General features: G+C 46.2%; 1 protein-coding gene across 1 annotated transcript; it reads right to left on the bottom strand.

Annotated features, from left to right (window-relative positions):
• Positions 1–38,728: 38,728 nt before the first annotated feature.
• On the bottom strand, positions 38,729–44,137 carry LOC137097432 (gasdermin-A2-like). Its single transcript, XM_067470545.1, has 4 exons — positions 43,994–44,137; positions 40,415–40,565; positions 39,897–39,970; positions 38,729–38,962 (listed from the first exon to the last, which is right to left on the bottom strand). Exons 1-4 carry the CDS (start codon positions 44,030–44,032, stop codon positions 38,729–38,731), a joined length of 498 nt encoding a protein of 165 aa, XP_067326646.1. The 5' UTR covers positions 44,033–44,137.
• Positions 44,138–71,864: the final 27,727 nt, after the last annotated feature.

Consider the following 71,864-nt stretch of genomic DNA (forward strand, 5'->3'; position numbering starts at 1 on the left):
TACATATTGTACTTACATATTGTTCCACAGAACAGCAACAAATCACATCCTAAAATCTTGCCTTTTCCTATTCCTCCTTTCTCCCGGCTGCATGACAGATGTTTGCAAACTACTTACTTGATCCTCTTACGAATAAATTAAATTACAAATAACTTTAGGGTCCTGTTTTATTAATAATAATCATATTTTCCTCTAGTCATTTATCCAAAACCTCACTTGATCTGAGGATCATCCAAATTATTGTCAAGGCTTTCATGGCCGGAATCACTGGGCTATTGTAGGTTTTTCTACTATATGGCCATGCTTCTAGAACATGGCATACAACCCATAAAACCTACAAAAACCCAATCATTCAAATTGCTATTACTTTGGTACTGACAAATGGTTTCCATGGGAGCACCTACAGTACGCTGTAGAATTAATGCAGTTTGATGCCACTTTCGCTGCAGTAGCTCAATGCCATGGAATCCTGGGAACTATAGTTTCACAAGATCTCTACGCTTCTTTGCCATGAAGTGCTGGTGTCACCCAAAACTACAAATCCCGGGACTTCATGGCAGTGAAAGTGGTATTGAACTGCATCAATTCCACAATGTGGATGTATGCTGCATAACCCTGAATAAATTCTTTTTCATTTCCCCTCAAATTTTTCAGACAAAGTTATGGCTCGCGTTCTGCGTTACCAGAGGTGGCCCTATGTAATTTTCAATGGTAAGCAAACAGTATTTTGCCCCCCCCCCCCAAACAAACACTGATATATATATTTTCTGTTCGTTGTGGGAGTTCTGTGTGCCATATTTGGTTCAATTCCATCATTGGTGGAGTTCAGAATACTCTTTGATTGTAGGTGAACTATACATCCCAGTAACTACAACTCACATATGTCAAGGTCTATTTCCCCCCAAGAACGCCTCAAGAGCGCCCCTGGGCAAAATCAACTATACTACAAATGCTTACTTTGCGTAATGGGTTGAGCCACCTGTGTGTTACCAATCATGTATCAATAAATTCTTATCATTTTTCTCCATAGTTTGACTTGCTCCATCTTTGCAGCGTATACCATAAACACTACAAAGTCTTTATTTGGCAGGTTTTAATAAGGAGGTCATGTCTTTTAGAAAAGGAGACCATGACCCTCTATAGTGGACATTTTTTCTTATTATTTAGCACGTAGTAAAACTTTATTCTCTTATTAGCGCCTCTATTATTGTCTCCTCCCATCGTCAATGCATTCCCCCTTATTTGCTTTTTCATCTCCATTCAAGAACTGAGATTTACACAGAGAGAGGAACCTGCCAAGCAGTTGCTCCGCATGACTTATAGTGCAATTGAGGCTTTTAAGACAGTCTTACCTCTGGCTCTTAAAGATCTGTCAAACTCGGGTCCTTGAGTGTGAGTGCCAGGGTCTGAAGCCTCTTTCCACATTTAAAATAACTACCAGGAAGAAAGGCAGCTCTCTGTGCTTCCTGTTGCAACAGAATGGGACTATCTGGCTGCCTCTGAATTCCTCTGAATGTAGTTTTGTTTTCAGCTGAAAACTCAACTCATCTCCGTTCCTGGAAAACGAGTGACTTCTTAGGAACGCCCTGAACAACTCAAAATAATGCAGTTTGGCAGCACTTTAGCTGCCATGCCTTAATACAAGTGGTCCCCAAGGTTTGTAGGTTTGTTCTTATCATAGAATCAAATCAAAGAGTTGGAAGAGACCTCATGGGCCATCCAGTCCAACCCCCTGCCAAGAAGCAGGAATATTGCATTCAAATCACCCCTGACAGATGGCCATCCAGCCTCTGTTTAAAAGCTTCCAAAGAAGGAGCCTCCACCACACTCCGGGGCAGAGAGTTCCACTGCTGAACGGCTCTCACAGTCAAGAAGTTCTTCCTAATGTTCAGATGGAATCTCCTCTCTTGTAGTTTGAAGCCATTGTTCCGCATCCTAGTCTCCAAGGAAGCAGAAAACAAGCTTGCTCCCTCCTCCCTGTGGCTTCCTCTCACATATTTATACATGGCTATCATATCTCCTCTCAGCCTTCTCTTCTTCAGGCTAAACATGCCCAGCTCCTTAAGCCGCTCCTCATAGGGCTTGTTCTCCAGATGCTTGATCATTATAGTCGCCCTCCTCTGGACATATTCTGTTGAATTTGTATATGCCATACTTCTCCAGGTAATGGGTAAATATTAACCAAGAATAAACAAATAAAAGAAGGAACAAGGGAAACAACATACAGTTGGAAAATCTCCTCCTGTTGTTTAAATTCCATGTATTTCCTGTTAATGCTACCTTCCTGCTTTATAAGTTATTTTATATTTCTAGAGCAGTGGTTCTCAACCTCTGGGTCCTTAGGTGTTTTGGCCTACAAATCCCAGCCAGTTTATCAATTATTAGGATTTCTGGAAGTTGAAGGCCAAAACATCTGGGTTGAGAACCACTGTTCTAGAGGCTCTTTCTCAGTATTCGGTTGCACCACTGAGATTCCACTTTTTATGGGAACCTGGTATTTGTAGTTTGGTATGCCAAATGCCCCTCCCTAAGATTTAAAGCAGGAATGTGTCCAGAGATGGGCAACCAAAATGACCAAAAGTCTGGAAACCAAGCTCATGCCTAGGAAGCTCAGCATCTTTAGTTTAGAGAAGACAACATATAAGAGGGGACACGATAGCCGTATTTAAAATGAAATCATGTCAGGGAAGGGGAAAGCTACTTTCTTGCTTCTCCAGAGAGGAGTACATGGAGCAGTGGGTTCAAATTGCAGGAAAAGAGAACCCATTTAAACATTGGTAAGAACATCTTGATGGTAAGAGCTGTTCAATAGTGGAATACTCTGCCTCAAAGTTTGGGGGAGTCTCCTTCAATTGAAGCTTTTAAACAGAGGATGGATGGCCATCTGTCAGGAGTGCTTTGATAGTGTGTTCCTGCGTGGCAGAAGGGGGTTAAACTGGATGGTCCTTGTGGTCTTTTCTATGATTCTATGAACGACAACAAAAAGGAGATAATGAGAGGGTGTTTAATTATCAGTTGTCCTCTGGTGAGATCCTCCTGAAAAAAAATCTGTTTGTTTTTCCTTAAATGAGTAGGTGATCTGGACTGGCTTGGGAAACTTTAATGACACAATCCATCTCTTCCAAGGTCTCATGCCTATACCCTGTGGGGGTGTCCTGAATAAAATAAGTTGATGTTGTCTCCAAAGATGTTAGAACAGGTTGTTGGTTCTTTATGATGTAGTTTACTCCCTTTGTTGTCCATGACTAAAGCAAATAGTCTTGCTCTCTGCCCAAAACCATTCTCCACCTTTTCAATAGTGAAGCCGAATCCGAAGAGTGCTCACCAATGGTTCCTCTTCACATTGCTAAGAAGTGATTAGGGGGGTTCAGTCCTGGGCCCAGAACTGTTCAATCTCTTTATTAATGACTTGAATGAAGATTTAGAGGGTGTGCTTATCAAGTTTGCAAATGACACCAAATGAGGAGTGATAGCTAATACTCCAGAGGACAGGATCAGAATTCAAAATGACCTCAACTGATTAGAGAGCTTAATGAGAGCCAAAACTAACAAAATGAATTTCAACAAGGAGAAATGTAAGATACACTTAGGAAGAAAGAAATAAAATGCAAAGATACAGAATGGGTGATGCCTGACTCGATAAGAGTACCTGTGAAGAAGTATTTGTGGACAACAAGCTGAACATGAGCAAACAATGTGATGCTGCAGCTAAAAAAGCCAATGAGATTTTAGGCTACATCAGAAGGACCATAGTGTCTAGATCAGTCGTTCTCAACCTGTGGGTCCGCAGATGTTTCGGCCTTCAACTCCCAGAAATCCTAACAGCTGGTAATTTGGGTGGGATTTGTGGGAGTTGTAGGCCAAAACACCTGGGGACCCACAGGTTGAGAACCACTGGTCTAGATCAAGGGAAGTCACAGTGTCCTTCTATTCTGCTTTGGTTAGACCTCACCTAGAATACTGTGTCTAGTTCAAGAAAGATATTGACAAGCTGGAAGGTGTCCAGAGGAGGGCAACTAAAATGATCAAAGGTCTGGAGACCATGAATCCCTATTAGGAGTGTCTGAACACCTTATCTTATAGGCTAGATTCGACTGTAATTCGGTCACCCTCGGAACCATCCGGCCCCTATCAGATGGCTCAGCGAATGCACAGGGGTGGAATTGGTGTGCCACCACCACCCTGGGAACACCAGAGGCTTCCTGTGTTGCCCGGTCTATGGGAAGAAGCTGTGCGCACTATTGCCCTTCCGGTGGGCGATGCGTGTGATGCGAGGTGAGGAGTGTGGCACTGGATTCCCCATGCCTTGCGGCAAAGTGGAGTGCTGCCACCTCCTGCTGCCGGCCATCTGGTAAGGTTGTTAAAGAGCTGGATATGTTTAGCCTTCATAAGAGGTTGAGAGGAGACATGATAGCCATGTATAAATATGTGAAAGGATGCCGGAAGGAAGTGGGAGTAGGCTTGTTTTTTGCTGCCCAAGAAACTAGGACTTGGGAGCAATGGGTTCAAATTACAGGAAAGGAGATTCTCCCTGAACATTAGGAAGAACTTGACTGTAAGAGCTGTTCAACAGTAAAACTCATTTCCCCAGTGTGTGGTGGAAGTTCCTTCCTTGGAGGCTTTTAAACAGAGGTCATCTGTTGGGGGTACTTTGAATGTGCTTTTCCTGCATGGCAGGGGTTTGGACTAGATGGTCCATGTAGTCTCTTTCAACTCTATGGTTCTGTGATTCTAGGCCGACCACCTGCCTTCTATCAAATGGCAAAGAATGGTAAAAACGGGGAATATGTTTTGTTAATGAGAAAAGCAGATGATCGTTAACCTAAAGTACTCAAGAAGACAAAAGGAAATCAAAGAGGAAAACTTGTTAGCCTTTTCAACAGTTCTTTCACAATCTGCCTCAGAAGAAAATGCATGAAGACAAGCTCCTCCCCATAGGCATCTTTAAAAATGAGTTAAAAGGGATAGTAAAGTTGACAGTTTTTATTTCATAAAAATAACATAAAAATAATGGATAGTTGTATACATGAGATACCAATAAAATTACATTAATTGAGGCATCAGTAAGATTAAATGTTTTTGAATATTTACATAAAACTTTGATTTAAGATAAGATTGTCCAATTCTAATTAAACTATTATTCTCACCTTCTTTAATGTAAATGTGCTTACGTATCCTTCCAATAATAATAAAAAGAGTAAAATAATAAATGTAATAAAAATAAGAGTAAAATAAAGTAAATGTAATAATATTAATAATAATAGAGTAAAATAATAAATGCAATAATAATAGATTAAGCTAATGGAAATGTAATGATAACTGTAATAATAGAGTAAAATAATAAATGTAATAATAATAATATTAATAAATAGAGTAAAATAAGAATTGAAATAAAAATAATACTAATAACAGAGTAAAATTATAAATAACCTTGACTCTAGTATAAGCCGAGGGGAGATTTTTCAGTCTAAAAAGGGGCTAAAAAAACTAGGCTTATACTCAGATATCCCAGTTCAAAGCAGATATTGTGGGATTTTCCATCTTGATATTCTGGTTCTATGGCTGTGCGGAAGGGCCCTCAGTCTCTTTCCCAGCAAACTCTGCTTTCTCCCTGCTGCTTCCCTCTTCTAACGGCGAGAAACCATTAATTAATAAAGAGGAATGGCAGCCTTGTTGGCTTTGCTTTGCTTGTTTGCACTAAAATAAAACTGACTTTGGGAGGCTTCCGATGTTTACAAAATTCACATGACAAAGTATTGGGTAAGTTTAGATTCTTAAGTTTTTGGCGTGGACCACACCCATGCACCAGCTATTGCGTCATAAGTACAAATTTTATCCGACTTATGACAACTAATGAAAAAATTGCACACCCCTACTAGACATACCACTGATTTTACCCTGCAGGATTTCCAAAGGATCCTGGGGAGGTCCCAGTGGATGCTGCACTGCTGGATGGTTCTCTGCTGCTTACCATTGGCATTTTGGAAGACAGGGGGTGAAGCCAGTACAAATTGGTTGGGAGGGTGATAAGGTTGACATTTCATTGTTTCCCCTTTTGCAGAAGTGATTTTCAACTATTGGGAGCTGATAGTGAAAAAATAAGACCTCTAGACAAATTGTAAACAAGCCACAATATTTACCTCTTGCTGACTGGAAATGTATAGCTGTTTTGCAAGAACCTGCGGCTAATGATTTCTCCCAGCTAGGCTTTTAATAGGAAGCATAGTTATAGATTTGCAGTTTTGAAGGATCCATGGTTATGCATATTTTCCAACATTTGACAGATGAAAACTGGGACACCTGTGCCTCTGCAATATCAGAAGGCAGTCAAACTTATTCATGTTGTTAATGGTGCGAGGGTCTCTAAAAACCAGAAATGTAAAGACCCCAGATGGTTTTTATTATTTATTATCAAGTTGGGGGTTGTTGGGCTGGTGAAACATACCTGAAATCGCTTTTAACTGAGACCTGGGCGGGGGAGAGCAATTTCACAGAGGACATGGGGAAGCAGGTGACATTCAACAGCTGCTTGAGGTTCAGGTTTTCTCTTGGTATTGATCCCCAATAGGGAATTGGGCCATTCAGAGGATAAACATTGATCACAGCTTTGAATGGTTGGGGAATCATGTTGGCAAACACAGCACTCCCTTTCTTAGGGCCTTTCCACACAGCCCTATATCCCAGAACATCAAGGCAGAAAATCCCACATTATCTAAGTGTGGACTTAGATAATCCAGTTCAAAGCAGATACTGTGAGATTTTCCGCCTTGATATTCTGGGATATAGGGCTGTGTGGTGCACAGATACTCTTTCCCCTCTGAAACATGGAGACCCTCCTCCTGCCCCTCTTCTTCCCCTGAAAGGAAGGTCAGAGGCAGCTCTTTCTCAATGGCTTGCTTGCTTGCTTCCTTCCTGCAGGACAAAATGGCCGCTGCTTTCAGGGGGAGATGGGGAACAATCCCAGGATCCTCCAGGTCTGAGGAGGGCCTGCCAGGAGCCCCCAGAGCCCTGAATAGGGAGGAATGGAGACCTTTCCTACCCACATTGTCCTCCATGGCCTTGAAGGCGTTTTCACAGCTTAGTCGTCCTCGCCTGCAGCAACCTTTCAGCCATCCTGAGGAGATGTTGATGCCATTTGGGAGTTTTCACGCTCCTCCAGTGTGGAGGCCTTTAAGAGAAGAGTCTATCTCTGTTCTGAGGAAGGGCCCGGGGCCTCTCTTGGGCCCCATCTGGAGGCCCTTCGTTCTGCCTTGGTCCCTTCAGGAGGGACAAAATGGTTGTCGACTGGAGACCGGATTCCCAGCCAAGGCTCTTTCCTTGAGGGAGCACAAAGACTCCTCCTGTTGTCAGTCCTGAGAATAAGACCTGGATTTGGGGCAGAAAGGAGTGTGAAGGGAACATTCATGGCAGTCCTTGAAGAAGGATCCTAAACAGGTGGATGGAGACTTCTCTGGAATGAATGATATACTGTATATACTTGATAATAAGCCTAGTTTTTCAGTCCTTTTTAAATACTCGAGTCAATGTTATTTATTATTTTACTTTGTTGTTGTTATTATTATTACATTTATTATTTCATTATTGTTGTTATTATTCCATTTATTATTTTACTCTATTTATTATTTTTATTGTTACATTTATTATTTTACTGTATTGTTATTATTACATTGATTATTGTACTCTATTACGACTGCTATTATTACAATCCATTATTTTACTCTATTATTATTATTATTGGAGGACATGTAAGCATATTTACCTTGAAGGAGGTTAGAATTAGAGCTGGGCAGTCTTACCTTGAATTACAGTTTTATGTAAATATTCAAAAACATCTAACCTACTGATGCCTAAATTAATATAATTTTATTGGTATCTATATTTATTTTGAAATTTACCAGTAGCTGCTGCATTTCCCACCCTCAGCTTATATTCAAGCCAATCCATTTCCCCAGTTTTTTGTGGTAAAATTAGGTGCCTCGGCTTATATTCGGGTCGGGTTATACTCGAGAATATACGGTTACTAACATTGTGAATAAGAGAGCATCTACACTGGACAGTTAATGCTGTTTGGCACCACTTCAACTGCCGTGGCTCAGGGAACCTCCAGAGCCGGAGGGAGAGACCTTTCCTCCCAGAAGAGGAGCCAAGGGGGTCTCCGCGTGGGGCTCCTGGGGGCCCTGTGGCCCCTGAATCCGCCCTCCAAGGCGAAGAGGCAGGAAAAGGGCAGGCGCACAGGGCCACTCTCCCTCCCTCCCTCCCTCCCTCCCTCCCAAGAGCATTTCCTGGCTGTTGGTTGTTTTCCTTTGAAAAGGTTCCATTCCTGCCCAGGTTCCAAGCCCGGAGGTGTTTACCTGGTTGCCATGGAGACCGAGGGTTCCAAAGGGCCAGGAGTCGGTTGGCCCTGCCATTGCCTTCCTGGGCGCCATCATGGGCAGAGGGCTCTCCAGGCAGGTCCGGCCGGAGCCGCCCCCCACAGATGCCCCTCCGACCCAGGCCCCTCCGCGCGCTCCCCTTGGGACGGCCCTGGTGACATGGCTCAGGGTAAGGGCCACGCTCCCTCGGGGAACCCTCCCCTCCCGCTCCCTTTGGGGCCCCGGGGCCAGCCCTGCTCTGGCAGGGAGGGCCCCCTTCATTGCCTCCCTCCACTTCTGCAGAATGCCTGGACAAGGCGCCCACATTTCCGCCACGTGGGCCCCGAAAACACAGAGGAGGTTCCTGTGGCTCTTCCAAGGTAAGCCCCTGGGGCCCCTTCCCCTCCCTCCCTCCCCCCCAAAGGGAAGCCCTGGCCCAAGAAAGGAGGGGTCCCCAGAGGAGGAGGGGGGCTGCTTGCTCCTTTGGGTCCCAATTCAACTGTCAGGGAGTGCCTTTGGGGGTCCAAGCCCCAAGGGAGGGGTGGGAGGAGGGGATTGTGAGGGACATTTGGATGTGGGAGGTGATTGGCCAGGAAGGGAGAGGAGGGAGGGGCTACTGGGAAGGGTAAATGCCAAGTGTGACATGTGAGGATTGTGAGTTAATACACTTTGCATGTGGGAGATGATTGGCTGGGGAGGGAGAGAGGCAGGAGGGAGGGGCCCCTGGGAGGAGGGTATATGCAAATTGTGGCAAGAGGGGATTGTGAGTTTAAGGGAATTTGCATGTGGGAGGTGATTGGCTGGGGAGGGAGAGAGGCAGGAGGGAGGGGCCCCTGGGAGGAGGGTATATGCAAATTGTGGCAAGAGGGGATTGTGAGTTTAAGGGAATTTGCATGTGGGAGGTGATTGGCTGGGGAGGGAGAGGAGGGAGGGGCCCCTGAAAGAGAGAGATTATATGCAAATTGTGGTAAGTGGGTTCTCTGAGTTTAAGTGAATTTGCATGTGGGAGGTGATTGGCTGGTGGAGGGCAGAGGGAGGAGCCCTTGGGAGATGTATTTCCGTACATAATAGTTGTCACTATGCAATAGTCGCACCCCGCTTTTTGGCTCCCAAACTTAGCATTTTGGTTTTTTTCCCATAAGTTTGTATTGAGCACTAGCCGTCCCCTGCCACGTGTTTCTGTCTGTGCAAATGTGTTTTGTGAGTGTATATATTTGTGAAGATCTGGATGAGGGCGAATAAATTGAAATTGGAATTCAGACAAGACAGAGGTCCTCCTGGTTAGTTGAAAGGCCAAACAGGGCATAGAGTTACAGCCTGTGTGGACGGCGTTACACTCACCCTGAAGACACAGATTTGCAGCTTGGGTGTGCTCCTGGACTCATCGCTCATCGCTTGGAACTGCAGGTTTCAGCGGTGACCAGGGGAGCATTTGCACCGTTAAAACTTGTGTGCCAGCTGCGCCCGTACCTTGTGAAGTCTGACTTGGCCACGGTGGTCCACACTCTTGTTACATCCTGAATAGATTACTGCAACTCGCTCTATGTGGGGTTGTCTTTGAAGACCTTTTGGAAGCTTCACATGGTCCAACGGGCGGCTGCCAGGTTACTAACAGGAGCGGCACTCAGGGAGCACACTACTCCTCTGTTGCGTCAGCTCCACTGGTTGCCAATTTGCTACTGAGCACAATTCAAAGTGCTGGCTTTAGCCTATAAAGCCCTAAACGATTCCGGCCCAGCTTACCCATCCAAACATATCTCCTCCTATGAACCATCTAGGAGCTTAAGATTGTCTGGGGAAGCCCTGCTCTCGACCCCGCCTGCCTCACAAGCGCGATTGGTGGAGACGAAGGAAAGGGCCTTCTCAGTAGTGGCACCCCAACTATGGAACCCCCTCCCCAGGGGTATTAGATTGGCCCCTTCCCTCCTGACTTTCTGGAAAAAAGACCTGGCTCTTGGAGCAAGTTTTTGAGAATGCAGTGGAATAGATAACACGGAACTATATATGTTTTATACTGTCATGTTGATTGCTTTTAATTGCACTTTTATGAATGCTTGGCATCGGATTATGCCAATCTGTAACCCACCTTGGGTCATCATTTAGCTGAGAAAGGCTGGCTATAAATTTTGTAAATAAATAAATAAATATGTGTATATATGTGTGTTTGTGTATATATGTGGTTTTGCGCATGCATTGTAATGCACTTTTTTGGCTTTTAAAGTCTCTTCTACTGTGTTTTTCAGTGTTTTTATGAGTGATGGTCACTTGTTGGGCTGATAGGTGTATTGTGTCCAAATTTGGTGTCAGTTTGTCCAGTGGTTTTAGAGTTATGTTAATCCCACAAACGAAGATTACATTTTTATTTATATAGACTAGCTGTTCCCTGCCACGCATTGCTGTGGTCCAGTCTAGTGATCTGGAAAATAAAGTAATGAGAAAGTGTTGGTTTCTGATATATGTAATTTCTTTCTGCTTGTGGGTACACAGTATTTCTTGCTGTTTCTTTGTATTGATATAGAGATTGTCTGGTTTCCCTACTCATGAACATTCAATGTATTATTGTCCTTCTTTAGGGGTCCCTTTCAAATCTATGATACTATCTGTGTGTGTGTGAATCATATCTATCTATCTAAATCTACAGGGGGATGGCTCTTTGTCAGGAGGGCTTTGATTATGTTTTCTTGCCCTGGTGAAGTGAGTTGGACTGGGTGACCTCAAGTATTTTCTGTTGGTCATGGGGGCTCTTTGTGGAAAGTTTGCCCCAATTCTTTCGTTTGTGAGGTTCAGAATTCTCTTCGATTGTAAGTGAACTATATATCCCAGTAACGACAACTTCCAAATGTCAAGTTCTATTTTTCCCAAACCCTATCTGTGTTCATATTTGAGCAAATGGAATATTTGTGCCAAGTTTGGTCCAGAGTCCACAGTGCTCCATGGATGTAGGTGAACCACAACTCCCAAACTCAAGGTCAATGCCCACCAAACCCTTCTAGTGTTTTCTGTTGGTCATGGGAGTTCTGTGTACCAAGTTTGGTTCAATTCCATCGTTGGTGGAGTTCAGAATGCTCTTTGGTTGTAGGTTAACTATAAATGCCAGCAACTACAACTCCCAAATGACAAAATCGATTTTTTGAGTGATGGTCACTCCTTGGGTTAGTAGGTGTCTTGTGGTCAACTTTGGCGGCAATTCGTCCAGTGGTTTTTGAGTTAGGTTAATCCCACAAATGAACATTACATTTTTATTTATATAGATTTCAAGATCCATTTTTTTCAAACAATAAGTAAAGAAGGTTCTGGGTTGTTGTAGGTTTTTCTGGGCTAATGGAAGGTTCTGTTCCATTATCTGGGCGGGGGCCAAAAGGGGACACTAGACAGAGAAGGATAGCCTATGGGGAGGGGGGTATTTGAAGAAGTAAAAGCATTTCCCCCTGTTTTTCTGTTATCCCCCCCCCCCCCATGTCGCCATCATGGAAATAGCCCTCGTTGATGAAATGGGAAGTGGGAGGGGTGATAACCAGTGAAAACGGGGGAAATGGTTTTCCTCCTTCTACTCCACCCAAGTCCTAAAATGGACTATCCCTCTCTGTCTAGGCCCTCTTTTGCCCTCCGTCCGTGTAATGGAGGTAAAAGGTAAAGGTTTTCCCCTGACATTAAGTCCAGTCGTGTCTGACTCTGGGGGTTGGTGCTCATCTCCATTTCTAAGACGAAGGGCCGACGTTGTCCATAGACACCTCCAAGGTCATGTGGCTGGCATGACTGCCTGGAGCGCCATTACCTTCCCACCGGAGCAGTACCTACTGATCTACTCACATTTGCATGTTTTTGAACTGCTAGGTTGGCAGAAGCTGGGGCTAATAGCGGGAGCTCACGCTGATCCCTGGATTCAAACCTGCAACCTTTTGGTCAGCAAGTTCAGTAAAAAAAAGAAAGAAAAAAGAGGATTTGTGGAGTTCTTGTTGCTAAATTAGATATTTACAAAGGTTGTCTAATATTACCATCTGTCACCGAGGGAGAGCAATGGGGTTGGGGGAGAAAAGAAGCCTTGTATTTGTTACAATTATTACATCCCTTTCTTCATCTCAATTAGTATTACACACACTGTCTAAAGTATTTAAAATTCCATATATGGTCCATAACAAAACAGAGCGTAGCCTTGAAATCTGACGTTAAAGCTGGTTGTCATTTCTTCTTATGTTGTCCCATGTTCTTCCTGTCTTCTCTTCCATATCTTATCAATAAGGGTTCCTCTTAATTATTCTTATTAGTTTATGTATTTAATACGTTATCGAAGGCTTTCATGGCCAAAATCACTGGGTTGCTGTGAGTTTTCCAAGCTGTATGGCCATGTCCCAGAAATATTCTCTCCTGACGTTTCGCTCACATTTATGGCAGGCACCCTCAAAGGTTTATATATCTCTGGAATGTCCAGGGTGGGAGAAAGAACTCTTCTCTGCTTGTGGCAAGTGTGAATGTTGCAATTGGCTACCTTGTTTAGCACTGAATGGCCTTGCAGCTTCAAAGTCTGGCTGCTTCTTGCCAGAGGAATCCTTTGTTGGTAGGTGTTAGTTGGCCCTGATGGTTTTCCTTATTTACTGTCCTGATTTTAGAGTTTTTCAACACTGGTAGCCAGATTCTGTTCATTTTCATGGTTTTCCCCTTTCTGTTGAAATTGTCCACATTCTCGTTACTACTCTGTGTAGTCTGACATGGTGGTTGTTAGAATGGTCCAGCATTTCTGTGTTCTCAAATAATATGTTGTGTCCAGGGACCTCATCACACTAGAGAATGAATCCACTTTAAATCTGGTTGCTGCCCCCTGCAGAATTCTGGGGTTTGTAGTTTAGGGAGGGGCCAGATTCAAAGTGGATTCATTCTCTAGTGCAGTGGTTCTCACCCTTCCTTAGGTGTTTACTAATTCAATTATTAATGGGCCATTGTGACGCAATGGGTTAAACCAGTGGTTCTCAACTTTCCTAATGCAGTGACCCCTTATTACAGTTCTTCATGTTGTGATGACCCCTAACCATAAAGTTATTTTTGTTGCTACTTCATAACTAATTTTGCTACTGTTATGAATTGTAATGTAAATATCTGATGTGTGGGATGTATTTTCATTCACTGGACCAAAATTGGCACAAATACACAATACACCCAAATTTGAATACTGGTGGGGTTGTGCGGGATTGATTTTGTCATTTGAGAGTTGTAGTTGCTGGGATTATAGTTCACCTAAAATGAAAGAGAATTCTGAACTCTGCCAGTGATGGAATTGAACCAAACTTGGAAGACAGAACTTCCATGACCAACAGAAAATACTGGAAGAGTTCGGTTGTTCATCATGGACTCTGCTATGGCTGACTTCTCTAGTTGAATTAGTCTGCAGTGCCTTTCATGTTCCTTGATTCATGCCTGGGCAATGCTGCGTTTGGTGGTCCCACAGCTGCATGGTGTACTGTAGGTGAGAGGATCCCTCTTGTCCTTTGCTGAATGTAGCATTTGTTGGATTTTCTTTGTGGGTCTGTAGATAGGTTGTAGGTTGTGTTTCCTCATCAGCTTCCTGTGCGGTCAGTGGTTCCCTTGATGTATGGCAAGAACACTTTTCCTCTGGGTGGATCTTTGTCTTTACACTCGTGGCTTGTTCTTGGTCTTGTAGCTCTTCTGATGTCTGTGGTGGAGTAACGATCGGCCTGTAGAGCCCAGTTTAGGTGGTTCCGTTCACGTTGGAGGTGGTGATATTTGCAGATTTTTGCACGGCCGGTCAGGGCTTTAATAGAGCTTCTTTTTTGACTTGGGTGATGGTTGGAGCTTTCACAGTATGTAGGTATCTATCTGTGTGTGTATGTTTTTTGTAAACTGTGTGGCTCAACTGTTGATTGGGTTTGCAGAGGACTCGTACATCTAGAAATGGCAGTTTTCCTTCATTTTCTTTTTCCAGGGTGAATTGGATGTTTGTGTGGATGCTGTTGAGGTCGTCCAGGAACTTGTTTAGTTCTTCTCCTCTATGGCTAAAAATGGTAAAGGTGTCATCCACATATCTGAATTTTTTGTGGCTGTTTCCAGGGCTTGTTTTTCCAAGTGTTCCATGTAGAATTTTTCTGTAACCGGGATGAGAGGTCTCCCCATGGCTAATCCATCTTTCTGTTCATAGAATTCATTGTCCCACCGGAAGTAGCTATGTTTCTATGAACAGAAAAACTGGTCTGTTATGGTTAAGGCCCAGGGGATCGAGGGAGGGCTTTTTCAGCAGAGTTTAAGTTGTGTATGTAATGTATGTCCCCAGAAAGATGACTGGATCTGATATTAATTTTTGCTCCAAAAGACATTAGACTTATTTGCAGGGGGTGTCTTGTTTTATCATGCACAAAAATCTACACTTATTCAAATCTAGTCATTTCATCTTCTGTTACATTGTCAAAATATAATGTCATTATTATTTATAAATATTTAATTATATATTAAAATTAATATTTTAGCATGCATCATGTCTGTCTTGTATTGTAATGGATGTATTACCAGTAAATGCCTCAATCTGGCTGACGATCTTAACTGGGACTTATTATGGGGGTAGTTCTTATTTACAAGGATCATGAAATATCATACTAGGGCTTATTTTATGGTTATGTTTTATTATATATAGCTTTTGGGCGATGCTGAAACCAGTGTGAGTCTTATAATTGATAGCATCTTAGAATGTTTTATGTGAGAGAGGCCTATAGTTTGGGCCAGTGATTCCCAAGCCTTCCTGGTCATAGAACCCTTTAGAAGACATTCATTTCCTGCAGAACCCTAACTCTTTCTGTATTTTTTAAACCAAGCATTGGGATTCCACAAAGTTCCTCCTTTTATGTATTCCTATTTTATGTATTCCTTTTATGTATTCCTCCTTTTATGTAATCCAATATTGAGTTGTGTGTAGATTGATTTTAAAATCCCTTTCAAATATAATGTTAAGATTTTTTGTGGAACCTCTATGGTTCCATGCAACAGTTTGGAAGCCAGTGTGAGTAGGCATTAATTAAGAGCCTGTGGGAGGGGCTTAGCTGTGGGAGGGGCAGGAGGGTGTGGCCTCAGGGAGGGAGAGGTCTGTATGCATATTAGGTTGCAGAGGTGGGTTGTGAGGGGAGAGGGAATTTGCATGTGGGTGCTGATTGGCTGGTGGAGGAGATAGCCGGAGGGGCCCTTGGAATGGAGTGGTTTCTATGCAGAGTGGGGATTTGCATATAGGCGCTCATTGGGTGAGCTAATTGTGAGTGTGGAAAGGGCCAGCCAGTCACCAGCCACATGCAAATCCCACTACGCCTCCTAATCCCAAACTCCTGCCACTCAGTCTGCATGCAGACCCCAGTTGCTATCACCCTCCCTCTCCCTCCCTCTCTCCCAGTGGCAGCCAGTTCCAAGGGTCAATCCCTTGCTAGTCCCTCGGAGTGGAGAAGAGGGATGCCCTCATGGTGCCCGTGCACTTCCTGGACCATCAGCCTGGTCCCTGTTGGAGGGAGGGAGGGGACGGGGGGTTTGCAGGACCCCTGGATGGGATGGGATGCCCCAGTCTCTCACACTTTGTGGCCTTCTCTTGCCCCTTTCAGCTCTTCGGAGCCACAAGGAACCCGTGCGGAGGAGCCCTCTGTCCGGACATGCTTCATCCAAGTACTGCCAGCATTTGAGGTAAGGAAGGCGACCTCTTAGAAATACAGGAAGTCTCCAAGTTACAAACAAGATAGGTTCAGTAGATGTGGGAACATTTTTTTAAAAAAATTGATTTTTATTATATGCACACAAAGAAAACAATAATTTTATTAGATTTACATCGAAAGTGGGAGAACATTAAGATTATAGAAAAGTAGGAAAATATTTGAGAGGAGATAGAAATGGATTTTAAAAAAAGAAACGTAAAAACACATATATATATACCTAAAAAATAAAAAATAGAAAAAAATGGAAAAAAGAAAAAAGTCTTTGCCTTCCATTCTGTGTCTTTGCCAATATTTTGTAATTACTTGCTTTTGTATTTTCATCTTGCTCTATAAACTCCTTTATAATGATTAACAGGGAAAGATCAGAGAGAAATGAGATAATGATAATAATAATAATAATCTATATATATATAAATCTGTTAGGTTGGTTCAACGGGACAGCAAAACTCCACAACCCCCCAACAAAACTTAACCAAAATTCCCATGCCCATAACACAACCCACAAGGTACAAACATATCTACTCAAAATGAAAAACAACACAACAACACACTCACAAAATGGCAAAACAACAAAACTAAAAAAACCCCAACGAAACTTAACCAAAATTCCCATGCCCATAACACAACCCACAAGGTACAAACATATCTACTCAAAATGAAAAACAACACAACAACACACTCACAAAACGGCAAAACAACGAAACTCAAAAAACCCCCAATGAAAATTAACCAAAATTCCCATGCCCATAACACAACCCACAAGGTACAAACATATCTACTCAAAATGAAAAACAACACAACAACACACTCACAAAACGGCAAAACAACAAAACTCAAAAAAAAACCAACGAAACTTAAGCAAAATTCCCATGCCCATAACACAACCCACAAGGTACAAACATATCTACTCAAAATGAAAAACAACACAACAACACACTCACAAAACGGCAAAACAACAAAACTCAAAAAAACCCCAACGAAACTGAACCAAAATTCCCATGCCCATAACACAACCAACAAGGTACAAACATATCTACTCAAAATGAAAAACAACACAACAACACACTCACAATACGGCAAAACAACTGAGCATGCGCATTGGCGCCCAGCCGCAAGTTCCCTGGGCGCGCACACAGCCTTCCGGCCAACGTTCCCTCTGTGAAAGCCATGCCAACTCCAAGCCCCACCGCGCCGCTTCCCACACACACACCCCCTGCCGCACGCACACACACAACCCCACGCTCCATCACTCCCCCTGCCGCCGCACACACACACGCAACCCCACGCTCCATCACTCCCCCGCTGCCACACACACACACGCAACCCCGCGCTCCATCACTCCCCCCGCCGCCGCACACACACACGCAACGCCACGCTCCATCACTCCCCCCGCCGCCGCACACATACACGCAACCCCACGCTCCATCACTCCCCCCGCCGCCGCACACACACATGCAACCCCACGCTCCATCACTCCCCCCGCCGCCGCACACACACACGCAACCCCATGCTCCATCATTCCCCCTGCCGCCACACACACACATGCAACCCCATGCTCCATCATTCCCCCCGCCGCCGCACACACACACACAATCCCATTCCCCCCGCCGCTGCACACACACATGCAACCCCATGCTCCATCACTCCCCCCGCTGCCACACACACACACGCAACCCCACGCTCCATCACTCCCCCCGCCGCTGCACACACAAACGCAACCCCACGCTCCATCACTCCCCCCGCTGCCTCACACACACACGCAACCCCACGCTCCATCACTCCCCCGCCGCCGCACACACACGCAACCCCACGCTCCATCACTCCCCCCGCCACCGCACACACACACGCAACCCCACTCCCCCCGCCGCTGCACACACACAGGCAACCCCACGCTCCATCATTCCCCCCGCCGCAGCACACACACATGCAACCCCATGCTCCATCACTCCCCCGCCGCCACGCACACACACGCAACCCCACGCTCCATCACTCCCCCCACCGTCGCACACGCACACGCAACCCCACGCTCCATCACTCCCCCGCCGCCGCACACACACATGCAACCCCACTCCTCCCGCCGCCGCACACACACGCAACCCCACGCTCCATCACTCCTCCCGCCGCACACACACACGCAAACCCACGCTCCATCACTCCCCCCGCCGCCGCACACACACACGCAACCCCACGCTCCATCACTCCCCCCGCCGCTGCACACACATACACAACCCCACGCTCAATCACTCCCCTGCCCCAATCTTACCTCCTTTTACTTCATGCCACCTCCAAACCCCACCCCGCCCCTTCCCGCCCTGTCAAAATCCAGGAAAGACAGGAAAGAAGGAAAGAAGGAAGAAAGAGAAAGGGAGGTAAAGAAAAAGGGGGAAGGAAGGAAAGTTAGAGAAAGAAGGAAGAAGAAAAGGAAAGATGGAAGGAAAGAAAAGAGAGACAGCAGAAGAGAAAGAAAAGGGGGGAAGGAAGGAAAGAGGTAGGGAAGGAAGAAATGAGAGACAGAGGGAGGGAAAGAAAAAGGGGGAAGGAAGGAAGGAGAGAAGGAAAGAAAAAAGGGAATGAAGGAAGGAAAGAGGGAGTGAAGGAAGGGGGAAGATGTAGAGAAAGAGGGAGGGAAGGAAAGAAGGAAAGAGAGAAAGAAGAAAAGAGACCAGAAGAGAAAGAAAAAGGGGGAAGGAAGGAAAGAGATAGAGAAGGAAGAGGAGAAGGAAAGATGAGAGGGAAGGAAGGAAGGAGGGAAAGAAGGAGAGAAAGAGGGAAGGTTGGTCACAGCAACACGTGGCGTTTAAAGGTTGTTATTTCTATTATTATTATGCTATTATTCCTATTATAGAATCATAGAATCATAGAATGAAAGAGTTGGAAGAGACCTCATGGGCCATCCAGTCCAACCCCCTGCCAAGAAGCAGGAATATTGCATTCAAATCACCCCTGACAGATGGCCATCCAGCCTCTGTTTAAAAGCTTCCAAAGAAGGAGCCTCCACCACACTCCGGGGCAGAGAGTTCCACTGCTGAACGGCTCTCACAGTCAGGAAGTTCTTCCTTATGTTCAGATGGAATCTCCTCTCTTGTAGTTTGAAGCCATTGTTCCGCGTCCTAGTCTCCAAGGAAGCAGAAAACAAGCTTGCTCCCTCCTCCCTGTGGCTTCCTCTCACATATTTATACATGGCTATCATATCTCCTCTCAGCCTTCTCTTCTTCAGGCTAAACATGCCCAGTTCCCTAAGCCGCTCCTCATAGGGCTTGTTCTCCAGACCCTTGATCATTTTAGTCGCCCTCCTCTGGACACATTCCAGCTTGTCAATATCTCTCTTGAATTGTGGTGCCCAGAATTGGACACAGTATTCCAGATGTGGTCTAACCAAAGCAGAATAGAGGGGTAGCATTACTTCCCTAGATCTAGACACTATGCTCCTATTGATGCAGGCCAAAATCCCATTGGCATTTTTTGCCGCCACATCACATTGTTGGCTCATGTTTAACTTGTTGTCCACGAGGACTCCAAGATCTTTTTCACACGTACTGCTCTCGAGCCAGGCGTCCCCCATTCTGTATCTTTGCATTTCATTTTTTCTGCCAAAGTGGAGTATCTTGCATTTTTCACTGTTGAACTTCATTTTGTTAGTTTTGGCCCATCTCTCTAATCTGTCAAGATCGTTTTGAATTCTGCTCCTGTCCTCTGGACTATTGGCTATCCCTCCCAATTTGGTGTCGTCTGCAAACTTGATGATCATGCCTTCTAGCCCTTCATCTAAGTCATTAATAAAGATGTTGAACAGGACCGGGCCCAGGACGGAACCCTGCGGCACTCCACTTGTCACTTCTTTCCAAGAGGAAGAGGAAGCATTAGTGAGCACTCTCTGGGTTCGTCCACTTAACCAATTACAGATCCACCTCACCGTAGTTTTGCCTAGCCCACATTGGACTAGTTTCCTTGCCAGAAGGTCATGGGGGACCTTGTCGAAGGCCTTACTGAAATCCAGGTACGCTACATCCACGCCATTCCCCGCATCTACCCAGCTTGTAGCTCTATCGAAGACTCTGGGGGAATGGGGGAGGCGTCAGGTCCTAGAGGCAATGCATTGCATTATTGTTATTGTTATGATGGCAGTGAAATAAAAGGAAATAAAAAGTGAAAGAAGGAAGCAAACAGGGAGGGAAGAAAGGCAAAGGAAGAAAGGGGGAGGGAATGAAGGAAAGAGAGAAGGATGAAACCAAGTAGTGAAAGAAGGAAAGAAAGAGGTAGAGAAGGAAGAAAGGAGAGAAAGGGGGAGGAAAAGGGAGAAGGAATAGGTAGGTACCTCTCTTTCATAATAGTCCAGATATCTAACTCAACTTTGATAAGTTTAACTATAGGCCACAGCAACGTGTGGCAGGGCACAGCTAGTAATAATAATAATAAAAACCTTAAACTGACAAGAGAAAAAAAGTCTAATTTTTAAACACTGTCTCTCTGCTTCTTCTCTTTCTCATATTTCTCGAAGTAAGACAAATCAGTCATTTTTATTGGGCTTCCCGAGCTGCTCTTCAAAAAGAACGTTAGTTTGTCTATGTCTCTAATGTCCTGTATTTTATTTAGCCAATCGACTATTTTTGGGATTTTGTCTAATTTCCAAATTTTTGTATATGATATTCTTGCTTCTGTTGAGATGTAAGTGAATAAAATGTCTTTATTTTGGTCCAAAATTAGATCTGAGTCTGTAATATTTAATAAGTAATATTCTGGTTTTCTTGGGAATAACATTCCCAAAATCTTTTGAGACTCTTCGTGTATGCACTTCCAATATTTTGGGCTTCTCTACAAGTCCATCACATGTGGAAGAAACTTCCATCGAAGTCATGACATTTCCAACAGTTTTTCCCCATATTTTTATACACTAGTTCTATTTTTTTTTTGGGGGGGGGGGGTACATCTTAAGCCAGTTTTCTTTTCAATGCATCGCATATGTATATTTTAGTTTCTTACTTCCCATTCACTCAGATGGATTGGTCTTCTTAAATTTTCCGACCACCTAATCATACATTTTTTTACCACCTCAGTTTCTGTAGACCATTCTAAGAATTTATCATAAATCTTAGTTATTAATTTTTTCTGTGTCTGAAGGATCCTATCCCAAATGGATTTTTAAAAATTGAAGCCTATCTCTTTATCCTGTTCCTTTATTTGTATATAGTGTAGCCAGGAGATATTATCAAAGTCCCGCTTTGTAAACAATGTAAACAGCATGCAGTATACATCTAGTCTAGTAAAAATATAAATATACAAGTACAGAGGGAAAAAGTGGCGGACTTGTAACCAAATAAACCTTAATCTTAAGTCTATACATCAAATGTCCTCGTCCCCCTTACAATGTGTACTAATCTGATCAATATACTCCTTTTAGATGCTTTATACAAATAAAGGGCAATTTTTGTTGTTAAAATGGGATAATAACCAGCTAGTATAAATGTGGTTTTGGTCGCTGCATCCCAGCTCGTTTTATGACAAATGAAAGGCCATAAATGTTGTTTCCTTTCTTTTTCATACAAACAGCAGTTATGTAATTTGTGGTTCAGATTTTCAAACGGTGTTGGTGGCGCCACAGACACAGAGTCTTTCTTTGGGTAGGATATGATTGATAGAATGAAATAAAATGCAAAGATACAGAATGGGGACGCATGGCTCGAGAGTAGTACGTGTGAAAAAGATCTTTGGGTCCTCGTGGACAACAAGTTAAACATAAGCCAACAATGTGATGCGGCAGCAAAAAAAGCCAATGCGATTTTGGCCTGCATCAATAGGAGTCTTGTGTCTAGATCCAGGGAAGTCATGCTACCCTTCTTACTTAGGCGATCCCTTGTTGGACGAGTAAGATGGTCTTCCATTATGGATTTCCTTGTGGGTCCGTATGTGGCTGTGGAGCCCTATTCTTGCTCTGCATCTTCTTCCGCAGTGTGGGCATTGGTTTCCAGGTGGAAGGCGGCCCCGGTCGGGGTTGGCTTGACGCGCCTTCCTCCTGGCGCATTTCTCTCTTTCATCCTCCACTCGTGCCTCCTCAAATTCTGCAGCACTGCTGGTCACAGCTGTCCTCCAGCTGGAGCGCTCAAGGGCCAGGGCTTCCCAGTTCTCAGTGTCTATGCCAGAGTTTTTAAGGTTGGCTTTGAGCCCGTCTTTAAATCTCTTTTCCTGTCCACCAACGTTCCGTTTTCCGTTCTTAAGTTCGGAGTAGAGCAACTGCTTTGAGAGACGGTGGTCAGGCATCCGGACAACGTGGCCGGTCCAGCAGAGTTGATGTTGGAGGACCATCGCTTCAATGCTGGTGGTCTTTGCTTCTTCCAGCACACTGACGTTTGTCCGCTTGTCTTCCCAGGAGATTTGCAGGATTTTCCGGAGGCAGCGCTGATGGAATCGTTCCAGGAGTTGCATGTGACGTCTGTAGACAGTCCACGTCTCACAGGCATATAGCAGGGTTGGGAGGACAATAGCTTTATAGACAAGCACCTTGGTCTCCCTACATATGTCCTGGTCCTCAAACACTCTCTGCTTCATTCTGGAAAATGCTGCACTTGCAGAGCTCAGGCGGTGTTGTATTTCGGCGTCGATGTTGACTTTGGTGGAGAGGTGGCTGCCAAGGTAGCGGAAATGGTCCACATTTTCTAATGTTACACCATTAAGCTGTATTACTGGCATTGGAGAGGGATTGGCTGGTGACTGCTGGAACAGCACCTTGGTTTTCTCAATGTTCAGTGACAGGCCGAGCTTCTCATATGCTTCTGCGAAGGTGTTTAGAGTGGCTTGTAGATCTTCTTCTGAATGCGCACAGACGACATTGTCATCAGCATACTGGAGTTCTATAACAGATGTTGTTGTAACCTTGGTTTTGGCTTTCAGTCTGCTGAGGTTGAATAGCTTGCCATCTGTCCGATAGATTATTTCCACTCCTGTGGGAAGCTTCCCATCAACAAGGTGAAGTATCATAGCGATGAAGATGGAGAATAGAGTTGGGGCAATAACACATCCCTGTTTGACACCGGATTCCACTTTAAATGGGTCACTTTGGGAGTCATTGCTGTCCAAGACTGTTGCCATCATGTTATCATGGAGGAGCCGCAGGATGTTCACAAATTTGTTAGGGCACCCGATTTTGTGGAGGATGGTCCAGAGAGCGCTGCGATTCACTTTGTCGAATGCCTTTGCAAGGTCGATTAATGCCATGTACAGAGGTTGGTTTTGTTCTCTGCATTTTTCTTGGAGCTGTCGTGCAGTGAAGATCATGTCCACGGTTCCTCTGGAGGGGCGGAAGTCATTCTGGGATTCTGGGAGGGTGTCTTCTGAGAGGGGCAGAAGGCGGTTTGCAAGGATTCTTGCGAGGATTTTCCCAGCGGAGGTTAGAAGGGAGATACCTCGATAGTTTCCGCAGTCTGTTCTTTCCCCTTTTTTGAAGAGGGTGACGATGGTGGCGTCCTTGAAATCTGCTGGGATTTTCTCGGTCACCCACACTTTTTCTATGAGCTGGTGGAGTTGGTGTGTCAGCTCAGGTCCTCCCTCTTTAAAGATTTCAGCAGGGATCCCATCTGGTCCACTGTGTTCTCAAATAATATGTGTTCTCAAATAATATGTTCTCAAATAATATGCATTTCTGTGTTCTCAAATAATATGCTGTGCACAGGTTGGTTCCTCAGGTGCTCTGCTGACGTCTTGGGTTGAATGAGTCTGCAGTGCCTTTCATGTTCCTTGATTTGTGTCTGGGCAAGGCTGCATTTGGTGGTCTCTATGTAGACGTGTCCACAGCTGCATGGTATACGGCAGCTCCTGCAGAGGTGAGAGGATCTCTCTTATCCTTTGCTGAATGTAGCATTTGTTGGATTTTCTTAGTGGGTCTATAGATAGTTTGTAGGTTGTGTTTGTTCATCAGCTTCTCTCTCTCTGGTCAGTGGTTCCCTTGATGTATGGTAAGAACACGTTTCCTCTGGGTGGATCTTTGTCTTTACTCTCGTGGCTCTTTCTCGGTCTTGCAGCTCTTCTGATGTCGGTGGTGGAGTAGCCATGGAGGAGGTGGGGTTTGCAGATGCTTTTTGCATAGTCTGCCAGGGCTTTAATGGTGCTTTTTTTTTTTTTAAAGGGTAATGGTTGGATTTTTTATGTAGGTATCTAACCATATGTGTAGGTTTTATGTAATAGCCCAATTGTTGAGTGAGTCTCTGGATGACTAGAACATGTAGAAATGGCAGTTTTCCTTCATTTTCTTTTTCTATGGTGAATGGGATGTTTGGGTGGATGCAATTCAAGAAGGCTGTTGACAAGCTGGAATGTGTTTATAGAAGGGCAACGGATACAATCATAGATCTGGAAGCCAACCCCCTTCTGCCACTCAGACCACTTTCTATGAGCCTGTAAACCATGAATTCCTATGAAGAGCAGCTCAGGAAATAGGGTATGTTTATCTTGGAGAAAAGAAAGCCGAGAGGGATATGAGAGCCATGTTTACCTATCAGAAGGGGGCTGGACTAGATGGCCTTTGGGGGTATCTGTTAACTCTATGATTCTATGAATGTATGAATCTATGCTCCAGCAGCAGCTGTAGCCACAGAAATAAAACTTGCCTCCTACCCAATGGGACACCCAAATATTTCAACATGGCCCTCATGTCCCTTCTCCGTCTTTTCCTTTCCAAGACAAATTTTCCTGGCGAGTCATAATTGCCAGACCTTTCACAGTTTGGGTCATCCTTCCCTGGACAGATTCCAGTTTGTCCTTATGTTTCCTGACCTTTGGTGCCCAGAACTGGACACAGTCTTATTCCAGGCAAGGTCTGACTAGAGCAGAACAGATGCCCTCCTCTGGAGGGAGACAAAGCGTTATGAAGAGGAGATGTGTTGTGGGTCAAGTGTCCCATGGGGACTGTGACTCTCAGCAGAAGATGGCCACCATTTCCCCTTGGGTTCCTCCTTATCGTTTGCTCCCTGTCTCTCACAGAAGGTGGGCCAAGGCAGTGGTCGGCATTCAAGAAAGTAGGGCTATTCTGTTTTGGTCCCCAGGTGGGCCTTCTCTGAAGAGGGGAGGGAATTCTGGAGCCCTCAGGAGTTGTTTGACTGCAAATTCCAGCAGTCTCTGGCAGCATGGTCAATGGGGAGGAATGTTGGGGGTGGGAGTCGAGCACTGTCTGGGGATTCCAGCCCTGAGAGAAAGAATGGGATGGAAGGAGAGAGATTGTGGCAGAAGGAAAAGCCCTTCTTCGGTAAAGTCTTGAGACCCCCTTCCTTTCTCTGCAGTTTCTGGGGAGAGAGGACCCCCCCTTGGAGTCTAGCAGCCTGGTGGCCATCTGCGAGACTTCAGAGAGGTATCTCCTGTCCATGTTTTTGGGGAGAGGGCATGCAGGGGTCTGGGGGGTTGGGGCCCGGAGATCTGGAGGGGGCCGTCTCAGGACGCTGCCTTCTTCCCATGGGCTGGCAAGATCCTTGGGATGGGGCTTGCCTCTCTTGGGGGGAATAGAAGGGAGAAGCTGAGTTCTTCTTCTGCCCCTTGCCTTTCTAGCAGCTTCATATCGGAGAGAATCCCAACTCCTCCACAGAAAGAACTATCCAGGGAGTTGGTGAGTGAAAAAAAGAGGCTGGAAAGGGGGGAGATTGCCTCTCTTCGTCCTTTGGGAAATGGATTCGGGCTCAGGACCATCTCAAGACCCCTTGAGTTCTAGGTGGCCCTTTGCTGAAGAGGCCTCCTACACTGCTAAACTGTTGTTGGAGTGCAAGTCCCAACAGCCCCAGGCAGTGTGTCACTGGGGAGGAAGGCTGGGGGTTTCAGTCCAATTCTCTCTGGGAGAAAGAGGGGGGGGGGCTTGGCAAAGAGCACAGCCCTCACTTCCCTCTTCTTCCCCCTCAACAGGGCTCCAAAGAAGTTGGTGTTCCTTCGGAGCTGTTCGTGCAGGAGGGGGCGGCCCAGGACCTCGAGAATGAGAGGTACATCCCTTCCCAGATTCAGGGCCACATCGCAGTCAGAGATCCCCTCCCTCCCTCCTTCCCTCCTTCAATTGACGCCAAGGGGGCTTGAGCCTGCAACCTTATTCTAGGGGGTTTGGGGGGGGGGGGAGAGCATGCCTTCTGATCTTGCCTTGTTCTCTCTCTCTCTCCTTGCAGTGTCGATGAGCCCCCTGAGAAGACATCAAGGGTAAGGAAGGGAAGGGAGCAGAAAAAAGGGGGGTTCCTTCCTCTGCATCCCCCTCCTCTTTTCCTCTCCCTGCCCCTCCTTTAAGCTTCTTCCTCCTACTCTAGCCTTCCTCCCCTGAGCTGTCTTCCCATTCCTTCCCCTTTGCCCCTATTTCACTTCTCTATCTATTGTCTTTTACAGGACCCCGAAGAGGCAACACTTTTGGATGTCCCCAGCCTGGAGGATGAGGTGTGGGACCCTCTCCCTAGTTCAAGCAGGTGTGTTGCTCTCTGCCAGGAAGGATGACCATTGCACCCCCTCCTTGTACTCAGTCGCTGGCCTACCAGGCCTCACCTCCTTATGCCTCCTTATGCCTCTCTTCCAGCTCCCTGGGCCATGAGGAAGGGGAAGATCTGGCCCTGAAGCCTCGGAGATGGTCCTCCATGGACCTAGAGCAGGTAAGGCCCAGAGTTCCCCCCACAAGGCCTGGGACCACCACCAAGGAGGCATCGCCCAACGCCTTCCTCAGGACGCAGAGAGGGGCCTCCTGCATAGACCTTCCAGGTGGCAGGTGTGTCCTAGAGATGTTCTGGTAGGCTGCTCTTTAGCCACAAGAAAGGTATGTTGGGACCCCAATGCCCCATTCCTTCCAACAGGCATCCTACACATCTTCATTGACCATCCCCCTCCCTCCACTTTTGGTCCCAGGAGACTTTCCATGTCTCCCGAGTACCACTGTTTCCCTTCTTTCTTCCTTACAGGCGCAAGAACACCTTCACCGTCTGTGCCAGCTCCTCTGCAGCCCCTCCTCTGCAGAGGCCATGCCGGCCGTGGATTACGTGGCCCGCAAACATCTCAAGATGGCCACGGACCACTATCTGGAGTCCAACGGGAGGTAAGAGAGCTGGGCCTGGGGGTGCCACTCCCCTGTCCCCATGGGGTTGGAGACAAGGCTGACCCTGACCCTGGCTCCCTCTTCCCTCTCTTCATTCACAGGGAGTGTGGTGAATTGATGTGCGCCGTTCTCAATTCACCTTACTGCTCCGCGGAGGCGGCGCTCGACCTGTTCCTGGCCAAGGTGAAGGAGGGCCCTTGGCTGACCGAGGAGGGCAAGGAACAGGGGAGCCCCACTTTTGATGCGGCCACAGTAAGGACATCCCCTCCCGCACCCTGTCTTTGGGGAGCTTGGGAAGGAGAGGGGGCCCTCTTTCCTGGCCTTCAGCAGGAGCCCTCCTGGCATTTAACCCTCCTTTTTTCTCTCCGCAGGCAAGAGCGACGCGGGCCATCGGGAAGATCGTGACATACATCAAAGACAGCACTCGCCTGGAGGGGTGGTTCCTGGAGCTTCTGCTTGCCTTGGTGACTAACTACATCGAGGTCACAAGGCCTGGGTTGGAGGCGCCCAGCAGGGACCAGAGCAGCATCTACGTTCCTCAAGAGTAAGGAGGGGGGGAGGCTCAGTGGGGCTCCCAGGCCTTTTGGGGGGCCAGATGGGGGACTCAAACCCTCCACTGGGAAGTAAACTTTTTTCTTTCATTTTCCTGCAGAGAACTGGCGAAGATAATCATCGTGCTGCTGAAGAGGGTGGCCCGGGTGTCTTTCAAGGAGACCTCCAAGGAGATGCTAGAAGACCTCAGCATCTGCCCTGAGGGAATGGCCCTCCTGTTGCGGTAAGGAGCCAAGGGCCGGAGGAGGTTTGGGGAGAAGGCACAGCCTGGTCTCTCTGGCTGCCTTTCCTCACAGGGTCCCTTTTGTCTTCCAGGAGCTTCCTCAAGTCCTCCTCCTCCCTGCTCCAGCACCTGTATTCCACTTGGGAAACAGAAGCGCCGCTGGAGCATTCGGCCGGAGTGGTGGCCTTCTATATCCAGGTGAGGAGGGTTAGTCAGCCTGGGTTTTGGGCTGGAAGGGGGCCTTAGGATAGGCGGGGGAGTTGAGGAGAGGAGAGGCAGTGCTTCCCTTCCTGGCTCCAGCTCTTCACACTTCTCCTCTTCTCTTTCAGCTGCTGCACACTGGCCAGCGCCCACACTCCCCGGAGAAGACCTGGGCACTGCTGACGGCCTGGCTCCAACATCACAGCCTGGCCGTACAACATCAGAGCAGGCAGGGCCTTCTCCTTCTGTGCAAGACCTACAGGGAGGTAAGTCAGGCACAGCCCCGGCTCCACACTCCACACAGAAGGCCAGCTGAGTCTAGATCCAGCAGGCCTTGCTCTTGCAGTCGTTGGAAGAATGTACGATGCAGAAGGTCCTAGGGGGTCCCTTCCCCAACCAAGGGGGAGGCCTGCGTCTAGATGTTCTCTGCAGGGGACCTCTTAGGCATGGCCCTCCTTTCTCTCTCTTTGCAGACCATGAGGCTCCAGGAGCTCCTGGACGGGGTCCTTGGGGGGCTGCAATCCCCCCACATCAACGTCGTGCTGGAGTTCCTGGGCCTGGCTGGCCAGCTGGGGGCCCTGCTGCACAAGGAAGACCAGGGCCCTGCGAAGGCTCACCTGGCTGCCGGATGCCGCCCTCTCTTCCACCACGTGAGTCTTGGCCCCTGGTCCATTTTGGGGGGGGGGGTGTAGACTTCCCCCTCTCCCCAAGCCCTGAGAAGGGGCTTCACACAAAGAAAGGGGGAGAAAGAAAGTCTCCTTTTCCTTTGTTTTTTCAGGAGGTGGCAAAGATCAGGAAGGCAGCCCTGGAATGCTTTCAGCGTATTCTCTGGCGCCCGGAACATCAACATGAGGAGCACAACACCATCCACGACCTCCTTACGGTGCTGGTTCACGTGGAGGATGAGGACGAGGAGGTGGCCAAGGTGGGAGAGAGGCCCAGCGCTGGCCCCTCAAGGCCTTGGGGCTCAGAACAGGGGTGAAGGGGGGGGAGGAAGGGGTCACTTGCTCTCCAAGTGGGCCTGACTCCTTCCCTCTTCCTCCTTCTCCTCTTTGAAGACTGCGAGAGAGACCCTCAGGGATGCAGCGGAGGTCCTGCGATGGCACCTGGAGGACTGCGTTCTGGCGGGAGACACCTTCAGCCTGCAGGAGCTGCTTTACAAGATCTCCAAGCGCCTGGTCAGTGCCGGTCCTGAAGCCTGGGAGTCAGGGGGGCCTTATGCCCAGCAGGCATAGGGAACCCCTTTTTTGACCTCATCTCTCTCTCTCCTCCAGATCCAGCACTGCAGCTCCAGGAGTGAGTTGGAGGAGCAGGTGTATGGCTGCCTGCCTTTTTTCAAGAGCAAGCTTCCCTCGGCCAAAAAGGCAGCGGCCATGTTGCTCGGTAAGGGACCGGGAGGGAGCTTGGCCCCGTTTGTGCCCATTCTTGGCTTCTAGCTCACTCTCTGGGGCAGCAGGAGTGCCCTCTTCCCCAGAGGACCCCTCTCCCTCCACCCTGGGCCAATGTAGAATGGCCCTTCGAGCTCATTCTGGGAACCCAGAGCCTTATTGGGGGGGGGGGGGGGAGAGCAAAGACCAGGGTCCTCTTCCTCCCCTTCTCTCCCTTCCTTCTGCCTGCAAAGGCCCCTCCCCAGCCTCCTCTGGGGCATCCCCCTCCCTTGAGTGTAGTGTTGGGTTCAGGGAGCTCCAGAATGGTCTTTGCTCAGGGAGATGGTCCCTCTCTTCTCTGCTGCCTTCCTTCTCTCCAGGTCATGTGCTTCACAAGAACAGCAACATCTGCACTGAGAGGAACACCTGCACCTACGAGGCCTGTAAGTCAGCCCAAGAGGGACTGGGCCTTGGAAGTGAGGGTCCTGGGGAGTCCGTGTGCCGTCCCTCACCTGCTGACCTTCCTCCCTCCCTTCCTTCCAGGGCTGACCGATCTCATCGCCGACCATGACCCTGAAGTCAGGAGAGTTGGCTGGCAGACCAAGGCCATCCTCGCCAGGGCCTCCGCCCTCCACTCCCGACACAGGCTGCGAGCTGCTTTTCGGCGCTTGGTGGCAGGCTGCGGGCGAGAAAGGTACCCCCCAGAGTACGCCAAGGGCCCACCCGCCTGATGGACAGGTAAGCAAGGAAGGGAGGAAGGAGAGAAGGAGGGAGGAATTGAGGAAAGAAGAAAGGAGTCTCCTTTACCCAGTCCTCCTTTCTCTGTTCTTTGCAGGAACACCACGATCTCTCTACGTGTTGCAGGAAGACCTCCGCTTCGCTCCAGCTGTGCCGCAGCCCCAAAGGGAAGTAGCGTTAAGGAGGCGGGAGTCTGCCCAGCCCTGGCCCAGGGAATCCCCATCCCTTTGCAGAAGGCCCGCCCCCGCTCTGGGCCCCATTGCCACCAGAGGCCCTTGGAGCAGAGCAGAAAAGGAAGACTGCTTGGGCCCCCTCAGGCCCCTCTGTTGAGCTCTGTTCTGTTCTGTGGGAGATTGGGGGGCCTAAAGGGGAGGGGCCACCACCTGCTCCCGGGCCTTCATTCCAAGCCTTGGGCTGGGCCCCGCCTCCTTTGACCTCCGGACTCCCCCACCCTGACCCCTCCCTCTCGGCCTGGGATGCCACCACCGCTTCCTCCCTCCCTCCAAGGTGGCATCCCCACAAGGGCATCTCCTGCCCCTTGCCCATCCCAGGTGTGCTGCCCCTCCTCCCCCTCCCCTCCAGGTGCAGCCAGGCCTCCCTCCTCCTGAGCCCCTCCCCCCAACCACACCCATTGTCCCCTGTCCCCACCCAGTCAGAAGGGTCAGGAGGGCAGGGATCAAGAGGAGGGTCACGGTCCACAGCCCCACCTGTCCAGGGAAATCGAGAGACCACACTCCACTTGGTGAAAGGCGGTTTCACCGCTAATGGAATTGGCCTTTTTGGGGATGCACTGATCGGACAAATGTTCAGTGCATCCCATTTAGATGTGCACATTAATCTGCAGAACATGGTCCACATGCAGATCTTATCTCAGGAATGTCTGGAGTTGTATAAGACACTCTCCAAAGACATGGGTCATTAAGGAAGGAGACCTGGGGTCTCTCCTCCCTGGGTTTTTCTATAGGGACTCAGGAAGGAGAAGGAAGGAAGAGCCAGGGTTTTCCACAATAAAGGACCCGTCTGGATGGGCCCCAAAACACTTGGAGGAGCAGTTTGAGAAACTTTCAGTCAACTCGTAATTAATTCGCCACAAACCAGGAAAACCTTGGTTTGTGGTGAATTTATTAGATAGTGGATTTATTCCGTGCCTTCTTGGAAGGCGTGGGATCAACCCACTACTTCCGGTGTCTAGATTGCAGTCCAGACACCATTTTGACAGTTTTCTGGACTAAATTAGTCCGGAAAACTGTGGGAATGCCATCCCCTCCCCCACATCCCCCAAACCTCCTTTAAAAGTAAAATAAATTTAAGTAAGTTTATTTTACTTTTAAAAGGGGTTTGGGGGCTGTGGGGTAGGAGGCTAGGGTCTGCAGATGTTCTGCCCGGCCAGTCCCAGAAGAACATCTGGACACCCACCCCAGAAAGCATGCGCTTTCAGGGATGGGTGTAGACAGGCCCCCAGGAGCATCCACGTTTTTTAAATGCAGATGCTCCTGGGATAAAGGGCTGCCTGGAAGCGCTCCTGGACTTTGACTCATATCATCCTAATAGCTAGTAAGCTGACTGGGATTTCAGCAAACAGACTTCCAAAACATGTTGAGAAGCACAATTTGAAGGGCTATCCAGATAGGACACAAAACGTGCGCCCTCCTGCGTTTTTCTGAGAGGTGTCAGATGACGGCCCACGTAAACGCGAATGCATTCCTCACAAAGCAGGAAAACCCTGCTTTGTTTCAAGGTAATTTAACTGCTGGAAAGACATGGGTCTTTCAGGAGACCTGTGTCTTTCCAGGTAAGAGAGCGGTGTAGATGGGACTGGGAATTGCGCCGTGCGACTTCCCTCTATACAATCTACCTTGGATGTCTTGGGCTCCTGGAGCCCCAGAAATGTAAGAAACCCCCTCCCCAAACCCCTTCCCCAAGGGTTGCATTGGAATTGCATTTGTATTTTCCAGTGTAGCCCCTGAGGAAGGCCGGCCCATTAGTGGCTGCCAGTTGCCTGGACAACTGGTGGTCATCCCCCCTCTTCTGGAGCTGTGTCTCCCGATGGGCCTTGATGCTCCTTGGGTTCACTTTGGGCCCCCCCACCCACCCCACCTCTCTTGGACGCACCTGGAAGGAGGCCTGGCTGCTGGGGGTCATGGAGGAGGAGAAGCAGGAGGAGGAGGGGTCACTGACACAGCTTGTGGTTCTTGCAGGGCCTTCCCGGATGGAGGACGCCAAGGGACAGTGACCCATCGAGGGACATGAACATCGAGGGACCCTGATCAGCAAGGGACTCTGACCATCGTGGGACGCTTGACATTGAGGGACCCTGATCAGCGAAGGACCCTGGCCATCGAGGGACCCTAACCATCGAGGGATGCTTGACATTGAGGGACCCTGCCCGGCGCCTGTAAGAACAAGAAGAGGGAAGACAGGACTTCGATAAATGTGTTTGGATGTCTCGTTCTTTTGTAAAATGTTAAAGTGTATGTTTGTTGTTATTTACTATGTAATTGATTGTATTTCTTGTATAGGAGAGGATCCCCCTGCCCTGTGGAAGCGCTGCTCTTCCCCTTTGGCTGCTCTGGCTGCCTCCTGTGGATCCGGGGCTTGCAGGGGAGGGAGGCCCAGGCCTCTCTGGCAGAGGAGGGTCTCCAAGGCCCCCCTCCCTCCTCTGCAAATCCCAGCCCAGCCGCTGGAGGAGAAGAGACGCCCTTGGACAGCGCAGTGAGAGAGGCCCCCTAGTCTGTGTATTGTAGTTTTATCCTGTAGATTTGTGTAGACTAATATTGTATTCTTTAATGTCTGGGTAGAATAAATGTACTCTTTTCTTTTTAATCTGGCGCTTTCCTTAGATTCCTTTTGGGAGGGAGACCCAAACTGCCCAGGACCTGCAACTCAGGCCCCATCCACACTGACCCTTCCATGCAGGTTGAGCTGCATATGAGACTGGATCTATATTTCCCTCTCTCCCAGGATCTGATCCCAGATTATCTGATTTGAACTGGATTATATGAGTCTGTACTGCCAGACTCGTATAATCCAGTAGGGTAGGGTAGATCCAGCCTGAGTCTGCACTGACCATATTATACAGTTCTACCTGCATGGAATGACAGTGTAGGTAAGGCTATAGGCCCCATCTACACTGCCATATAATCCATTTTCAGAATGCATGTTAACAGTGGTCGAACCTGGATAATATGGCAGTGTAGGACCCCTTCTACACAGCTTTATAAAATCCAGGTTCTCTGCTTTCTACTGGATTATTTTGCAGTGTAGATTGATTCAGATAATCCAATTCAAAGCAGAAAATGTGGACTATTTGCCTTGATATTATAGGGAATTAGAATGGATTATAGGGAATTATTATTGGATTATAGGGAAGTGTAGAAGGACCCTTATGGGTCCTAAGAAGAGGAAGTGAGAGGAGATGACAATGTTCCCATGTAGGCTGGATCTACACTGCCTTATAGCCCAAAATCTCATCCCAGATTATCTGCTTTAAACTGGATTATATGAGTCTACACTGCCAGATAACCTGGGAGAAGCAGATAGTCTGGGACCAGAAACTGGGATATGGGGCAGTGCCGATCCAGCCTGAGTTCATACTATATGAAATGATAATGTAGATAAGGTTCTAGGCTCCATTGACACTGGCATAGAATTCAGTTTCTAAATACATATTAACTGCAGTTCAAACTGGATTCTATGACAGTGTAGATGGAGCCATGGCATATAGTCTGTGTTGTATAGGCTTTGTAACCAGGGTTGTCATGTTGGGCAACCCTGACATCAATTGTGACTTAATATTATTCTATAGTCTGTTTTGTTTACTTTCTGTAACCATTTCTATAATGTCTGCTGTCTAGTGTTAAAAGATCTTTGCTTAGAATAAATGTATCCGTTTCTTTTGAATGTGGCGCTTTCCTTGGATTCCTTTGGGGAGGGAGACCTCAACTGCCCAGGACTTACAACTCAGGCCCCATCCACACTGACCCTTCCATGCAGGTTGATCTGCATTGTAGGGTGAGTGTAGACTCATCCATATATGTCTGTACTAAACATATAATCCAGTTCAAAATGCATGCAATGTACAGTTTAGATGGAGCCAAAGGCCTCATTTGCACTGCCGTATAATCCAGTTTTAGAATTTGGATTAAATGCAGTTCATAATGGATTATATGGCAGTGTAGGTGGGGCCTAAGAGGAAGAAGTGAGAGAAGACAACAATGCTATCATGTAAAATGGATCCACACTGCCCTATTCCCCAGGATCTGATCCCAGATTATATGTTTTAAACAGGATTATATGAGCCTGCACTCCCAGATAATCTGGGATAAGCAGATTATTTGGTATAGGATCCTGGGATATGGGACAGTGTGGAAGGGATTGTAGTTGGTGCAAATGTGTGTGTGTTATTAAACTGTGTCACGTTGAGATCATGTTATGACCAGGATGACATGGCTGTGCCAATAAAGTTTGTTAAGTATCGTTAAGAAGAACTGTTTGTGCGTGTGTTTTATAATGTTTCGCTGGGGGGAATCTTCTCCTTGTGGAAATGCAAAAGTGTAGATAGTAGCGAACCCTGTTCTTAGTGGTCTACAAATGGAAAAGGAGTCTAAGGTGTGAAGCTGCGGCGAAAAAGTCCAATGCGAGTCTAGGCTGCATCAGCAGGACTCTCGTGATGTGATGAAGGGGAGCCACAGTCCCGTTTCTGTTCTCACCTGAGATCATCCTGCGTCCCTTTCTGGAGACCACAATCCAAGAAAGAAAGGGACAGGTGGAAGGGTCCAGAGAAGGAGGGGCCACCCAAAGGGTCAAATATTGTTTACAGATTCTTCTTTTCAGAGCCAAACTAGACATCCCAGGGAAGAATGCACAGGATGCAAGGAGCCGGCTAATCCCAGTCTCTTTGAGCAAATGCCCCAAAAGGACAGAGCAATGAATATGTGGCTTTTCTGGTCTTAAGGTGACTCCACACTATAGAACAAATGCCCTTTGAGCCCATGTGAACGACTTTGGCTCAAGGCTATGGAATCCTGGGAGTTGTAGTTTCATTGAGAGAGTTGGTGAAGATGGAGCCTGAGTCTTAAAGTGCATCTGTGCTATAGAATTAACTCCCTATTGAAGTAAAAGACAGTCTTTTAACTTATGGAGATATATATGGAAGAGTCCAGGTGGCCTTTTATTGTACCATACTGTCAAATAATGCAGAAGAAAGATGGCACGGGTCAAGCTCCAGCACATGCTTCAGCTCAAGTGACTTGTGTTAACAAACATACATTACTTTCAATAGCTGTAATGTAAAAAAGTAACACTTAAACACAACTATTTTATGAATTGTTTACTTCCAGGGAGTTAGTCTTGTGACTGTTACTAAAGACTCTTCCAAAGTAACTTCCTACGGCAAAACATGCAAGCGGGGTGACATTAGCTGGCACTGTCAATAACCATTCAAGGATTTGAAGAATGCATCTACAATGTAAAATTAATGCAGCTTTTTTTTAGAGGGATAAAGCCAGGTAGAAATAATAGTAGTAGTAGTAATAATAATAATAATAATAATAATAATAATAATAATAATAGTCTAAAAACTGTGGCGATATTTTAGAATACCTACAGTGTCAAAACATTCTGGTGCCTCTTCACTTTAGCAATCTCTGGATTCCATAGCATCAGACATGAAGCCCCTATAGCCCCCCCCCCCAATTCTCATGGTGGTCCACGAGAAGGCCCTTACTGGTACATTATTTAAACTGTTATGTTTATTAATATCATGATCTGATCACCATTCTCAATATATCCCATATGTATGGGGATATTGGGGTAACGATACAAAAGGTTTGCTAGGATAGACCCTCTTTCACCCAGACTCAGCCCCCCCCCCATCAAACTCAGCCCCCGCCCCCCTCGAATCAAAATCCTGGCTACGGGCCTGCATAGCATTGAACCGTGGCAATCAAAGTGGTGTCAAACTGCATTAATTCTACAGTGTAGATGAACCTTTAGTCCTTACAAACAAAATACATTCCTCTCTCTTAAGGGTGTATCTGCTCTGCAAATGTCATGGCTCAATGCTATGGAATTCTGGGAGTTGCAGTTTTGCAAGGTCTGCAGCCTTCTGTGTCAAAGAATGCTGAGAAAGTGAAATGCTTTGCAAACGACAACTCCCAGGATTCCATCGCACTGGACCACAAATGTCAGCGTGGGGTCAAACTAATCCTGAGTCCAGAGCTTGAACCAATTCACCATGCTGCCTCTCTGTTTCTGGCACTTTTGGGCAAAGAAGGCAGAAGGCCTGTCAAACTACATCTCCCAGGGTTCCCTGGTGTTCAGGTGCCTTTCCCCAGGTGAGTGAGTCAGTTCCTCCTCTTGCCCTCCAGGGGGCCCTTGCCATGTGCTGCAGTGTCAGTGTTTATTCCAGGAAGGAAAGTGAAAGAAGCCAAAGCTCAGCACATTGAACCCCAGCTGCCTGTTTCTCTTTGTTATTGAAGACCCCCAATCCCACCCCTAATCAAAAGAAGACATAGCTTGGTTGTGGGAATTGCAGTTTCCCAAGGATGAAAGTCCAGATGAATTGGAAATGGCCTCCATCCCCATGACCTCCCTTGTGCAAGAACCAGCAGTAGCCCACACTCCATAGCCCCCGAGTCCCTCCACAGGAGCATCCACCCCCAGCTCAGCCATTTGACTCAAGCCCTTATGCTCCAGAAAATCTCTGCAGCTTCAATGGAGATCGCCCAGTTGATCCCCTCCCTTCCTCAAGTAATATTGAAAAACAAAAAACCCCTGAAGGTGTTTGGGCTAATTAAGAAGAGGAAACAGCAGTGAACCTCAAGACTCTGAATTTAGTTTCATTTTCAGCTTAAAATTCATCCCCTTTTCGGGAAAACAATTGGCTTCTTAGGCACGCCATGACCGACTCAGGCTGTGTCTACGTCGTCTCATTAATACAATTTGACAGCACTGTGTCTGTCTCAATAAAGGCAATCTCCAAGTTAAGGAAGAGGGGCTGACAAAGGGCAAGATGGATGGATGGCATTCTTGAAGTGACTGGATTGATCTTGAAGGAGCTGGGGGTGGTGACGGCCAATAGGGAGCTCTGGCGTGGGCTGGTCTATGAAGTCACGAAGAGTTGGAAACGAATGAACGAATGAACAACAAACACACACACACACACACACACACACACACATCTTCTTCGTGGTCTCCATGAATCACACAGTTCACTGTTTGGAACCTTCTACAATCTAAAATGTTTTGGAGATAACCATGCCCACCATCCTGGGATAACCCTGCCCACCACCCCTCTGTTTTGATTCTAAAATAGCATCGATTGTTAGATGCACATCAATTTCAGTAACAGCAACAGAGAAAAAAGCTTTATTCATATATACAAACAAATTTATGTATATAAAGATGCACCCCGTTTGTAGAGATGTTTACAAGGAGGAATAGTGTGACTAGGCAGTTCCAAAAAATGGCCCAATGTTACCTAAGTTCCTCACTTTGACTTGGCCCTCCGCTCTACAATCCTGACATTTTAATGCCCGTGAACATTATCCTCCCAGCCCTGTCTTTCTGAATTTTGCACTTTCCCTTAGCTCTATCTAGGAATTTGCACAAACCCAGAGCCCTCTGAACTCAGCACTTTTATCGTTCTGTATGGTACTGTTTTTATGTTATGTTTTATTGTCATATGTTTTGATTTGGTTTTATTTTGATGGCATCTTATTGTGTTATGTTTTTAACTTTGTGCTCTCTGGGCTCATCCCTTGTAAGCCGCCCCATTCCCTTAGGGGAGATGGAGGCGGGGTATAAAAATAAAATTATTATTGTTGTTGTTGTTATTATCTCAGAATAAAAGAAATAGGGTAATTTTAAAGTAGTCAGGATATTGAAAAAAGAAGTATGTCATACATGCAGGACTTGTATGGTGTTTTCATGTTTACAACATGGTTGTGTGTGTGTGTGTGTGTTTTTTTTTTTTGTCGTGTCAGGAGCGACTTAAAAAACTGTAAGTCGTTTCTGGTGTGAGAAACATGGTAAAACAAGCATATGACCATCCACAATCTAGCTATCTATCCATCCCATTTAATTGAGACTGGATGGTTCTACTTCAGAAGAAAATTAGCCATAATTTGCAGCGGCTATTTGAGATAGATGGTCATGATGGCTACCATCATCAGGAGATATAATTTCTATCAGAACAAGGAATATTGCAAATGGTAAGGGCTGAATGAGGCATGTAACCTAAGGTCTTTTGCAAAGAAAATAAATGATTTTATTACTACTAATTTTCATTCCAAGAGAGAAATGTGACTGAAAAGGAGGCTATATAGTGCAAAGAAGATCTGAGAGCAAGGCCATATATACGTATCTGCACTACAATATAACCCTATACCGGTTTTGCTCAGAACTAAGCTGCACTGAGGAAAGTCTGGAAAAAGTTACTTTTCTGAACTGCAATTTACCCAACCCATGACTGTGGGAGTTGAACCCAATATATATATATTTCAAGCTTGGAAATAAATGAGATTTTCCCAGATAAATGTGTACAGCTTGGTCATGCAGATATCATGATGAATTCAGTCGTCTTCTTGCTTAGTTAGAAGAGAGAGCACATAAAGAACCACAAACAAGGGCACCAAAGCTGCAGGCTCTCCTGTTCCAGTAAGTTGAGCTTCAGTTTTCTGAACAGTCACTCCACTCATTTCAATCATTGCTCCCATTATAAGCATCTCTTCTTCAGATAAGAGCTGGACGTTTACAGTGAATTTCTTTTCATCGTTGCTTAGAATATTGCCTAATATGATATCGATCTTTGGAAACACAAAAGAAGCAAAATCAAACCACACAAGTCAAAATATTCATTGTAAATAAAAAAATCATTGTTGTTTGGAAAATCTTTGGAAAAACTATAGTATACAGCCATGTATCACAATTTGATTATGGAACTCTTTTGCCACTGTTAGCTCTGCCAGTGCTGAGAAGCTAGCAGGCAAATTACATTTTACATTTTAGAAAGGCAGAGGTATACAGAAGGCTCCTATGAACTCATGCCCTTTTGCACCACACAGTTATAGTGCCATCGATCCACTTTAATCGGCATGGATGCATCATATGGAATCCTGTGGGGGTTTTTTTGTTTGTTGCTGCTGCATTAAAACTGAAAGCTGTCTGCAAATCCTAGGATTCCATAGAATTCACACTTATTTCAGTTTTGTAAAAGGAGTATCTACTATCTATTAAGTCTGAGTGTCAGCTGTATTAAGATCACTTCTAACCAAAAGGTCATGAGTTCGAAGCCAGCCCAGGTCAGAGTGAGCTTCCGACCAATTGTGTAGCTTGTTGTCGACCTTTGCACCCCGAAAGACAGTTGCATCTGTCAAGTAGGAAAATTAGGTACCACCTATGTGTGGGGAGGCTAATTTAACTAATTTACAAGGCCATAAAAAAGACACCAGCAAAGTACTCCAGCAAAAGCATGCGGGGAATGTGGAAGTACTTTATCAGTGTCGTAGATGGACGATGAAAGCGACAGCTCCCCTGGCGGCCAGAAAAGTTAAATAGCCTCTGACTGCCTGTCTATATCTGTTGTGTGTCTTTGGCATTGAATGTTAGCCATATATGTGTACATTGTAATCCGCCCTGAGTCCCCTGTGGGATGAGAAGGGCAGAATATAAATACTGTAAATAAATAAATATTAACATGTCTGGCAAAACATGTAGGGAATGTGTGATTAGAGTTCTCACCAGTTCCAGCTGCTTGGGCACAATCTTCTTTTCCACAGATTCTTCCAAGAGCATCAATTGTTCTTCTTGCAGTTCTGAGAAAGAGAGCAAAACAATCAATGGAAGGGAAGGGTTCCATACTAGGGCTGAATGGCTGAAGCAGAGAGCTGACAAGATTATTCTTATCAGCAATATGATAAGAAAGAGCCATAGTTTGCTCTAGCATGCTGGGACATGCAAATAAAGAGAAGCCTCTTTTTCACTGAGTTGTCCTCTCACAGTAGTAACTGGGCAAATCTGTGAGAAACTCTAGGAGAATAGGCCATGAGTTATTTGTCCATGATTAATTATTACTGAAGAGATCTAGGTGCCCTTCAAGAGAGCTGTGGGAAATTTCAAGCAGTTTGAGATTTGAAATGCTGCCCTTATCTGCAAGATCAACATGTGTACAACTGAATCAGCAGAGGCTCATGGGCTGAAATGTCCTTTAGTGACATACCTTCAAATGGTCACTGTATTTTGGAAGTTGTGATCCTTACCATCTAAGGCTTCTAGAAAATAAACAACTGCCTTTGCAAGTTCAGGGATGATGACTCCACTGCGATCTTGCAAATTCTCCACCAGATCTTGAAATTCTGGCTTGTCTGCCTTCAGCTTGCATTGGCCAGAGGTTTCAAGTGACTCCTCCAGCTAATAACATAAAGAAAAAGGTAATGTCAATGCCAACCAGTTACATGGACCTAAATGCAGGGATTTAGGGGCACACAAATGAAAGCAAGGGTTGCTTTGTGATGAAATCTGAATCAAGAGCATGAAGGAGTGTTGAGTAATTTTGAGGATGAATTTGGTTTGGTTCTGTCCTTTAAATCAGTTCATGTGAGAGAACTGATGTAAACATAAAATAGATAGCCACTGGCTAGTTTTAATTTTCCTGCCAAAAAGATTATAAAACTCCCCTCCAGTAACATTACTAGGAAGGAAAGAGAAGCCATTAGAGACCTAAATTCAGATCCTGATATCCTCATTCTGCCAGCAGACAAGGGGAATGCCACAGTCATCATGCATACAGAGCAATACAAGGAGAAGATCAGAAAACTCCTGGACCCTACTATATACAGAAAACTTAAGCAAGACCCAACCTCCAAAATAACCAGAAAAACCAACACTCTAATTAAAAACTCCTCAATCAACTTCGACATACAACAGCAGCTATGTAAATCGGAAGCCCTTCCACCCAGGCTTTATGGACTCCCCAAAATCCAGAAGGACTCCACCCCACTCAGACCAATCGTGAGTGCCATTGGGTCCCCCACATATGACTTAGCCAAATTTCTTGCTGCACAGTTACAAAGCCACATTGGGCTCACAACACACTACATCAAGGACTCAGCCCACTTCATTGAAAAAATCAGCAATCTCAAGCTAAATCCAAATGACAAACTGATCAGCTTCGATGTGGTGTCTCTATTTACCATGGTCCCAGTTGCAGACACCATGGCACTCATCAACCAGAGGTTCCCAGAAGACATCACGGCGCTGTTTCACCATTGCCTCACCACCAGCTATTTTCAGTGGGACAATGAATTCTACGAACAGAAAGATGGCGTAGCTATGGGGAGCCCTCTCAGCCCAGTCATAGCTAACTTCTACATGGAACAATTTGAAAAACAAGCTCTTGAAACAGCAACCAAAAAGCCCACTATATGGTTCAGATATGTGGATGATACTTTCACCATTTGGAGCCATGGAGATGAAGAACTCAACAGGTTCCTGGAACATCTTAACAGCATCCACCCTAACATCCAGTTCACTATGGAAAAAGAAAAGGAAGGAAGACTGCCTTTTCTAGATGTCCTAGTCATCCGCAAACCTGATCAACAATTGGGTCACACCGTTTACAGAAAACCCACACACACAGATAGATATCTACATAAAAACTCCAACCATCACCCAAGTCAAAAAAGAAGCACCATTAAAGCCTTGGCAGACCGTGCTAAAAGAATCTGCGAACCCCACCTCCTCCAAGATGAACTGAACCACCTCAACTGGGCTCTACAGGCCAATGGATACTCCACCTCAGAGCTGCAAGACCAAGAACAAGCCACAAGAGTAAAGATGAAGATCCACCCAGAGGAAAAGTGTTCCTGCCATACATCAAGGGAACCACTGATCGCATAGGGAAGCTGATGAGGAAACACAACATACAAACAATCTACAAACCCACCAGGAAAATCCAACAAATGCTACGTTCAGCAAAGGACAAGAGGGATCCTCTCACCTCTGCAGGAGTCTACCGTATACCATGCAGCTGTGGACAAGTCTACATAGGGACCACCAAACGCAGCGCCCAAACAAGAATCCAGGAACATGAAAGGCACTGCAGACTACTTCATCCAGAGAAGTCAGCCATAGCAGAGCACCTGATGAACCAACCTGGACACAGCATTTTATTTGAGAACACAAAAATGCTGGACCACTCTCACAACCACCATGTCAGACTACACAGAGAAGCCATTGAAATCCACAAACATGTGGACAATTTCAACAGAAAGGAAGAAACCATGAAAATGAACAAAATCTGGCTACCAGTATTAAAAAACTCTAAAATTAAAACAGCAGAGAGAAAAACAGGCAGGGACATCTAATCACCTTTCAAGAAGAGTTCGCTCCAGGCACTGTCAGCCCATTGTATGCTAATCAAGGTGGTCAGTCGTAAAGATTCACACCTAGCCCAACTTACAAAAGCCTTTTGTCTCACCCTGGTCATTCCACAGATATATAAACCCCTTTTTCCCAGCTCCAGAAGACCTCTGAAGATGCTTGCCATAGATGCAGGTGAAACGTCAGGAGAAATGCCTCTAGAACATGGCCATATAGCCCGAAAAAACCCACAAGAACTGAAAAAGATTATAAATCAGATAATCTCCTAAACATTCCTGCCGATAAGATTCCTTTGAAGGATGTGTGAAGGGGCTTCCATGGAATAATATTCTGTAAAAGAGCAACAATGACTGCTGTGGTGCAAAGAAGAAAATTTGCACATATTTCATCCTCCATTGCAAGAACAAAAGAGTTGCAAATGTTTTCATTCCACTGCTCTTATTCTTTTTCATGGCATACTTTCAATGGTTCTTAACACTTGCATTTTAATAGAATTATAACGTTAGCCCTGAGTCCCAGGATTGGGCGAAAGGCAGCAATTTAGAAAAGACTGTAATAATAATAATAATAATAATAATAATAATAATAATGTAATACTCATTTTTTTTTTGCAATTTTTCAATTATTCTTCATATTTGGAGATTTTAATTTTTCACCAAAAGTACCTTGGATTTTGCAGGGAAAAAACACAATTAGCTTAATGCAAAGAACACTGTATTTGTGCATTTTGTGTTAAAGTGCATTGGTTTCTAAATGAAAATGTTTTAGGTCAAAATGTTTTTTTTTTAAGCAGGGTGGGGGTTGCAAGTTAACTTTTTGTCCTGAAATACAAAACAATGTAATGAATTTCTTTTGGCAGGGTGACTTTCTCACTCTTTCTCTCAAAGGAGAAAGGAATTTGTAAATAACTTTTACACATTTTCCAGTCAATGGGTGACGGCAGTCCCCGAGTTACAAGCACACTCAAGCAAGAACAAGGTTGTAACAAACGGACGTGAGAGAAATCTACCCCCAGGAAGGGAAATGCACTCTTGGAAGAGTCATCAAGGGGAAAAGGTCTCTCCATTGAAGCTTCATCACCAATCCTTGTTTCCAAGACAAGCCACATTTTTCAAAATCCAGTTATCCCAGGGACAGAAAGTGAAGCAAGATCTTCTGAACAGGGGCACAAACAACAAAACAAACACCACAGGGGTGACAATGTTAACCTGGGTTTTTTTTCCCCAAAGCTAAAGAAGATATATTTTTGGTTGGAACTACACTTGACAATGGGAAGCGGAGATTAATCTTGAATGCCTCCAAATATGACACTGGGTTGGAAAGACACTAATGGGAGAGATCCACAAAGACAATATGGCCAAGGATTTGTGAAGGGAGGGACAATGAGCTGGAAACAAATGATGAGGAAACCCTTAACCCCAAAGGAAGAGCCTAACGCACAACGAGAATATCTTTACCTGGAACACTAGCTCTTGTAGAAGGTCCTTGTTCCTCATTACAGCCACAAAGCCAGTTAGAAATACACCTCGCAGATTTGCAGATAGGAATGAGAACTGTACACAGTTCTCTTCAACTTCCTGATGTATACTTTCCACACTGTACATTACAGGTACTAATAAAGAGAATTGAGAGCTCAGGATCAGATGTAAGGAAAAATGTATCACAGAGCTAGATATTTGGGATTAGTGGTAATACTTCATGTTTTTGAAAATATTACTTTTATGTCACCATACAAACCCACCATAAAATGTTCTCAGCACAGAGCACAAGCACAAGCAGGTGTCTCACTGGTAAAATTAAACTCCAGATCTTTGTAAACAGTCAGAATCTTTAAAATCCAAAACCTCATCAGGAGTGAAGGTTTGACTTATTTGTTGTATCGAAATATATTAATATTTGATTTAGAAGGCCTTTAAGACAGGAGTCTCCAACAGGGCATCTTCAGAGGCTACTGTGCCTAAAGATACCTCCCTCAGTATCCTGTCTCTGAGTGACAACATTCACCTTGACAGGCATGGACAAGTCAATTCCCAGGACACAAATTCCTAATATGTTCACAGTTCATCTTTTTAAGTGATAAAAATATGTATAGTGTGGCTTTTCTTACCCATGAGGGTTTTTTTAAAATCCCACACTGCAAAAAGATTGTGTTATTTCAGAACCCCATATTTCTTGAAATATTATCGAAATGTGTAAGTAAGCCAATGAACTAAGTTGAAACAGTGGTCTTCAACTGATTTACTTCAGAGCTTGCATTAAACCCCAACTTTTAAAAACATGAACGACTTACTTTCACAACTGAAATACATTGGAACAACTTTTCCTATGGAAAAAAAACAAGCATAATAAATAAAACAGAGTCAGGTATATTATTCATGTGATCTGCATTAGGACAGTGTGAATAGATACAACTGAATTTTAGTGGAGCTCAAAGACCTTCTAACACGGTTATGTTGCAATGATAGTTTTGGTTGGTCTCAAACTGGCGTTGTGCACTTTCGGAATTCAACAAATTGTCCAAAGCATCCAATGACACCCTCCTGAATCGCTTAGTATGTGGCACAATAGTTTATTGCTACTTTCTTTTAAAAACCATCTCATCTTAATCTTAAATGGACATGGAGGCTGTTGTGAAGTCTCGGCCTGTTTATTTCCCTGTTTGCCTGTTGGACTGTTCCATTTTGCCAAGTTTAGGGGAGAAGCTTAGGTTCCCCCTAGAGGCCGAGCTCGGTTGGTGCAGCCCATTCTGACTCAGAGCCAGAATGGGCTGGTGATAGAACTTCTTATGGCATTCTTTGTTGGTCATAGCTTGAAGTTAGTTAGCCAGATAGTGTCTGGTCTGGCCTAGCAATTTGAACAGGCCATCCTTATCACATATTTGCCATAGAATAGTTATATTTGCCTTATAAATAGATAGTTCATATACATGTAATAGAATAGTTACATTTGCCAAAGTTTATAGATTTTAGATTAGAATATATTTGCCCCAGAGTTTATAGTTTGTTACCTCAGAGTTTATATTTCACTGTTCTAACTCTATCAAATTTGTTACCTCAGATACCTCAGTATACCTTGTTTTATTTCACCCTGTTTATTCAGTAAACTCAATTTGGTTAATTTAGTCTTGTCTGTAGAGTATCATTTTTGGGGGCATTAAAGTAATTTAGGGCATACCGATGGTCACTGGGAAAATAGCCAGACACATTTAGTTTCTCATTAGATCTTCCTGGTGTGCCATCATAGCTGTATTATATTGTCATCTTCAAGGTTTATTTCCTTCCCCAGCAAAAGAATGGCTTTGCACATGCAGTGGTATCGTAGGTATTGGGGGTCACCTCCCCAACTGAACACGTGAGGAGAAAACCTCCCTCAACATATCAATGCATTCTCGCCCTCCCATCACTCACTTTGAGGGAAATACCTATCAATTTTGCTGTTCTAGACCATAGTCCTTTTAACTAGAGAGAAGAAAAGAGTGGTGAGTGTGTGTTGCCATGAAGATGGGGTTTGTGCTGGAGGGATGGGGGGAAAGGGATAGACCCTTACTTCTTCTCACCACTGTGGCAACTGGCTTCTGTGGAGCCACCATATTGCCAGCCTGGCAGAGTCCCATCCCACAGATATCTCCTGAAGCCCAACCAAGCAGGATGCACTGTCCCTTCAAGATAATCTGCAGCAAGGTCTTACACATAAATTGGGGTCCCTTGTTGCCTCTGCTCCCTCCCCACTGGGCATGTGAGTTTGCATAGCTCACACGTGTCTGGAGGGGTTTCATTCACACATTCTGGCTGGACAAAAGGCAGGGAGAGTCATCTGGGTCACCTTCTAATCACCTATGAGTGGGTTCATAGGTCAATTCGGTTCCGCAGAAAGGAATCTGGCTGTTCTATCATTATCCATGTTGTAGTGACATCTAAGTGGTTCCTTTATCACACTGCACTGCTCTAGTGCTGTATTCTATTTTAATTGTCATGATAGCATCCTGGGCTTCATAGTTTAGTGAGGCCTAAGAACTCCCTGAATAAGAGTGCACAGCTCCTCCTCTCCATAAATTGCAAATCCTAGAATTTCATTGTAGTAGAAATGGAATATAGTGCTGTTAACAGCATAGTGGGATCAGGATATCAGATAGCTATGGATCTGGACTAGGAAGAGTGAGTGAGAAAAACCAACTCGTTTGGAATACAGCAGCCAAACTACTGATGAAACCTAGCCCAAGTCATCATATTATTTTTATGTGATAAGGCTCAAATTAGCTACCAATATGTTTCCAGATATAATTTCAAAGGGTGGATTATTGCCTAGGTCCAGATCTAAGTAACTAAGATGCCACATATAGTCTCCTCTGGAGATTGACTTCAGGAACCTTCTCATTTTTTTTTGAATAAATTTTATTAGGATTTTGCAAGTTGTACAAATAACATTGTGAAAGGAGAAGGGGAGGACAGGGGAAGGGGGGGGGAGCAAGTATAACAAAGTTAATCCACATATATCCCTACAGAACAATGTCAGTAGACGTCTTACATGTATGCTTACCCGCTCCCCTCAGCAGGAGGGGGGGGGGGTGATAGCCAAAGTACAAAACGGGGGTAGGGGGGGGGGGGATTTTGAAATGCCTTTTGGTTTGGGCAAATATTTATAATGCTGGTTGAAGTCATCAGGTGAAAAAGCGACATTTGCCTTTCTGATATGTTTTTGCAAGAATGCTGGCACGATGAAACTACTTCTATTAATGTGTGAATAATATTGAGAAATAAAATATTTAATAATAATAATAATAATAATAATAATCTTTTATTTGTATACCGCTATATCTCCCCAAGGGGACTCAGGGCGGGTTCCAGCATAGGTTGAACAGTGCAATTAGACATAAAATTATAAAAATATAAAAATATATTTTAAACAAAAACATCATACTATAAAACAGTCATAAATATTTAAAATTAAAAACCAGTTCAGTGCTAATTCCATCGGACGGCACAGGCTGCAAAGTGAACATGAGTCAAGAGTATATTGCAGCAGCTTTCCAAGTCCAGGCTGTTCTAGGCTGCATCAATGGAAGCCCAGTGTTGAGATGGAGGGATGTCCTAGTCCCACTCCCTTCTGCTTTGGTCAGACCTCTTCACCTGGAATAACCCTGTGTCTAGTTCTGGGCAAAGCCATTGAAGAAGTGGGTTGATTGGAGTTTTCCGGACTGTATGGCCGTGTTCCAGAAGCATTCTCTCCTGATGTTTTGCCCACATCTGTGGCAAGCATCCTCAGAGATTGTGAGGTCTGTTGGAAACAAGGCAAGTGGTTTATATGTCCGTGAAATGTCTCGTGTGGGAGAAAGAACTCTTGTCTGTTTGAGACAAGTGTGAATGTTGAAAATTATCACCTCGATTGGCATTGAATTACCTTGCAGCTCAAGGCTTGGCTGTTTCCTGCCTGGGGGAATCCTTTGTTAGGAGGTGCTTAGCTGGCTCTGATTGTTTCCTGTCTGGAATTCCCCTGTTTTTGGAGTGTTGTTCTTTACTTACTGTCCTGATTTTACAGTTTTTTAAATACTGGTAGCCAGATATTGTTCATTTGCATGGTTTCCTCCTTTCTGTTGAAATTGTCGACATGCGTGTGGATTTCAATGGCTTCTCTGTAGTCTGACATGGTGGTTGTCAGAGTGGTCCAGCATTTTTGTGTTCTCAAATAATATGCTGTGCCCAGGTTGGTTCATCAGGTGCTCTGCTGAATTAGTCTGCAGTGCCTTTCATGTTCCTTGATTTGTGTCTGGGCAATGCTTCATTTGGTGGTCTCTATGTAGATTTGTCCACAGCTGCATGGTATACGGCAGTTCCTGCAGAGGTGAGAGGATCCCTCTTGTCCTCTGCTGAACGTAGCATTTGTTGGATTTCCTTAGTGGGTCTGTAGATAGTTTGTAGGTTGTGTTTGTTCATCAGCTTCTCTCTCTGTAGTCAGTGGTTCCTTTGATGTTTGGTAAGAACACGTTTCCTCTGGGTGGATCTTTGTCTTTACTCTCGTGGCTCGTTCTCAGTCTTGGAGCTCTTTTGATGTTGGTGGTGGAGTAGCCATAGACCTGTTGAACCCAGTTTAGATGGTTCACGTTGGAGGAGGTGGGGTTCGCAGATTCTTTTTGCATGGCCTGCCAGAGCTTTAATTGTGCTTCTTTTTTGACTTGGGTAAAGTCAAAAAGAAGATGGACCACTTTTCTTCTTGGGTTCCTCCATCCGATTTGCTCCCTGTCTCTCACAGAAGCTGGGCCAAGGCAGTGGTCGGTATCCAAGAAAGTAAGGCTATTCGGTTTTGGTCCCCAGGTGGGCCTTCTCTGAAGACGGGTGGGAATCCTGGAGCCCTTAGGAGTTGTTTGACTGCAAATCCCAGCAGCCTCTGGCAACATGGTCAATGCGGAGGAATGTTGGGGGTTGAAGTCCAGCACTGTCTGGGGATTCCAGCCCTGAGAGAAAGAATGGGATGGAAGGAGAGAGATTGTGGCAGAAGAAAAAGCCCTTCTCCAATAACATCTTGAGACCCCCTTCTTTTCTCTGCAGTTTCTGGAGAGAGAGGACCCCCCCTTGGAGGCTAGCAGCCTGGTGGTGGCGAGGGGGAGCCTGGCCATCTCCAAGACTTCAGAGAGGTACCTCCTGTCCATGTTTTTGGGGTGAGGGCATGCTGGGGTTGGGGGGTTGGCGCCCAGAGATCTGGAGGGGGCCCTCCCAGGACGTTGCATTCTTCCCATGTCTTTCTAGCAGCTTCATCTCGGAGACAATCCCAACTCCTCCACAGAAAGAACTACCCAGGGAGTTGGTGAGTGAAAGAAAGAGGCTGGAAAAGGGGGAGATTGCCTCTCCTCGTCCTTTGGAAATGGATTCAGACTCAGGGCCATCCCAAGACACCTTGAATTCTAGATTGCCCTTTGCTAAAGAGGCCTCCTACAGTGCTCAACTGTAGTTGGAGTGCAAGTCCCAACAGCCCCAGGCAGTGTGTCACTGGGGAGGAAGGCTGGGGGTTTCAGTCCAATTCTCAGGGAGAAAGAGCGAGGGAGGCTTGGCAAAGAGCACAGCCCTCACTTCCCTCTTCTTCCCCCTCAACAGGGCTCCAAAAAGGTTGGTATTCCTTCGGAGCTGTTCGTGCAGGAGGGGGCGGCCCAGGACCTCGAAAATGAGAGGTACATCCCTTCCCAGGTTCAGGGCCACATGGCAGGCAGACATCCCCTCCCTCCCTCCCTCCCTCCCTCCCTCCCTCAATTGAGGCCAAGGGGGCCTCCGACTGTAGCCTTATTCTAGGGGGCTTGGTGGGGGGGGGGGGGTTCCAGCTGAGAGAGAGGAGAGGATGTCTTCTGATCTTGTCTTGTTGCCTCTCTCTCTCCTTGCAGTGTCGATGAGCCCCCTGAGAAGACATCGAAGGGAAGGAAGGGAAGGAAGCGGGAAAAGGAAGGGGGGGCTCCTTCCTCTGCATCCCCTCCTCTTTTCCTCTCCCTGCCCCTCCTTTAAACTTCTTCCTCCTACTCTAGTCTTCCTCCCCTGAGCTGTCTTCCCATTCCTTCCCCTTTGCCCCTATTTCACTTCTCTATCTAATTGTCTCTTACAGGACCCTGAAGAGGCAACTTTAGCTGATATCCCCAGCCTGGAGGATGAGGTGTGGGACCCTCTCCCAAGTTCAAGCAGGTGCGTTGCTCTTTGCCGGGAGGGATGACCGTGCACCCCTCCTTGTACTCAGTCCCTGGCCTACCAGGCCTCACCTCCTTATGCCTCCTTATGCCTCTCTTCCAGCTCCCTGGGCCATGAGGAAGGGGAAGATCTGGCCCTGAAGCCTCGGAGATGGTCCTCCATGGACGTAGAGCAGGTAAGGCCCAGAGTTCCCCCCACAAGTCCTGGGACAACCACCGAGGAGGCATCGCCCAACGCCTTCCTCAGGACGCAGAGAGGGGTCTCCTGCATAGACCTTCCAGGTGACATCTTCCTAGAGATGTCCGGCCTTCAGGTAGACTTCTCTTTAGCCACAAGAAAGGTATGTTGGGACCCCAATGTCCCATGCCTCCCAACAGGCATCCTACACATCTTCACTCACCATCCCTCTCCTTCCACTTTTGGTCCCAGGAGACTTTCCATGTCTCCCGAGTGCCACTGTTTCCCTTCTTTCTTTCCTTACAGGCGCAAGAACACCTGCACCGTCTGTGCCAGCTGCTCCGCAGTCCCTCCTCTGCAGAGGCCATGCCGGCTGTGGATTATGTGGCACGCAAACATCTCAAGATGGCCACGGACCACTATCTGGAGTCCAACGGGAGGTAAGAGAGCTGGGCCTGGGGATGCCACTCCCCTGTCCCCATGGGGTTGGAGACAAGGCTGACCCTGACCCTGGCTCCCTCTTCCCTCTCTTCATTCGCAGGGAATGTGGTGAATTTATGTGCGCCGTTCTCAATTCACCTTACTGCTCTGTGGAGGCGGCGCTCGACCTGTTCCTGGCCAAGGTGAAGGAGGGCCCTTGGCTGGCCGGGGAGGGCAAGGAACAGGGCAGCCCCACTTTGGATGCGGCCACAGTAAGGACATCCCCTTCCGCACCCTGTCTTTGGGGGGCCGGGGAAGGAGAGCGGGCCCTCTTTCCTGGCCTTCAGCAGGAGCCCTCCTGGCATGTAACCCTCATTCTTTCTCTCCGCAGGCTATCGGCAAGATCGTGAGATACATCAAGGACAGCACTCGCCTGGAGGCTTGGTCCCTGGAGCTTCTGCTCGCATTGGTGACCAACTACATCGAGGTCACAAGGCCTGGGTTGGAGGCGCCCAGCAGGAACTGGAGCAGCACCTACGTTCCTCCAGAGTAAGGAGGGGGGAGAAGGCTCAGTGGGGCTCCCAGGCCTTTTGGGTGGCCAGATAGGGGACTCAAACCCTCCACTGGGAAGTAAACTTTTTTCTTTCATTTTCCTGCAGAGGACTGGTGAAGATCATCATCGTGCTGCTGAAGAGGGTGTCCTGGGTGTCAGCATCTGCCCTGAGGGAATGGCCCTCCAGTTGCGGTAAGGAGCCAAGGGCTGGAAGGGGTTCGGGGAGAAGGCACAGCCTGGTCTCTCTGGCTGGGTTCCATCACGGGGTCCCTCTTGTCTTCCAGGAGCCTCCTCAAGTCCTCCTCCTCCCTGCTCCAGCACCTGTGTTCCACTTGGGAAACAGAAGCGCCGCTGGAGCATTCGGCCGGAGTGGTGGCCTTCTATATTCAGGTGAGGAGGGTTGGTCAACCTGGGTTTTAGGCTGGAAGGGGGCCTTAGGATAGGGCGGGGGAGTCGAGGAGAGGAGAGGCAGTGCTTCCCTTCCTGGCTCCAGCTCTTCACACTTCTCCTTTTCTCTTCCAGCTGCTGCACATTGGCAGGTGCCCACACTCCCCGGAGAAGACCTGGGCACTGCTCACGACCTGGCTCCAACATCACAGCCTGGCCGTACAACATCAGAGCAGGCAGGGCCTTCTCCTTCTGTGCAAGACCTACAGGGAGGTAAGTCAGGCACAGCCCCGGCTCCACACACCACACAGAGGGCCAGCTGAGCCTAGATCCAGCAGACCTTGCTCTTGCGGTTGTAGGAAGAACCACTGTGATACAGAAGGTCCTAGGAGGTCCCTTCCCCAAACAAGGGGGAGGCCTGTGTCTAGGCGTTCTCTGCAGGGGACCTCTTAGGCATGGCTCTCCTTTCTCTCGTTGCAGACCATGAGCCTCCAGGAGCTCCTGCACGGGGTCCTCGGGGAGCTGCAATCCCCCCACATCGACGTGGTGCTGGAGTTCCTGGGCCTGGCTGGCCAGCTGGGGCCCCTGCTGCACAAGGAAGACCAGGGCCCTACGAAGGCTCCCCTGGCTGCCGGATGCCGCCCTCTCTTCCACCAGGTGAGTCTTGGCCCCTGGTCCATTTTGGGGAGGGTGTAGATTTCCCCCTCTTCCCAAGCCCCGAGAAGGGGCTTCACACAAAGAAAGGGGGAGAAAGAAAGTTTTATTTTCCTTCGTTTTTTCAGGAGGTTGCCAAGATCCGGAAGGCAGCCCTGGAATGTTTCCAGCATCTTCTCTGGCGCCCAGAACATCAACATCAGGAGGGCCAGACCATCCACGACCTCCTGACGGTGCTGGTTCACGTGGAGGATGAGGACGAGGAGGTGGCCAAGGTGGGAGGGAGGCCCAGCACTGGCCCCTCAAGGCCTTGGAGCTCAGGACAGGGGTCAAGGGAGTGAGGAAGGGGTCACTTGCCCTCCAAGTGATCCTGACTCCTTCCCTCCATCTCCTCCTCCTCTTTGAAGACTGCGAGGGAGACCCTCAGGGAGATGGCGGAGGTCCTGCAATGGCACCTGGAGGACAGCGTTCTGGCAGGAGACACCTTCATCCTGCAGGAGCTGCTTCACAAGATCTCCAAGCACCTGGTCAGCGCCCGTACTGAAGCCGGGGATTCGGGGGGCCTTATGCCCAGCAGGCATAGGGAACCCCTCTTTTTGCCTCATCTCTCTCTCCTCCAGATCCAGCACTGCAGCTCCAGGAGTGAGTTGGAGGAGCAGGTGTATGGCTGCCTGCCTTTTTTCAAGAGCAAGCTTCCCTCGGCAAAGAAGGCAGCGGCCATGTTGCTCGGTAAGGGACCGGGGGGGAGGCCTTGGCCCCCTTTGTGCCCATTCCTGGCTCAGTCTCTGGGGCAGCAGGAGTGCCCTCTTCCCCAGAAGACCTCTTCCCATTTTTCCCTCCCCTTCTCTCCCTTCCTTCCGCCTGCAAAGCCCCCTCCCCGGCCTCCTCCTGGGCGTCCCCCTCCCTTGAGTGTAGTGTTGGGTTCAGGGAGCTCCAGAATGGTCTTTGCTCAGGGAGATGGTCCCTCTCTTCTCTGCCTCCTTCCTTCTCTCCAGGTCATGTGCTTCACAAGAACAGTAACACCTGCACTGAGAGGAACACCTGCACCTACGAGGCCTGTACGTCAGCCCAAGAGGGACTGGGCCTTGGAAGAGAGGGTCCTGGGGAGGCCGTGTGCCGTCCCTCACCTGTTGACCTCCTCCCTTCCTTTCTTCCTTCCAGGGTTGATTGATCTCCTTGCCCAACATGACCTTGAAGTCAGGAGAGTTGGCTGGCAGACCAAGGCCATCCTCGCCAGGGCCTCCGCCCTCCACTCCCGACACGGGCTGCGAGCTGTTTTTCGGCGCTTGGTGGCAGGCTGCAGGCGAGAAAGGTACCCCCCCAGAGTACATCAAGCGCCCACCCGCCTGATGGACAGGTAAGCAAGGAAGGGAGGAAGGAGAGAAGGAGGAAGGAATTGAGGAAAGAAGAAAGGAGTCTCCTTCACCCAGAGCTCCTTTCTCTGTCCTTTGCAGGAACACCACGATCTCCCCGCGTGTCACAGGAAGACCTCCGCTTTGCTCCAGCTTTGCCGCAGCCCCAAAGGGAAGTAGCGTTAAGGAGGTGGGAGTCTGCCCAGCCCTGGCCCAGGGAATCCCTGCCCCTTTGCAGAAGGCCCGCCCCCGCTCTGGGCCCCATTGCCACCAGGGTCCCTTGGAGCAGAGCAGAAAAGGAAGACAGCTTGGGCCTCCTCAGGCCCCTCTGTTGAGCTCTGTTCTGTTCTGTTCTGTGGGGGATTGGGGGACCTGGAGGGGAGGGGCCACCACCTGCTCCCTGGGCCTTCATTCCAACCCTTGGGCTGGGCCCCGCCTCCTTTGACCTCCGGACTCCCCCACCCTGACCCCTCCCTCTTGACCTGGGATGCCACCACCGCTTCCTTCCTCCCCCCAAGGTGGCATCCCAAGGGCACCTCCCTACTTCCCTCCCCTTGCCCAGCCCAGGGGTGCCGCCCTTCCTCTCCCTGCCCTCGAGGCGCAGCCAGGCCTCCCTCCTCCTGAGCTCCTCCCCTCAAACACCCCATTGTCCCCTGTCTCCACCCAGTCAGAAGGGTCAAGAGGGCAGGGGTCAAGAGGAGAGTCACAGGGTCACAGCCCCCACCTGTCCTGGGAAATCGAGAGGCCACACTCCACTTGGCGAAAGGCGGTTGCACCGCTAATGGAATTGGCCTTTTTGGTGGGATGCACTGATTGGACAAATGTGATTCCAAGAACTGCAGTCCAGACACCGGAAGAAGTGGTTTTATTCCACGCCGTCCAAGAAGGCATGGAATAAATCCACTATCTAATTAATTCACCAGAAACCAAGCTTTTCCTGGTTTGTGGTGAATTAATTGCGGGTTGACCGGAATGTCATCTGGTCCACTTTTTATTGTGGAAGTTTCCGCAATAAAGGGCCTGTCTGGATGGGCCCCAAAACATCTGGAGGAGCAGTTCGAGAAACTCTGGTCTAAAGGCATCCTTCTGCATCACGCAGTGCAAGCCTATGCCTTTGCACAGAAACGTCTGGGATTCTATAAGATACTCTCCAAAGGAATGGACCATTCAACCAAGGGAACCAGGGACTTCATCCCCAGGTATTTATATCCAGAGTCGGGGCTCAAGGGAGGAAGAAAGGAGCCAAAACTGCCTCTGAAGACCTGATCCAATCACTCTAGATGTTACCTGTTGCTGGGTCTATGCTGCCAAATAATGCAGTTTGAACTTCTAGATATAAATATATATGCTCATATATATGCTCAGTGTAGACCCATACCAGCCTCAGTTCACTGCCAAAGCTATACAGTAATCTTTGAATGATTGTTCAAAGATTACTGTATAGGGGGCAGCACCTTCAAATTTGACAAATAAAAGGGTTGGAGACACACAACATCCCACAAAAGAGACGGGTTTAAATGAAGATTGCTTTGTGCCGAGATAATTTAACTGCTGGAAAGACATGGGTCATTCAGAAGACCTGCGTCTTTCCAGCTGAGGGAGCTGTGTAGAAGGGATTGAGGATTGCGCCGCGTGACAACCAGTTCCTCTCTATACAATCTACCTCGGGTTTCTTGGGCTCCTGGAGCCCCAGAAATGTAAGACACACCCTCCCCAAACCTCTTAAAACTGCATTTCTAAAAGGAAAACAATCTGCCCCCATTTTCCTTTCTCTGGAGTTCTCCAGAGAATGCACAAAGGGGGAAGGGGAGGAAAATTGCTCCTGTCCTGCCTCCTCCCCCTTGGTGCACCATTGGCATGACCCAGGAGAACTCCAGAGAAGGGCAAATGGTGACAGGGTGAGTTATTTTCCTTTTAAAGGGATATTTAAAGAAGTTTTCTTCTTTGTCCTGGTTTCCTGTGGGAAAACCTGGCAGGGCATGTGGACCCTCCCCTCCAGGAAAGCACACACTTTGGGGGAAGTGGGGAGGTGAACTAGAACAGGGGAACATTCGCGTTTTTAAAATGTCATTGTTCCGGGTTAAACTGCTGTCTGGAACTCTCTGAGAAACACTGCTTTAGACTGTGAGTGACTACTTTGAGGTTGTCCTTGTTCACAGGTTTCTCCAGGCAAGTGACAGCCACTGATGGGCCAGCTTTCCCCAGGAGCCGCATTGGAATTGCATTTGTATTTACCAGTGTAGCCTCTGAGGAAGGCCGGCCCATTAGTGGCTGCCAGTTGCCTGGACAAACCTGTCAAGCAGGTGGCCATCCCCCCTCCTCTGGAGCTGTGTCTCCCGATGGGCCATGATGCCCCTTGGGTTCACCTTGGGCCCCCCACTCACCCCGCCTCACCTGGACTCACGTGGAAGGAGGCCTAGCTGATGGGGGCCATGGAGGAGAAGCAGGAGGAGGAGGGACAGTGCTCCCCACTGACACCGCTTGTGGTTCTTGCAGGGCCTTCCTGGACGGAGGACACCAAGGGACAGTGACCCATTGAGGGACATGAACATCAAGGGACCCTGATCAGCGAGGGACCCTAACCATTGTGGGACGCTTGACTTTGAGGGACCCAGACTGGCGCCTGTAAGAACAAGAAGAGAGAAGACAGGACTTCGATAACTGTGTTTGTATATCTCGTTCTCTTGTAAAATGTTAAAGTGTATGTTTGTTGTTATTTACCATGTAATATGATTGTCTTTCTTGTATAGGAGAGGATCCCCCTGCCCTGTGGAAGCGCTGCTCTTCCCCTTTGGCTGCTCTGGCTGCCTCCTGTGGATCCGGGGCTTGCAGGGGAGGGAGGCCCAGGCCTCTCTGGCAGAGGAGGGTCTCCAAGGCCCCCCTCCCTCCTCTGCAAATCCCAGGACTCACAGCCCAGCCGCTGGAGGGGAAGAGACGCCCTTGGACAGCGCAGTGAAAGAGGCCCCCTAGTCTGTGTATTGTAGTTTTATCTTGTGGATTTGTATAGTCTAATATTGTATCCTTTAATGTCTGACTAGAATAAATGTACCCATTTCTTTTTAATGTGGTGTTTCCTTAGATTCCTTTCGGGAGGGAGACCCAAACTGCCCAGGACCTGCAACTCAGCCCCATCCACACTGACCCTTTCATGCAGGTTGATCTGCACTGTATGGTGAATGTAGACTCATCCATATATGTCTGTACCGAGTATATAATCCAGTTCAAACTGCATACAATGTACGGTATAGATGGAGCCAAAGGCCTCATTTGCACTGCCGTATAATCCAGTTTTAGAATTCAGGTTAACTGCAGTTCAAAATGGATGATGTGGCAGTGTAGATGGGGGCCTACGAGAAAGAAGTGAGAGAAGACAACAATGCTACTATGTAAGCTGGATCTACACTGCCCTATTCCCCAGGATCCAAATTCAGATTATCTGCTTTAAACTGGATTATATGAGCCTGCACTTCCAGATAATCTGGGATAAACAGATTATTTGGTATAGGATCCTGGGAAATGGGACCGTGTGGAAGGGATCGTAGTCTGTGCAAATGTGTGTGTCATTAAACTGTGTCATGTTGAGATCATGTTGTGACCAGGATGACATGGCTGTGCCAATAAAGTTTGTTAAATTTTGTTAAGAAGAATAGTTTGTGTGTGTGTTTTAAAATGCTTCGCTGGGGGATCTGCTCCTTGTGGAAATGCAAAAGTGTGGATAGTAGCGAACCCTGTTCTTAGTAGTCTGCAAAATGGAAAATGTGCCCAAGGTGTGAAGCTGTGACTAAAAAGGCCAATGTGATTCTAGACGGCATCAGCAGGAATCGCTTGTCTCGATGGAGGGAAGTGACAGTCCCATTCTGTGCCCGTTTCTGGAGACCACAATCCAAGAAGGAGAGGGAAAGGCAGAAGGGTCCAGGGAAGGAAGGGCCACCCAAAGGGCCAAAGATTGTTTGCAGATTGTTCTTTTCAGAGCCAAACCAGACATCCCAGGGAAGAATGCACAGGATGCTTGGAGCCGGCCAATGCCAGTCTCTTTGAGCAAACACCCCAAAAGGGCAGAGCAATGAAGATGTGCCTTCCCTAGTCATAGGGTGACTCCACACTGTCGAACGAAGGCCTTTTGAGCCCATGTGAATGGCTTTGGCTCAAGGCTATGGAATCCTGGCAGTTATAGTTTGACCGAGAAGGTCAGTGCCGATGTGGCCTACAGTGCATTTGTGCTATAGAATTAACTCGCTGTTGAAGTAAACAACAGTCATTTTACTTATAGAAATATATATATACTGAAGTTCAGAATCCTCTTTGATTATAAGTGAACTATAAATCCCAGCAACTACAACTCCCAAATTACAAAATCAATCCTCCCCCCCTCCCAACCCCACTAGCATTCACATTTGGGCATATTGGGTATTTCTGCTCAATTTAGTCCAGTGAATGAAAATACATCCTGCATATTGGATATTTACATTACGATTTATAACAGTAATAAAATGACAGGTTTCAAGTAGCAACGAAAACAATATTATGGTTGGGGGTCACCACAACATATGGAACTGCATTAAGGGGTCACGGCATTAGTAAGGTTGAGAACCACTGATCTACACTGTAAAATTTGTGCAGTTTGATGCATCTGCACTGTGGAATAAATGCAGTTCTACCCCAGTTAAACTGTTATGGCTCCATTCTACAGGATGCTGGGATCTGTGGTTTGACGAGGCATCAACACGTTTTGGTGCAGGAGGCTCAGGGCTTTGTCAAACTAAAGTCCACATGATTCCACAACACTGAGCCGCCACAGTTCGAGTGGTGCTAAACCAATGTAGACGGGCCCTGAGATCTTCTTCACTCATTACGATGTGAGATTAATAGGAAGTGGAACAGACTGAACAAACTCAATGCCCTTAAGGAAGAGAGGTGTTTGCCCCTCGGCCTCAGGCGGCGAAGCCCCTGGGGTGGCCTCGATCAGGAAAGAGGTGTCAGAAATAAAATCTGGGTGTGAATGACTCCCCCAAATCTCCTTCCGCCCCAAGGCTCCTGAAATGCCTCTTAAGCATTTCCAATCCAATCCAATCCAATCAGCCTTTATTGGCATATAGTACTTAGCAAAAAGGGATAAAATACAGTACAAACCATAGAAAAGGGAACTTCACATTTGCTGCACATTCAGTTTACAGACTTCGTTCAGGAATCTTGCCACTGAAAGGCAGCCGTTAAAATCGTGACAATTTAGAAGCATCATTACTTTGGGTCACGGTGGTCTTTCAAGGGATCTATAACTTGTGGTAGTAAGCTAGATCTTGGTTCCCGGTCAAGTGGGCAGTGCAGAAGAAGAAGCAAGATAGAATCCAGCTGTCCTGTGCTACAGGGACAAAGGCTCTTATTGCTCGGTAGACTGTGAAGTCTTCCTCTATGGAGCGGAGATGGCATAATATTAAATCTAACCAGCATGTAGGCTCTCATGGAAGAGGGGTTGGTGAGTGCTGCAACAGAAAAGGCTGGATTTCCCTGTATGAATGGAATTGCCATGTTCATAGGTGAACAGGATTTATTGCCCAAGCACAACAATAGGTTAGAATCCCTTTCTAGCAACCTCCTTTTAAGAAGGGTAAAGATCTCAATGAAAGTTAGCAAGTTCAAGAAGTGGCTATTATAGCCCAATTCACTGATCTTTGCTAGAACTGTTGAGCAGCATTTGGAGTGATGGAGTTTGCTCAAGGTGAGTTGGGTCAGAAAGCTGTTTGGGCTTTGGTAGTGGATAGATAACCAAAATTTGATGAAGTTTAGCCAGATAGTGGCCTCTATAGAGCACTGGCCAGATTCTAGGCATAGAACTGCATACGGGACACAGTTTGGGACACCAAATAATTCGTAGAGGAATTTCGAGTGGAAGGATCTGATGGCACTGTTCTTAGGGAGTAACCAAATGGACACCCCATAGAGTAGTTGTGACATCGCCTCTGCTTGAAAAACTTGCAGGGCTGGGGGGATATATTGGTTGCCCCTGGAATGGAAAAACCTCCTGATAGCACTGTCACTTGATTGGGCCCAGGCCAGTGTATATTTTAAGTGAGTGGACCATGACAGGTTGTTACTGAACCAAAGTCCTAGGTATCTGAAATGTTTTACTTGCTCGATATAATGGCCCTTTATCTTCCAGACTTGTTTTTTATTGCTTTTCCCAAAAACCAGGATCTTGGTTTGATCATAATTCACCTGCAGATCATTCGTCTCACAGAAGTCAACAAATTTGTGCAGTAGTCTTTGGAAACCCACATGGGAGAGGGATAGTAGGGCTGCATCATCCGCAGATAGCAAGAGGGAAACATGTTTTGGGCCAATCTTGGGGCTATGCCCATCCACTTGGGCCAGGGCTATAGGGACATCATGCAAGAAGATGTTGAATAGAAGTGGGGCTAGTATGTACCCTTGTTTGACTCCCTTTTGGACCTGGATCTAGTTCGACAAGAATCTCTTGTGGTTTTTTACCTGGCATAGGTTTTGGTTGTGCAGTTTCTTAATAAAAAAGAGAAGTCTTGGGTCAATATTAAGGGCTGCTAGTTTCTCCCAAAGCTTTTTTCTATTCACAGAGTCAAATGCCCCTTGAGGTCCAAGAATGCTACGTTTAGTTTGTTAGGACAATTTTTAGAGTATTTGTTGGCTAGGTGAGCCAAGATGTGGACCTGATCTAATGTTGATTTCCCCTTGGAAAATCCTGCTTGCTTGGGGCCAATCTTTTTAAATTAATCATCTTTATTATCCTCTGTTTTCAGATTACAATAAATCGGGTTGAAATAAAAGTGGGAAATTGGAGGGGGGGTATAGAGGTGGGGTGAATGGGGGGAGGGATGTGGCGGGAGAGTGGGTTGGGATGAGACGGAGAGGTGGGGAGGGTTGGAGGTGCTTCCAGTTCAATCCACAGAGAGATAATCTTCCAAATAAATTGAGTTTTTTTCTTCAGTGAGTTTGCTAACTAGTTACTTCTGGTTCCCTTTTTCTTTAAATATTTAAATGTGGAGTTTCATTTCTTCCTGCAAATATCTTCTAAGTGGTTCCCAATTGGTTTGATTCCTTTTATTTATATTTTCCAATAATTGTGATAATTTGACCATATTCATATATTCCATTATCTTGGATAGCCAGTCTTCAATTAGGGAGGGATCTCTTCTTTCCATTTCTGGGCTACTGTAATTCTCGCAGCTGCAGACAAATAAAATAAAATCTTATCTTCATTTTTCCCCAATTCAAAATTGGTTATGTTCAATAGATAGTATTCTGGTTTCATGCCATATTTAACACTGATTATTTTTTTAGTATGTTTGCGAATTAATGCCCAATATTTCTTTATTATTTTACAACTCCACCATAAGTGGGAGATAGTACCCAATTCCCTCCCACATTTCCAACATTGATTGTTGTATGTTTTATAGAATTTGGATAATTGTAGAGGTGTTAAATTCCAGCGGTAGAATATTTTGTACCACTTTTCAATTATGTTGGTGGCTCTTGCATATCTTAATTTGATCTTCCAGACGTGCTCCCATTCCTTTAAAATAATGGTATGCCCAATGTCTACTGCCCATTTGACCATATTTTCTTTTATTAGTTCCTTCACCGTGTCCCACTCTAGTAATCTTTGGTAGAGTACTTTGATCACCTTTTTCTCCTTTTGTATTACAATATCCCAACTTGTTTCCTGGGAGTTGAAGCCTATCTTTTGGGCCTCTTTGAAGCATTCATTTGTTTGTAGATAATGGAACCAGCTCATTTTTTTCATCAAATTCTCTTACTTCTTCCAGGGTTTTCAGCTCCCATTTGTTGTTTTATTTTTTATTAAATATTTGTAGGTATGCCAATTATGTTGTTTTGGTTGACCCATGACTCTAGCCTAGACAGGAGAAGCTTGGTCATACATCTTCCCTATTATAGAGAGAATGCTTTCTTTGCATTCTTTAGCACAGAAGGCAGCAGGCCTTGTAAATCCGGGTTTTAGCCTGCCACTTTTGGACTCTTGAAATCATGGAGGAATTTAAAAGGGTCTGGCCCTGAAGGAGAGACACTGCGGACCCACCAAAGAGGGCTCGCTACAATGGTGAGCAAAGAGAAGCCCAATTTAAAAGGTTTTTCCTAAGTTCCCAAAAGAAATCTCACCAAAGTTGAAGGAAGCGCCACCGAGATGATTTTAGAGTTAGCTGAAAAGGATGAAAAGGATGCAAAGCAGCAATATTTCACTAAGCTGAGCATACAGTGTACAAAAATAAAGGGCTTTTAATACATAAAACGGAGCCGACAGGTTTGAATCCCCCATTCTCCGCCCCTCTGCCAGCTTGATGATGATTGGCTGATGCTCTACAGCTGGGAGGAGGCTTGGCCACCTCCTGAGCGACTGGGCCAATCGCTGGGCTTCTGCCACCTCGGCGTCCTGATGAATCAGGAGAGAGGGAGGCTGGATGAGAGGGAAACAATGGATTCTTGAGAGGATTATGGAGGTAGGAAATGTCCAAGTGGCCAGCGAGTCCTGGGGCCTGCGAGCCAGCCATTCCTATTGTCATTGAGTGGCTGCAATAAATGTTGATTGTCTGGCAAGCCTACTGTAATCCAGATTTTTCCAGTGCTGAGAGACAGGAACAATGAGGGAATTTTGGCTGTGGTTTCAGTGGATAAAAGTTGAATCAGTAACAGATTAGGACAAGGTGTGGCTTTCCGAAGGCTTCCTTTGTCCTATTGAGATATGATCATAAATGCCAAGTGACTGCTTCCTCTGGGGAGCCAACTTCGAGGCCAGAGGTCATGGTCCTTTGTTATTGTCCATGCAAATAGTGTCTTTTGATAAGGGTCTTTTTCAACTGGAGATTTCCTTCTTTCCAGGGTCACGCAGGGGTGGCTGCCTTGAATTTTTATACATTTTTCAATAAAGGGGAATTGGGCAAAAGGGTCAGGAAAAGGTCAGATACGCAGGGAGGAATACAGAAATATAGAAATCATGTTATAGAAAACATACCCACTTATCCCTCCCACCAGAGTCCCATAGAAGTTCAAGAGAGCACAAAAGTGTAAAGGGAGGTGGTTTCTCAGTAATAAATGTGCTACCTTCTGCTATATATGAAACCTAGGGCATAAAACCTTGATTAAATGTACACACTACCTAACATGGGAAGGGTCCTTGTTGTTGTTAGTGTCTTGGCAAATTGACCAAGGCTTAACCCTTATTATCCAGTCTGGTGTCCTTGTCCTTAGCAAAACTATAAGTTACTATCTTTTATTGGGGGTGGGGTCATGTTCGACTTCACTCTCACTTGGTGAGGTGTTCCTGCAAGTATCTCTGTAGATCTTAGAAAACTATTTCTTGATATAATGCGTTGGCTTACATCTGAACAGAGGATGTCACTGCCTTGGTCCAAAGGTGACAGCAATGACTAGGGACCAAGGCAGTGACATCTCTAACCCATCCTCTGTTCCCAGATTCCTAAGATTTTGATACAAGAGAAAAGGTCAAGGCAGGCATTCAGAGACAAAGCATCATCACCCATTTTTGTTGGTGCTAATCTATTGAAGAAAATGGATAGGAAAGCCCCATTCTTGTTTGCACTTGGCCAGTGAGAATGTAGTACAAGAAACATTCTACCATGATTTCAACTATGAATACATATGGGCAGGCCCGTAGCCAGGATTTTGTTTCGGGGGGGGGGGGGGCTGAGTCTGAGTGAAAGAGGGTCTACCCTAGCAAACCTTTTGTATTGTTACCCCAATACCCCCATGCATATGGGATATATTGAGCATGGTGATTAGATCATGATATGAATAAACATAACAGTTTAAATAATGTACCAGTAAGGCCTTCTCGCGGACCACCATCAGAATCTGGGTAAAGGTAGGAATCACAAAAACCTTCAGATATTGTTGACTCTATTTCCCAACCACCCAACTCAATTCAGGCAAAGGGGAGGCATGCTGGGATTTTCAGTCCAACAACATTTGTGAGGCTGTATGCACTCCTCCTCCAGGTAACGGCTAAATATAAACCAATAATAAACAAATAAAAGAAAGAGCAAGAAAAAAACACACATTTGGAAAATCTCCTCCCATTCTTTAAATTCCATGTGTTTCCTGTTAGCAGTTATTAATGATACCTTCCTGCTTTATAAGTTATTTTAAATTTCTAGAAGCTTTTTATCAGGATGCAGTCGTACCATTGAGATTCTACTTTAACAGCCAAGACCGCTTTTTATGGAAACCTGGTATTTGTAGTGTGTCAAATGCCTCTCCCTAAAATTTAAATCACAAGATCCCAAAGCAGAAATGTGTCCAGAGAGAACTTCTTGACTGTAAGAGCTGTTCAGTAGTGGAATAGATGGGTAATTCTTTGTATTCATGTTGCCGTGACATTACTATACTATATTGTAGTACAAAATAGTCTAAAGGAAACCCGAAAGGCAGTTGCATCTGTCAAGTAGGAAAATAAGGTACCACCTTGTGTGGGAGGCTAAATTTAACTAATTTATGAGGCCATAAAGAAAGAGGACTCGGTGTCATTGATGGACGATGAAAAGCAGCAGCTCCCCTGGCGGCCAGAAAAAAAAAAGTTAAATAGCCTCGGTGTATTTGTCTGTTAAACATTATTTGTCAAACTGGCATTGAATGTTTGCCATATATGTGTTTACTGTAATCTGCCCTGAGTCCCCTGCGAGGTGAGAAGGGCGGAATATAAGAACTGTAAATAAATAAATAATAAATAAATCCCACATTTGATCTCCAGCAGCGCATCCCTTCCCCAGGGCAATTTAACTCGTTGCTAGGGAAGTATCCAGCTCTGTTCGTATAGCTAGAAATTAGGCATGTGTGATGAATAAATAAAATATTTCAAAAGTCATTATAGAATTGGAGGTACCAGCATTTCATTTCTAAAGTGTTTCTAAAATATCATTAGTAAAAAATTCGTTGCCATAACGAGAGTAAGAAAATTTTGTTACTTTTTCGTTATAGTAATTGTGAAAATGGACAAGCTTCAGGGGCTCCTTTCTCCCTCATTTTTTACAGCTATTGGGGTGAAACTTGCTACAATGGTAGAACACATTTACTACTGTTAGCCCATCAAGTTTCAGAATGTTTCACTTATCTACAGAGTTTTGGGAAATTTTCAATTAAAAAAAACATTTAAAAAAACCAGTTGGCAGTTATCGCCTTGAATTTTCTACACAATGACACAAGATAACAGGGGATTATTCCCTCCAACTTTAAGAAATATTCATACAACTTCTGATTATAGGGAATTTAAAAAGTTTTTTTTAAGCCACAACAGCTATTTTATTGAATGTCTCTCATATTAACCAACACAACTTCCACTTAAGGGTTTCTTCCCAGCCCAGAACAAAGATGTACTTACTAGAAGTATCAGTCTGTCCTCTTTGCAGATGCAAAAATTTTTTGGAACTCTATCTGGCTGCTGCTAAGGAGAGACAGATCTCTCCCCTATCCTGATTGGGGCTTTCTGATGCTGAGCAGAATTCTGGGAAATGTAGTTTAGGGCAGGGCCTTTTGAATTGTCAGGCATTGGGCTCCTTGCCTTCCCAAACTACATTTCCCAGAATCCTGTGCTTCCTCAGGCCCCTTCAACACAGCTGAATAAAATCCCACATTTTCTGCTTTGAACTGGAATATATGGCAGTGTGGACTCTGTGCTGGTACGGCTGTACCAGGAGCTCCCACTTTATTTGCTTTGTATTGAGTGTTTGCTTGCAGTTCAAAGTTTCAGGGGTTCTGCAGAAAGGTTCCTTTGGTTGCAGTGATAGGGCAAATCACCTGTCCATCATCGTTAAGTTTTGGTTCCGCCCCTTGCTCAGGGCAATTGGGAAGGGAAGGGAGCCATTTTTTAGTCAGTCTCAGTAAGGAAAGCTAATGTACAGGACGTGTACAAGCTTCCCCTGTACAAAAGCTTCAACCCTTAAGACTTTCCGGGGGGAAACAGTCTTAAGAGCATTCAAAGATCTCCAAATATTTCCAGGGAAACAGCCCGAAAGACCAAAGAACTCCAACAGGAGAATCTACTGTCTTACTGGTAGGCCCACTCGGCATTTGAGACGCAAATCAACCCGGTAGCAGAACCCACATCAGTAAGAATTAGATTACAGACAGCGTGGGAGAAGCCTGAAATCATTTGTTTAACTTTCTGAAGACAAGAGAAGTTTCTGTGTGATTGTTCATTAATAAAGGACTTTGTTATACTTCACAAGCCATCTAAAGATCATTTGTGGTGGAAAACCTCTGAGAACCTCTTCGGGGGCCCCTGGCTTCCTGCTGGGCTCAAGTCACACGTCCTATTTAAAGATAATTATTTACAGGCCCAGTGCGCAACAGAACAGACTCAGATACCCCAGTTCAAAGCAGATATTGTGGGATTTTCTGCCTTGATATCCTGGGTTCTATGGCTGTGTGGAAGGGCCCCCAGTCTCTTTCCCAGCAAACTCTGCTTTTTTTTTTCCTGCTGCTTCCCTCTCCTTATGTCGAGAGGCCATTAATTAATAAAGAGGAATGGCAGCATTTTTTATTTTGCTTTCCTTGCTTGTGCTGAAAATAAAACTGATAAGGTTGACGTTAAATTGTTTCCCCTTTTGCAGAAGTGATTTTCAACTATGGGGAACTAATAAAGAAAAATAAGTCCTCTAGACCAGGGGTCCTCAAACTAAGGCCCGGGGGCTGGATACGGCCCTCCAAGGTTATTTACCCGGCCCTCGCTCAAGATCAACCTAAGTCTGAAATGCCTTGAAAGCACGCAACAACAACAATCCTATCCCATCAGCCAAAAGCAGGCCCACACTTCCCACTGAAATACTACAAAGTTTTTATTTGTTAAAATTGTTCTTCATTTTAATCATTGTACTGTATTAAAGTGTTTTTTGCACTACAAATAAGATATGTGGAGTATGCATAGGAATTCATGTTATTTTCAAATTATAATCCGGCCCTCCAACAGTTTGAAGGACTGTGACCTGGCCCTCTGTTCAAAAAGTTTGAGGACCCCTGCTCTAGACAAATTGTAAACAAGTCACAATATTTACCTCTTGTTGACTGGAAATGTCTAACTGTTTTGCAAGAACCTGCAGTTAATGATTTCTCCCAGGTAGGTTTTAAATAGGAAGCATAGTTGTAGATTTGCAGTTATGAAAGATCTGTGGTTATGCATGAAAACTGGGACACCTGTGGCTCTGCGATATCAGAGGTTTGAAGTAGATATTGTGGGATTTTTTGCCTTGATATTCTGAGATATAGGGCTGTGTGGAAGGGCCCATAGATGTTTCAGAGGGGAAAGGCTCTTTCCCCCCTAAAACATTTAGACCCTCCTCCTGCCCCACTTCTTCCCCTGAAAGGAAGGCCAGAGGCAGCTCTTTCCCAATGGCTTGCTTCCTTCCTTCCTTCCTGCAGGACAAAATGGCTTCTGCTTTCAGGGGAAAATGGGGAACAATCCCAGAATCCTCCAGGTCTGAGGAGGGCCTGCCAGCAGCCCCAGGGGCCTGAATAGGGAGGAATGGAGGCATTTCCTGCCCACCCCTCAAATGAGTGTTTTTTCAGACTTTGGTCAGGAATATATGAAAACTGTGACTCGAAACACCCTTTTTTGAGTGTGAAGCAAACTCCTCCTATTTCCACCCAATGCTTTGAGGTGCCTGAGTCCCAGGAATAAGATGTGGGTATGGGACAGAAATGAGCATGAGAGGAACATTCATGGCGATTCTTGAAGAAGGATCCTAAACAGATGGATGCAGACTTCTCCAGAATAAATCATATGACTAACAACATTGTGACTAAGGGTGCATCTACACTGGACAGTTAATGCCCTTTGGCACCACTTCAACTGCCGTGGCTCAGTGCTTTGGAACCCTGGGAGTTGTAGTTTCGTTAGGGCCCTGCAAAGAGTGTTGATACCTTGACAAATTAGATCTCCCAGGATCCTATTGCATTGAATCGAACAGGCTCCATTCTGTGCTGTAGAGACAGCCTCAGACCGTATTGTGTATTGTCTATACAAACGGCATTAAAGGTTTGCCGTGTATGTGTACTGTGATCCGCCCTGAGTCCCCTTCAGGGTGAGAAGGGCAGAATATAAATAAAGTGTTGTTGTTGCTGTTGCTGTTGTTCTTGTTATTATTATTATTATTATTATTATTATTATTATTATGTGTGAAAGGACCCCAAGATACTCTTTCCCCTCTGAAACATGGAGACCCTCCTCCTGCCCCTCTTCTTCCCCTGAAAGGAAGGCCAGAGGCACATCTTTCCCAATGGCTTGCTTGCTTCCTTCCTTCCTGCAGGACAAAATGGCTTCTGCTTTCAGGGGAAAATGGGGAACAATCCCAGAATCCTCCAGGTCTGAGGAGGGCCTGCTAGGAGCCCCAGGGCCCTGAATAGGGAGGAATGGAGGCATTTCCTGCCCACCCCTCAAATGAGTGTTTTTTCAGACTTTGGTCAGGAATATATGAAAACTGTGACTCGAAACACCCTTTTTTGAGCGTGAAGCAAACTCCTCCTATTTCTACCCAATGCTTTGAGGTGTCTGAGTTCCAGGCATAAGACGTGGGTATGGGACAGAAATGAGCATGAGAGGAACGTTCATGGCGATTCTTGAAGAAGGATCCTAAACAGATGGATGCAGACTTCTCCAGAATAAATCATATGACTAACAACATTGTGACTAAGGGTGCATCTACACTGGACAGTTAATGCCCTTTGGCACCACTTCAACTGCCGTGGCTCAGTGCTTTGGAACCCTGGGAGTTGTAGTTCCGTCAGGGCCCCGCAAAGAGTGTTGGTACTTTGACAAATTAGATCTCCCAGGATCCTATTGCATTCAGCCGTGGGAAGTAAAGGGGAATCAAACAGGCTCCATTCTGTGCTGTAGAGACAGCCTCAGACAGTATTGTGGATTGTGTATTGTCAACACAAAACGGCATTGAATGTTTGCCGTGTATGTGTACTGTGATCCGCCCTGAGTCCCCTTCGGGGTGAGAAGGACAGAATATAAATAAAGTGTTGTTGTTATTATTATGTGTGGAAGAACCCCCAGATACTCTCCCCTCTGAAACATGGAGACCCTCCTCCTGCCCCTCTTCTTCTCCTGAAAGGAAAGCCAGAGGCACATCTTTCCCTATTTCTTGCTTGCTTGCTTCCTTCCTGTAGCACAAAATGGCTGCTGCTTTCAGGGGAAAATGGAGAACAATCCCAGGATCCTCCAGGTCTGAGGAGGGCCTGCCCAGGGCCCCGAATAGGGAGGAATGGAGGCCTTTCCTGCCCACATTGTCCTCCATGGCCTTGAAGGCGTTCTCACAGCCCAGTCCTCCTCGCTTGCAGCAACCTTTCAGCCATTCTGAGGAGATGTTGATGCCATTTCACACTTCTCCTGTGTGGAGGCCTTTAAGAGAAGAGTCTATCCCTGTTCTGAGGAAGGGCCCGGGGCCTCTCTTGGGCCCCATCTGGAGGCTCTTCATTCTGCCTCGGTCCCTTCAGGAGGGACAAAATGGTTGCCGACTGGAGATGGGATTCCCAGCCTAGGCTCTTTCCTTGAGGGAGCACGTTTATATTTACATTTCAAAGGCATCTATGTTGTTTTAAGTTGCATTGTGATGTTTTTTTTGTTAGCTGTCTTGAGCAAAAATCAAGGAAATAAATACATAAGCAAACAAACCCCTCAAATGAGTGTTTTTTCAGACTTTGGTCAGGAATATATGGAAACTGTGACCTGAAATTTGCTTTTTTGAGTGTGAAGTAGACTCCTCCTGTTTCCACCCAACGCTTTGAGATGTCTGAGTCCCAGGAATAAGACCTGGATTTGGGGCAGAAAGGAGCGTGAGGGGAACATTAATGGCAGTTCTTGAAGAAGGATCCTAAACAGGTGGATGCGGACTTCCCTGGAATGAATGATATAACTAACATAGTGACTAAGGGTGCATCTACATTGCATCTACACTGGACAGTTAATGCCCTTTGGCACCACTTCAACTGCCGTGTCTCAGTGCTTTGGAACCCTGGGACTTGTAGTTTCGCCGGGGCCTCGCAAAGAGTGTTGGTACCTTGACAAATGACATCTCCCAGGCTCCTATTGCATTGAGCCGTGGGAAGGAAAGGGGAATCAAACAGGCCCCATTCTGTGCTGTAAAGTCAGCCTCAGACAACGGTCGGCATTGTTCCGTCTTCCAGGAGCATAGTTTGCATTACCTTTTAGTTGCATGGGATAGTGTTCCTTTGCATTTCCCCAGGGTTGCTACAATCTCAGCTGCACTCTGAAAGTTAACAGCATTAGAGGCTGGAAAGCCAGCCTGCAGGCCCCTTCTGCAGCTATTGGTTCAGAAAGTATCTCTTTGGGTTTAGAGACCGCCCCTTTTCCTGGGTTGAGATCTCCATTTTGCTATTTCCCCTGCCTCCTTCAGTAGAGAAAGAAAGCTTCCGATGTGCTGTTGGTCAGGCAGGTAACTCTGAAAAAACCATTATAAGAACTATTGAATACTATAGAGATAGATAGAATAGGTATCTCTATATATAAAAATGCTCTGTGCATAACGAGTGGCTTAAAAACAAAAGAACCAATGAACGAAATCACATGAAATTTGGCAACATAACGTCTCACTACATAAGGAGTGACCATCACTCAAAAATTTATGATTTTGTCATTTGGGAGTTGTAGTTGCTGGGATTTATAGTTCACCCATAATCAAAGAGCATTCTGAACTCCACCAATGAAGGAATTGAACCACACTTGGCACACAGGCCTCCCATGACCAACAGAAAATACTACCAGTGTTTGGTGGGCATTGACCTTGAGTTTGGGAGTTGTAGTTCACCTACATCCAGAGAGCATTGTGGACTCAAACAATGACGGATCTGGACCAAACTTGGCATGAATATTCCATATGCCCAAATAGGAACACAGATGGAGTTTGGGGGAAATAGACCTTGGCATTTGGGAGTTGTAGTTACTGGGATTTATAGTTCATCTACAATCAAAGACCATTCTGAATGAACCCTACGAATGATAGAACTGGGGCAAACTTCCCACACAGAACCCCCATGACCAAGAGAAAATACTTAAGGCCATCCAGTCCAACACCATCAGAAAACATAATCAAAGCAAGAAAACATAATCAAAGTCCTCCTGACAGAGAGCCATTGTTGAGGCTCAGCGTCACAGCAACGTATCTACTACCAGTTGCAGGAGAAGGAGCCATCCAGCCATAGATATAGATAGAAAGATAGATAGATAGATAGATAGATAGATAGATAGATATGATTCACACACACAGATATAGTATCATAGATTTGAAAGTGACCCCTAAAGAAGGATTATGATATGTTGCATGTTCCAAGGTGGGCCTACCAGACACTCTCCATACCAACACTGATTAAGAAACAGCACGGAATACTGTTTACCCACAAGCATACAGAAATTACATATATTAGAATCCAACACTTTCTCATTACTTTATTTTCCAGATCAACAGACTGGGCCACAACAACGCAGGCCAGGGGACAGCTAGTTGAGTTATATAGATAAAGAAGCTACTTGAGATAGATAGAATAGTAATTGAGTAATTGAGCAATTGAGTTATAGCTAGATATTGAGTCATTGAGTATTATTGAGCATTACTTCATCTCCAAAGCTAACCTTGAGCTATAGATAGGGAAAAAACCTGTTGTTTCTAAACCATAGCAGCTCAGAGTAAGGGTGAAAAGATCCCAGGATTTTCTTCTGCCATTTGGGAAAAAAATTACCTCAGTAACTGAAGGAAAGGAAAGAAAGATCATCTCTTTAGTTTCACCAATTGACAGTTTTGTTTGTAACTTTAACAAGCTGTGCCAAGTCTGCAAGGACTTTGAAAAATAAATATTCTGTTTTGATGTTCAAAGCCTGTAGTAGCCTCAGTTGCTGGGAATCTCAAGCTTCTAAAGAAAGACCCCCGCGGTCCGCCCAGACAAAGAGAGAAGCACATCTTAGGTTTATTTTTATAGGGTCTGGGTGTGACGGCACAGGCATCCCAAGAGACTTTCCTCCCAGTTCGAAAGGCGTCCTTTGCCTCTCAAGCGCCATTTCACTCTTCTCCGTCTCCCTTTGGAAATGAGCCGCCTCCTGACTTCGGCCAAG

Source organism: Anolis sagrei, chromosome 6 (genome assembly GCF_037176765.1).
Source record: "Anolis sagrei isolate rAnoSag1 chromosome 6, rAnoSag1.mat, whole genome shotgun sequence".
Taxonomy (NCBI): domain Eukaryota; kingdom Metazoa; phylum Chordata; class Lepidosauria; order Squamata; family Dactyloidae; genus Anolis; species Anolis sagrei.

Bases quoted from the DNA above. Each gene is read 5' to 3' on its own strand.
- LOC137097432 (XM_067470545.1), bottom strand. From the start codon at position 44,032: ATGAGGAACAAGGACCTTCTACAAGAGCTAGTGTTCCAG. The intron at 39,971-40,414 runs GTAAGGATCACA...TCTCTTTCTCAG, and splicing joins TTTTCTAGAAGCCTTAGATG to AACTGCAAGAAGAACAATTG. The intron at 38,963-39,896 runs GTGAGAACTCTA...GTGTTTCCAAAG, and splicing joins TGCCCAAGCAGCTGGAACTG to ATCGATATCATATTAGGCAA.